The 64,021-nt window shown below is 44.8% G+C and overlaps 1 protein-coding gene and 2 pseudogenes across 8 annotated transcripts; 2 read left to right on the forward strand and 1 right to left on the reverse strand.

The window, feature by feature from the left end:
* Window positions 1–5,345: 5,345 nt before the first annotated feature.
* On the forward strand, window positions 5,346–21,245 carry LOC131817999 (carcinoembryonic antigen-related cell adhesion molecule 1-like). Of its 8 annotated transcripts, XM_059151987.1 has the most exons (10): window positions 5,346–5,538; window positions 6,370–6,729; window positions 10,149–10,427; window positions 10,821–11,075; window positions 12,318–12,593; window positions 16,644–16,770; window positions 17,492–17,544; window positions 18,270–18,298; window positions 19,358–19,450; window positions 20,898–21,245. In XM_059151987.1, exons 1-10 carry the CDS (start codon window positions 5,475–5,477, stop codon window positions 21,162–21,164), a joined length of 1,803 nt encoding a protein of 600 aa, XP_059007970.1. In that variant the 5' UTR covers window positions 5,346–5,474; the 3' UTR covers window positions 21,165–21,245. The 8 variants fall into 8 exon arrangements, 6 of the variants coding, with proteins under 6 accessions (XP_059007970.1, XP_059007972.1, XP_059007971.1 ...); XR_009348656.1 differs by lacking the exon at window positions 17,492–17,544 and having other exon boundaries at window positions 20,898–20,916; XM_059151989.1 differs by lacking the exon at window positions 10,149–10,427.
* Window positions 21,246–28,680: 7,435 nt separating this feature from the next.
* On the reverse strand, window positions 28,681–29,101 carry LOC131818620 (large ribosomal subunit protein eL42-like; annotated as a pseudogene).
* An 11,971-nt stretch (window positions 29,102–41,072) lies between these two features.
* Window positions 41,073–41,973, forward strand: LOC131817638 (vesicle transport protein SFT2A-like; annotated as a pseudogene).
* Window positions 41,974–64,021: the final 22,048 nt, after the last annotated feature.

Below are 64,021 nucleotides of genomic sequence, written 5' to 3' on the forward strand. Positions count from 1 at the left end.
ATGATCAAGCTTGGCCAGGATCTGAAGGCACATAGTATGTGAAGACATGGCCCAGATGCCCACACTCCCCACTCCTGCAGCACTGCCTTCTCTCTCCCAGCCACATCTGTGGCCTCATGGCGAGCCATCTATGATCAGTTGATGGAGGAAGAGAAACCTCAGGCCTGGTTTACAGATGGTTCTGCATGCCAGGCAGACACCACTCCAAAGTGGACAGCTCCAGCATGGCAGCCCCTTTCTGGAACATTCCTGATGGTCAGGGTGAAGGGAAATCCTCTCGGTGGGGAGAGCTTCAGGAAGTGCACCTGTTGTTCATTGTGCTTGGAAGGAGACATGGCCTGGGTATGGTTGTGTACCGACTCACGGCTGTGGCTGATGATCTGGTTGCATGGTCAGACACTTGGAAGGAACATGGTTGGAAAATCGGTGACAAGGAGGTCTGGGGAGAAGGTATGTGGATAGACCTTTCTGAATGCTCACCATGCACTTCAGCATGGGAAGATTTTAATACTTAAGTGGATTGGTGGTCTGTTCTGTGGCTATCAATCAGTCAGCCTCTTTCCCTAGCCAACCTGTTATTCCCTGGGTGGCTCATGAACAAAGTGGCCACAGTGGGGGTGGTTTATGCACTGGCTTAGCATTATGAACTTCAGCTCACCAAGGCCAACCTAGCTATGGCCACCACGGAGTGCTCCATCTGCCAGCTCAGAGACCAATGCTGGGTCCCTGGTATGGCCCCATTCCCCAGGGTGACCAGACAGCTGTCTGCTGGCAGGTTGATGACAGACCATTTCCAGGATGGAAGGAGCACTGTTTTGTTCTTACTGGATGGATACTCACTCTGGATACAGATTTGCCTTCCCTACACACAAAGCTCCTGACGAAAAGACCATCCATGGGTTCACAGAATGCTTTCTCAATTCCCACAGCATTCCACACAGCACTGCTTCTGATCAAGGGACTCACTTCAGAGCAAATAAAATACAGCAGTGTGTGCACGCATTCATCATAATCCTGAAGCAGCTGTCTTGAGGGAAAAGTGGGGCTGGCCTTTTGGACACTCAGTGACAGCACCAGCTAGTGTTGGAGGGAAGGACTCCAGGAGGCTCTACATGCTCTGAGTCTACATCGAGTCTGTGTGGTTTCTCCCACAGCCAGGATTCTCATGTCTAAGAATTGAGGGCTAGAAATAAGAGTGGTACCGCTCACTATACCTCTCGTGATCCACCGGCAAAATGTCGTTTCCCATCCCTGTGGCATTATGTGCTGCTGACCTTGAAGTTAGTTCCAAAGGGAGGAATATTTCTACCAGGAGATACAATGATTCTATTGACACATCACTCCAGGCCATCCAGAGAGTGCAGTGCCTAGCAGAATGGTGATCTCAGCTTCACCTCTCTCCGCCCACACATGATGGCTAGTGAGCCCAGAGACTGTGAGGCCCCAACGACCTCAGGAGCAGCTGCCTTGAGCAGGAGTAGATGGGGCCACTGGCTGAGGCCAGCCACAGAGGACCAGAGAGAAGGTGGTGCAGGACAGAAATCCCAGGGATGGGGATGGGGAAGGGGGAGAGAGGAACACAGGCCTTAAGGTGGGGGTACTCCTAGGTGCTGGGTGAGACTGTGAGTGTAAAGTCATTTCAGTATTGTGAGGCCCAGGAGGCTCACAATGATGAATAGGAGAGAAGGAGTCCCCACCTCACCGGGTGCGGGGACACAGAGAGGTGTGGTGCTGTGTGTTCCCAGGTCGAGGACCCTGTGCTGATTCCAGGTCCTGGGAGTGAGAAGGAAAGTTAACTTACCCATCTTCCTCCCTCTGCCCTCTTGACACAAACCTTCCCTTCCTGATGCACCCAGCTCCCTGCTCCTCCTCCTTCTCCCCACAGACCCACCACCCAGCATCCCAGCCACACAAATCACTGCCGCTCAGGGACACACACAGTATAACTTAACTGGAGACAACACACATTGATACACGTTCCTGGACATCAGAGTTTGGTGACAATTTACTGAGGGAAGAGGCAGGGACAATGTACTTACAACAGCAGACACTGGGACTCACAGAGCTGGAATATGATGGAGTATTAACACGATATGTGATCCATGTGAAATATCCACAGATGGATGTTGAATAAACATGAAGAATGGGGGCGCCTGGGTGGCTCAGTGGGTTAAAGCCTCTGCCTTCGGCTCGGGTCATGATCCCAGGGTCCTGGGATCAAGGCCCACATCGGGTTCTCTGCTCGGCGGGGAGCCTGCTTCCTCCTCTCTCTCTGCCTGCCTCTCTGCCTACTTGTGATCTCTGTCTGTCAAATAAATAAATTTTTTAAAAAACAACAAAAACATGAAGAATGGCTTGGCACCCTGACTTGGTCTTCTACGTTTCCCTCTTTGTCCACCAGATGGCGGTAGAGTTGCGCCGCCGCCAGGAGCCTTCCTCAGCCTGCCCACACCCAGCAGGGTCTGACCCTCCCCAGGCTCACTCACTCACAGTCCTCCTGGCTCCCCAGGCTCCCCAGGCTCCCCACACTGGACTCTGTCAGCACCTCTGGCCAACCAGGCATCTGCCCACTGTGGACAGCTCGTCCCTCCACACCCTCTGTCTTTCAAGGGGCGAAGGTCCACTCATGCTTCCAGTCTCAGCCAAAAGGTCACTTTCTCAGGAATGCTCCATGGGACCCCCCCATCAGCTAAGACCCCCTGACATGTTCCAGATGCGCCAGATACTTTCGCTTCCTGGCCCTTCTCTTTTTGATAATTGACCCCTCAGTGCCATGATTTTCTAGTGCTGCTGGCCCTGGTACAGGGTAAACCCCATGAGTCCAGGGCCCACATTTGTCCTGTTTTCTGTGGAGTTCCCCGGATCCAGCCCAGGCCTGACACATCACAGATGCTCAGTAAGTACTCGTTGAAGGCATGAGGGAAAGTACACAATGTCCCCCCATGTGAACCTGGGGTTAGAGCCTCTTCCCTGCAGACTGAGGCCACTGGCATCAGCATGGGAGGAGGCCAGCACGTGCCTGAAGCTGCCCCTGTAAGCTGCCGGGCCTTTACCCCTCCTAGATTCAGGAGGAAGGACAGGGGCCTCCTACAGTTAGAGGTCAGACCCCCATTCATTCCCACAACATGGACACCCCCTCCCATCTGGATCTTGTGAATGACTTCTCCCTTGGAAGGCCTGGCTGGGCAGCCTGTGTCCTTCCTCTTCTCTCAGAGATCTGACCTCGCACAAATTCTGGATCACAAACCCAGATGTGGTTACTACCAGGGGAGTTCTGAGTCCCACCCTGACCTCCAAAGACATCAGGAGTTGACTCCTCCTCACCCCTGGTCTGTGGGGACACCTGCTATGACTCCCTGAAGATTTCTCAGTAGCTCAAGTTGTCCTGGGGAACAAGGAGGAACTTCCCAGGCAGGTGAGACAGGAGAACCCAGCATTTGCCCGCTTTTCCCCCCGGGGCTGAGTCTCTGGGTAGGGGCACCCCAGCTCCTAGTTCCTGTGGAGAGACCTAGAGCAGAGGAGAGATAGGGACACAGATGGCTCCCCTCCCTGTTGTGATGGGGAGACAGGACATTGTGGGGTCCAGCCCCCAGGCTGGCACCTTTTCCCCAAAGGCTCAAGAGACCTCTACGAGGTCATTCCTTGAAATCTCGAGGACAGAGAGCTCCTGCTGAGGGAGAAAATCCCTCTGGGTGGACAATTCTCCTGACACAAGAGCAGGAATCTTCTAGACTGTGTCTGTATTCTCCCTGGACTCATGCTGCCCTGGGATGGAGTCAGACAGTCTAGGACCCACAGGGACCAGGACCCGGCCCGACAGTCACTCACCTCTGCCCAGAGCTCAGGGACCCTCATCCTTTGGAGCCTGGTCAGCAGCCCTCATGCTGCCCCCAGACTTGCGTCCAGGGAACAACATAGAGACATGCAGGCAACACACAGGACATTAAACCCTGAAGGTGGTTTTGGCTGAGGGGGAGGAGGAGCCTGGTTTCCATCTCTTTCTCCCACAGACCCTTCTGGGTCCCTCCCACATGCCCGTTCTGTACTGACCACTCCTTCTAGGGCCCTAGGAGCACCCTGATCTGTCAGGGGTCCCTATGCAGCTCCTATTCCCTGCTTGGCACCACCCATGGGGGAAGCAGGGTGACCACAGGAAGGTTCCCAGACAGAGGACACAGACTGCCCAGGACGCTCAAGAGTACACGGACTGTCTCTGGGCCACAGTTCAGCCAATGGACACAGAGAGGGAGGGTCTCCTCGAAACATTTCCAGGAGCCCCAGCTGCCTGACCTCCCACCATCTCTTCTCTTCCCAGGACACACAGGAAACCCCTTCGCACCTGGGAATGGAGCTCCTGAGACACCTGGTCCTGGGTGTCTGTCCCTGGAAGCAGAGACCAGACTGTAGACAACCAAGGATGGACCATGGGTCCCTCACCTGTCATCATCCAGCCTGTCCCTTTCTCCCCCAGAGTCATCTCTGAAACCTGGCTGCCAGGAGTCAGTCCAACCTCCCCAGAGTCTGTGAGAGCACTGGTGAGACCAGTGCCCAGCTGGCCTTCTCTGTTACGAAGGAAAATAATCCTCGGTATCTGGGGACCCTAGGACTCTGTGTGTGGTGCCCACAGACTCAAGGCCAGGACACAGCAGGGGAGTGGAGAAAAGGGCCATCCTCTAAGAGAACTGGGTCCCCCTCAGTCTTGCTATTCAGAGTGTGTTTCCCAGGCCAGGTTGGTCAGCATCACCTGGGAGCTTGGTAGAGGCAGACTCTGGGGTTCACTCCACACCCGCTGAGTCAGACTCTGCATTTTCACAGGATCTGCAGACCCTCCATGGGCAGGAAGGGGCAGAGGCGGCCGCACCCCCCACATCATGGGGTCTCAGCCTGGCTGGGCATCTGCTGAAGCAGCATTTCTAGGTGTCCCGTGGGCATTCACAGTCTTGATACAGTTCCACAGGTGATTCTAGTGCACAGTGTGGGTGACATCTCAGTGACAGGAGTTCCTGAGGCAGCCCCCAGGCTTCTGCTCCGAAGGGGAAAGCCGCAAGGGGAGGACAGAGGGCTGTGGGGGTGCTGTCCCTGTACCTTAACCCCAAGCTGTGTGGGTCACTGGACCCCAACGCGACAGGCTTGTGCTTGTCCAAACAAGGGCATGTGGGCGTTCTCCCATATGCTGGGAAATCACAGCTGAAGAGGGAGAGGCCTCAGCCGTTCCCAGAGAACTCCTAAAAGTAGACAGAAATGAAAGGGGAAGAAGGGGACAAGGGAGTGGGGAAGGAGGTGAGGGGAGGGGATCTAGCAGTTACCCCGCCCTGGCTCACGTGACCCGGCCCTGTGTCCCTGCCCCCCAGAGGAAGATCAGCTCAGAAGCAGGAAGGAAGGCAGAGCTGACACGTTGGGACAGCAGTGCTCCAAGCATTTCTGAAGCAGAGGCTCTTCTCACAGAGGGAGGGACAGAGTGGGCAGCAGGTACCATGAAGCCCACTTCAGCCCCTCCCCAAGGAGGACGGGTTCCCTGGCAGGACCTCCTGCTGGCAGGTGAGAGGGTCAATTCCCTGGGAGGGGGCAGCAGGCTAAGAGAGAGAGGCTGGCTGGGGTCTCCAGGGGGGACAGGACGCTGAGAGGGGACAGAGGAGCAGGGCAGGACTTGGGGAGCCGCTCAGCGATAGGACTGTCTCATGATCTGGAAGTGGTGAGCCAAGGGCTGTTTCCCAAGTACTGAGGACTGAAGTTTGAAAACGTATGATAACAATAACCCTACTGGGGTCCCTATTAGGGACCCTAAGAGCTGTCCCTTCCTACCAACCTGAGATCTTGACAAATGCCAGACTTGGAGGGCCCTGGGGACACATTCATTCAGCCCCAGGTATTTGCCACCTGCCCTACCACCAGGGTATAGCACAGATCAGACGAGTCTCTGCCCTCCCCGAGCTCACTTCTGTGGGGACGAAGACAGACACTCAGAGACGTCTAGAATGTGAGGTCAGGTACTGACAAGTGTCATGACGGGAACAGAACAGGGAAAGGTCAGGATGTAGAGACAGAGGGTCTTCAGAGGAGGCAGTCAGGGCAGGCCTCTCCTGAGGAACCCCTGAGCCGTGAGCAGGTATCTGAGGGCATTGAGGGAGTGAGCGACAGACATGGGAGGAAATTGTTCCAAACAGAGGAATTAAGTTCAGAGGTGAAGCAGTGCAGTCATGCCGCTGACCTTGACCAGCAGAGACACATACAGACACACAGATACCCGTGCACGCTCACTCACACACCCCCCGAGGCTGGGGGATGAGGACCTCCTCCGTCTGCAGGGCCCCAGCTTTCCCTCCGACACCTAGGTCCAGACCCTGATCCGTCTGCTCCCTTCCTTCCTAGTCTCGCTCTTAACCCTCTGGAACCCGCCCACCACTGCCCAAGTCACTGTGGAGTCCGTGCCGCCCAGTGCTACTGAAGGGAAGGACGTCCTTCTGCAAGTCCACAATCTGCCTAGGGACACTGGACGCTTCAACTGGTACAAAGGGGCCACAACTGAGGAGAACCTTCGTATTGTATCATATATATTAGATACACAAAAAACTGTTAAAGGACCTGCACACAGCGGCAGAGAGACAGTGTACCCCAATGGATCCCTGCTGTTCCAGAACATCACCCTGAATGACACAGGAGTCTACACCCTACAAATCATAAATAGAACTTATGAAACGGTACAAGTAACTGGACAGCTCCATGTATCTGGTGAGTAATTCCCTCTCACCTCTGGTGCTGAGTGGGGTGAATTCTACTTCACACATAGGATGACAGGCCGGGACTGGGCCTCCATCCCCCTCTGCATTATGTCCCATGTTGGGAGGAGGGTTCCAGCATTTAGTGCAGGACACACAGTGGAGACTAACTTCCTAAGACTGGAATTCCTTTCCTGGAATCCAGACTCTGGAATCATCCGAGAAAGAACCTGCAGGGTCCAGCCAGGGCCAACCTGAGGGGCCCCCTGGGATCGTCACTAGAGCTCGGCCCAGAATTCCCCTGCCCAGACTCCTGTCTCAGGGCTCCTGACTCCAGTGACTATGGGGGTTCCGTGACAGGCTTGGGTTTTGCCTTCCTGGCATGGCTGACTGGGAGCAATGATTTCCCAGCTGCCCGAGCCGGTCACCATCGAGGGCTCGGTACCAAGAGCCGCATCTGGGGAGCGGCAGAGCCTGGTCCTTCACCTGTGAGTTGGGGTGGAAAACAGATAGCGAAGGTCCCTGGGCTTATTGTATGATGGCCCTGGCGGGATAGGAGACCCCAGGGGAAGGTCAGTGCCCCCAGGGAGGAACAGAGGAGAGAAGGTGCTCCTGGCAGCAACTCTCATACCAGGGATCAGGCCCAGGGAGCTGTCTCTCATGCAGGCAAGTAACAGCTGTTTATGGGGCAGCTCCTCTCTACCAAGCCTTAGGTGAGGTAATTGTGAAAGGTTAATAACAGACGACATGGCAACCCTGAGACCACTTACTTGATTTTATTGAGGGGAAACTGAGGCATGGGGCAATGCAGACAACTGAATCAGAGTCACACAGGCAGATCACAATACTACAAGGTCTGTCTGTAGCCACAGCCCTTCTCCACCCAGGTGGCCTTAGTAAGCATCTATGGACCCTAAGACCAGCTATTGGATCAGACGTTTCTTCTTAGGGATCCACAGCTCAAGGTAGATTTTCTGGTCTGGGAAGTGAGAGCAAGCAGAGAATTAATGTTTTTAGTCAAGAACTAAATAACCTTCAACAATGATCAGAGTCAGTGCGGGGAACGCCCAGGCCTCCCCTTAGGTGGCCAATCCACAGCTCTCTGCATTGGACTTGGAATCACTTACTTTTTCCTGATGTGCTGATATTATCCCACTGGAGTATAAGGGAAAGGACTCTGCCTGCTCCTCCCAACTGTGTACCCCTAACCGGCACAGGGCCCAACAAATCAACTGCTCTTTAATGAAGGAGGAAAGGAATGGATGAATGATTCATAATCTCTTCAGAGTCTGGTCCCTGGATGCAGAATTCTAGGAGGTTCTAGACATACCTGCTCCCTGTCCCTCCCTCCCTCATGTTCTGTGAGACCCATGTTCTCTGACCACCAGCCCCTCAGGCCACTCCCAGAGAGTCTCATGATGACTCTGGTGTTGCTCAGCCATGGGAGGATCCCATCCCTGGGTCAGCTGTGGGCTCTCAATGCCTGGAGTCTATGGAGTCACTTGTAACCCTCACTGCTCACAGCCTGGAACATTTCTGGTGCTCTGCTCTATCCATGTTCCTAATCTTCCTCCTCCTCCTTCCCAGCTGGGACTACCCCTGCTCTGCACACTCTTCTTTACCCCCTTCCCTGGATTCTTCTACTAACACTTGTGGCTAGGCCTACCCTCCCAGGCAATAGTAAAGGTCACAGAAATCAGTCAGAGCAGCAGGCTCTGCTGGGCTCCATCTGGAGCCAGTTTCCCCAGTTCACCAGGAGAGTGAGCTTTCGCTGTGCCCTCATCCAGGGCTCTTTCCCTCCATGACGGCAACAAGTGGGACACACCACATAACAGGGACCTGTGACCCCTTGATCTACTCTCTACATGACTCCACCAGAGCATCAAAGGCAGAAGGGGCAGGTCTGCACTCCCCAAAACTCATGGGCTCATTTCATGTCTTTACTCCTGATTCATATCCTCATCCTGACAAGACTCTCGTTCTTCCCAGTGGCTCCCCAGACCCTCCCACAGTGGGACTGGCCAAACACTGCTCCATCTGACTAGTCCATTGCCTTTTACACACACACACACACACACACACACACACACACACACACACACACAGGTGCTCCTGAGAACACCTCTACCGCAGGGTGGGGTCCTCTCACATGGTTAGATCTACCAGTCACTGTCCTTTCACTTAGATGCTGCCCAATTTGGATAAATTTGACCAAACTTGTGTTTCCTGAGATCAAAAGAAAGCCACATACAAGCATTGGGTTTCTTCCCATTTTGACTGTAGAAATTAGTGACAAGGACTTTCTTTCCTAAATTTACTAACATAACACGTATCATTTCTACTAATTTGGTATCATTCCTCCCTTTATATAACAGAGGCACCTCAGATCCTTCCTGGATCAATTCTGTTCCTTAACAGGACTCATGTGTCTTTCTCTACCCAGGGAGTTACTGATTTCAAACCCACTATAACATCTTCCTTTGCTCAAAATGTGATCCTGGTAGGACCGCAGAACTTGGTCTACAACATACATCTGTCTCATAACTGTGTTTGTAAATGGTCCATGAAGGCCAGATATCCTTACCCCCACCCCCACCTCACCTCCCACCATTCACCCCTTCTGCATTTGAAAATAGCCGCTTGTATTTCAGGAAAGATGAGCATCGTCCTCACTGGCTTCTGCAGTGAGAAAAGAGACTTTAAAGACCAAGGGCAGAGCACACAGTTCTCTGCCAAAGCCAGTCAGGCCCCGCTTGTCCCCCTGACTCTTTTCTGGATCATTTCTAGTCTTGACTCTGCTCCACCAGTGTCTCAGGTCAGTCACTGTGGAACACCTGGGGAGACCTGCCCTACTTCGTGGCCCTGCAGCCTGGGTGCTGACCTGCCCTCTGAGCTTGCCCCTGGTGTCCCCAGGTATTACTTCTGCTGAAATACTCCCTTCCAGGCCATGCTGCCCAGTGTTCTCCGGGCTTATGAGCTCTGGGAAGGCCCATCATGACCCATCTCTAGGACAACCCTGGAAAACAAGGCCTCAGGGGAAAAACACGTGTAGGCTGACTGGTGGAGGTCTGTGCCGTAGAAAGGGCCTCAGCACCTGCACTTTCCAGGTGAGGCATCTGAGGCTGGTCAGTCAGGGAAGAGCCAGGAGAGGTCCAGGGTGCTCTCTGACTTCCTGTCCTGTGTCTTTCACAACCAAACTCTGATGCTTCTTTAACCTGAGAGAGCCTGTGCTTGCTCTTGGACAAACAGCAGGCGGCCTGTGTTCTCTGAGGCTCAGATCCTCATGCATTTGTCTTGAGAAACAAAGACCTGCCTTATTCTTTGAAGAACTCCGGTTGGCTAAGAGGTGAGAGATGCCAACTCTGATTCAAGATGCCTGTGGAGGAACCACAGGTACCACCCAGGGCAATGTTCTTTCTGTTGTCTGCGCAGCGGAGTTACCCAAACCCCACATCACAAGCAACAACTCCAACCCCGTGGAGAATGTGGATTCTGTGCTATTAACCTGTGAACCTCAGACTCAGAACACGAGCTACCTGTGGTCAGTAAGCAATAAGAGCCTCCCGGCCAGCACCAGGCTGGAGCTGTCCCTGGACAACAGGACTCTCACTATACATGGTGTCACAAGGGATGACACAGGACCCTATGTGTGTGCAACTTGGAACCCAGTGAGTGACGGTCGTAGTGACCCATTCACCCTGAATGTTCTCTGTGAGTAGCTTCCGTTCCTCCCAAACCCGGGCTGCCAACCCAAATCCACACAGCTAGGGGCCAGGCCACATCCATCCTTCTGGGGTCCAAGTCCATGACTCTCAGCTGGACCCCTAGGCTGGCCACGACTTCTTGTCCCAGGCAAACCTGGGCAGGCCCGGCCTAAGCCAAGACTAGGAGGGGACAGGCTGCTCCTCCCTGAGAGGGTCACCAGCCTGTGAGGGGAAACAGGTGAATGTCTCAGACCCAGGCTGAACACAGGGGGTTTCTGGTTGGGACTTTATAAAATGAGATTGGGACCCAGCTCAGAGGGACACTGTGGCCCTTGTACAGACCAGGAGCTTCCCCTTCCCTTGGATTGCATCAATTGTGGCTTTATTCTGTTTGCTCCAGATGGCCCGGACGCTCCCACCATTTCCCCCTCAGACTCCTATTACCATCCAGGGGCCAACCTCAATCTCTCCTGCCATGCAGCCTCTAACCCGCCTGCACAGTATTCTTGGCTTATCAATGGGAGGCCCCAGACAAACACACAGGAGCTCTTTATCCCCAACATCACTGCGAATGATAGTGGATCCTATACCTGCCTCGCCTCTAACTCTGACACTCGCCTCAATAAGACCACAGTCAAGATTATCACAGTCTCTGGTAAGTGGGTCCCTGGAGCATCTGCATGGATCGTTGTGGTGAAGGTCTGTCTGGCTTCCAGAAAAGAGCCTAGAAGTTATTTCCCATTTGCTTATGTCACAAGCAAATACCAAATCTGTCCCTGAACTCTACCATTACATGTCTGCAGACGCTTCCTCCCCTTGCTCTCTGATTTCTCAAGGCAGACCTTGGGTCCAGCCTGGAATGTGGGAATTGGGTTCTCTCGGCCCCAGAAAGCCCCATGTGGTGGAGAGGGCTTACAGAGGGAGAAGGAAGGTCCTTTTGCTCCTGGTTCACCCTGTGACTGACTCTGCTCTGATGTCATCTGTGGTGGGACAGGAGCATATGGAGAAGGTATAGGAGAAGCCTGTCTTCAATCTGGCCAAATTGTGCTACCAGTTGTGCCAGAGTCTCCCTCATGTGAGGCCGCCAAGAAATGGGCAAAGCAAGCCTTGAGGCAGACCCTCTGACTATATCAGGCTCCGAAGTCTACCAGTTCTAGAACCCTCCGTGAAACCAGCATGTCTGATACACCAAACGAGAGCAATGAGTAATGGTAGATTCCCCAACAGAGTCCCTTTGCGGGACAGAAGGAGCAGTGCCAAAATTATATATTTATACCTACAGCTAAGAATACCAGCCTTCTGTTAAAACTATGACCATTACTCTAAAGATTTCCTTTCTGTAATATTCAATCCACAGGCCAGGAAGTAAAAGTCAGATTCAGATTGAGAAACCCTTTAGATTGGAACTTCTCCAGGTCCTAAGCTCACAAAGACTGACTGGGCCATTCTCATTTTCTAATAAATTATTTAACAAAAGGGAAATGCCTTCCCTTTCTATGTAAAGCTACCATACTAGAGAGGGGGCCTGATCTTTTCAGAAAGCTCTAGAAAAGGGTCATGAGAAAGCCACTGTGTAAAAAATTCCACCTGATGATGAGGATGCTGGACACATGGGCTTAGAAGAGGTTCCTGGTGCTGATACCACAGTGATGTCTGGGCGGAGCAGACACATGACTAAGGGCGAGAGGGAACCTGAGGGTCAGAGGGCGAGGGACAGCCCTCTCCTTACAGATCATCACCTGAACAGAGACACTCATCCTTCTGCAGACAGCAAGGCCATCCTCTGGGGCACAGAGCTCACTGGGGCCCTCCAACTGGCTGGCATCTCAGAGGAAGGAGTGTGGCTCCACGCCCCAGGGGCCCATTCTCATCAGCCCCCTCCTGTGTTTCCCTGCAGAGCCCTTGGCCCAGCCCTCTCTCCATGCCAGCAACACCACACTCACAGAAGACGACTCTGTGTTCCTGACCTGCTCCACAAATAACACTGGGGTCTCTATCAGGTGGCTCTTCGATGGCCAGAGTCTAAAGCTCACAGAGAGGATGACGCTGTCCCAGGACAACAGCACCCTCACCATACACCCTGTCAGGAAGGAGGATGCCGGGAATTACCAATGTGAGGTCTCCAACCCAGGCGATTCCAGTAAAAGTGACCCTGTCAGGCTGGTTGTGAAAGGTAACTGACACCTTTCCCAGTGATACATCCTGGGACAATCACTCTACCAATGATGTGCAAAATGGATAGAAGTCACAGGGGGCAGAAGAGCAGAATAGAATCAAGAGACCATTTCAGTAAACAGGATGGCAGAGTGGTTAAGAGCTAAGTCTCTGAATCAGATATACTGTTTCTTATCCCAGGTCTGGCATTTACTGTGTGACCTTACACAAGATTCCTTTTTTCCTCTGTTACCATTTTTTTTTTTGTGCCGTATAATACACATAAGGTTTATCATTTTAACCATTTTCAGTTTACAGTTCAGTGGCAATAGTACACCTATATTGTTGTGTAGCTGTCACCACCATCCATTAAACAGTCACTTCCTACTCCCAACTTGAACCCCATAACCACCATCCTACTTGCTGTCTCTAGAATGTGACTATTCTAAGATTACGTGGAATCATAATGACATTTTTTTGTGTGTGTCTCTGGATTTTTTCACTTAGCATATCGTCTTCAGGGTTCATCCATGTTGTAGCGTGTCAGAATTTCATTCCTTTTTAAAGCTGAATAATATTCCCTCGTGTGTATCACATTTTGTTTATCATTTATCTGTCTATGAACTTTTAAGGTTTTTTTTCACCTCATGGGTATACAAATATCTACTAAAATCCCTGCTTTCAATTTATTGGGGCATAGACCCAGAAGTGGAATTACTGCATCAAATGGTAATTCTTTGTTCAATTTTTTGACAAACTCCCACACCATTTCCACAGTGACTGCACCACTTACATTCCCACCAGCAAATGCAGTGAAGTTTCAACTTTTCCACATCCTCGCCAACACTTGTTTTCTCTTTTTTTGTTTCATTTTGTTTTGCTTTGAATGACATCCATCCTCATGGATATGAGGTGATATCTAATTGTGATTTTTACCTGCATTTCCCTGATTGTGAATGATGTTGAGCCTCTTTCCATGTGCCTGTTTGCCATCTGCTTGTCTTCTTTGTAGAAATCTCTGTTTAAGTCCTCTGCCACCCCCCCCCCCTTTTTTTTAAGATTTTATTTATCTGACAGAGAGCCAGTGAGAGAGGGAACACAAGCAGGGGGAGTGGGAGAAGGAGAAGAAGAAGAAGGCTTCCTACTGAGATGGGAGCCTGATGCAGGGCTCCATCCCAGGACCCTGGGATCATGACCTGAGCTGAAGGCAGATGCTTAATGACTCAGCCATCCAGGCATCCCTCATTTTTTCTATTAGGTTTTTTTTGTTGCTGAGGTGTAGTTCTCTATTATGGATATTAACCCCTTATGGGATATGTGATTTGTAAATATTTTCTCCCACTCTGTGGGTTGTTTTTTCATTTTGTGGATAGTGTCCTTTGATGTACAAAAGCTTATAATTTTAATTGAAGCCCAATTTATCTAGTTTTTTTTATTGCCTATGCTTTTAGTTTCATATCCAAGAAATTGTTGCCAAACCCAAAGTCATAAAGTTTCACCCTGTGTTTTCTTCTAAGAGGTTTTATAGTTCTAACTCTTATATTTAGGTCTCTAATCCACTTTGAGTTAATTTTTCATATGTGGTGTTAAGTAAGCATTCAGTTTTTTTGCATGGATGTCTAGTTTTCCCAACACCCATTTGCTAAAAAAGCTATCTTTTCTCCATTGAATAGTCTTGGCACCCCTGTCAAAAATGGTGTGACTGTGTATGTATAGTTTTATTTCTGGGATCTCTATTCTATTTCATTGGTCTATTTGCTTGTCTTTATGCTAGTACCACACTGTTTCGATTACTATAGCTTTGTAGTAAATTTTGAAATCGGGAAAAGTGAGCCCTCTAACTTTGTTCTTTGTTTTGGATATTTGGGGTCCCTTGAAGTTACATATGAATTTTAGGATAGATGTCTCTATTTTTGAAAAAAAAAAAAAGTCATTGTTATTTGACCAAGATTTCACTGAATCTGCAGATCACTTTGGGTAGTACTGTCTTCTTAAGTCTTCCAAACGATGAACATGGAATGTCTTCACATTTATTTAGGTCTTTAATTTCTTTCAGCAGTGCTGTATAGTTTTCAGTGTATAAGTCTTTCACCTCCTTGGTTAAATAAGTTCCTAAGTATTCTATTCTTTTTGATGCTGTGGTAAATAGAATTTTCTTAATTTCCTTTTTGGATTATTCATTGTTAATATATAGAAATATAACTGATTTCTGTGTGTTGATTTAGTATCTTGCAACTTTGCTGTATTTATTAGTTATAACAGATTTTGTGGACTCTTTAGTGTTTTCTATGTGTAAGTTCATGTCCTCTGTGAACAAAGATCATTTTATACTTCTTTTTTCCAATTTGGATACCTTTGCCTAATTATTGCCCTAGCTAGAACTTCCAGTGCTATTTTGGATAAAAGTGACAAAAACAGGCATCCCTGTCTTGTTCCTGATCTTAGAGGAAAAACTTTGAGTCTTTCAACATTGAGTTAGATGTTGGCAGTGAGTTTTTCATCTGTGGCCATTATTATATTGAGGCAGTTTCCTTCTATCACTACTTTTAGGGTTTTTATCATGAAAGTATATTGAATTTTGTTGGATGCCCTTACTGATTCAATCTCCTTACTGGTTACAGGTTTTTTCATATTTTCTATTTCTTCATGATTCCATCTTGGTTGGTTTTGTGTTTCTAAGAATTTGTCCATTTCATTAGGGTTATCAATTTGTTTGCAATTATTCATAGTACTTCTAAAATATTTATTATTTCTATAAAATTAATAGTGATTTCCCCCACTTCCAATTCTGATTTTAGTAATTTTAATCTTTTTTTAAATTAAAGTTTTGTCAATTTTATTCATCTTTTTTAAGACTCAGTTTTTGGTTTCATAGATTTTCTCTGTTGTTTTTCTACTTATTATTTTATTTATCCCCACTCTAATCCTTATTATTCTCTTCCTTCTGCTAGCTTTGGGTTTAGTTTGTTCTTCTTTTTTCAGTTTCTTATAAAGTTAGGTTATTGTAAAGTGGAAATATTGTAAAGTGGAAAGGGTTATTATATGGATCAAATGAGATATATGTATTCACCAGAGCCTGGTACCTACTAAGTATGCCATAGTAGTAGCTAAACATTAATATTAATACATCAGGCTTGAGCTGGTGAAGAAAACAGAAATTAAAAAAAAAAAAAGAAATTAGGAAAACAGAATTTAAAAAAAAAACAGAAATTTATAAAAAGATGCAAATGTATTATTTATGGCTGTAGAAGGCATTAGGCAAAAAGCCAGTGGGACATAGTTCCTGACTGAACACAGGAGAGGATAAAAAGGAGTCAAATGCAAAGTTTCAAGCCTACTATGTTAGTTTTATCCCCTGAGATGTGATCAAACTGGGACTGCTTATTTATTTATATTTATTGGGAAAATATTTATTTATTTATTGGGGAAAATGCCCGTGAGGGAAAGACAGGAGTGGGAGGAGCCTGGGAGGTTGCTCAGACCATCGTGTAAATTGTGACAGAATGAAGTTCTGTAAAGGTGCCTGTCTGCAAGACTGATGTAAGGAGGGGCCCTCGAACTCAAGTCACCCTTCAGAGGAAAATGGTTTCTCACAGAATTGGGCTTATTTCATATCCTTTCCCCTTACTGTCAGAAGTATGGGCTCTGTGCAAAGGAGATGGGTGAATTCAGAATGCACTCCCCAGGCCTTCCATCACTTAAGTCCTCACCACAAGAAACCCGAGGGGCACATACTTGTGGCTGCCACAGCTGGCACATGAAAAGGTGGGAAGTTATAGAAAAATAGCAATCAGTCTTTCTCACATTTCCAAAGCCTTCAAAAATATCTGAGCACAGACAGGCCAGGATGGAACTGAGGTAAGTCTGATCACAAGCCCAAAAATACAGTGAGAGAAAAAAAATCGAAGGATGAAGTCAGCTAATCACCGCACAGCAACTTTCCACAGAAAATGTATTCCTTGAAGGAACAGAAAGTAGAGACTACTACACATTGAGAGTTGTCCCCCAGGGGACCCCACTGTGAAATAATGTCACTTTCATTCATTCTTCTCTCTTCTTTCCACGATAGGTGCTTTAACGCAGTTGAATCCTGGCCTCGCACCTGGGGTTATTGCTGGCATCGTGATTGGAGTCCTGGCTGGGGTTGCTGTGATAGTAACCCTGGTGTACTTTCTGTTTATCAGAAAGACTGGCGGGTATGATGACCTTTCCTCTTGTTCCTCTTTCTCCAAGTCTAACTGCCATGCTTGGGAGAGGGAAGAAGACTTTGCCCCTGTCTCTGCACCTGGATCTGTTCCTCCCTTCTTTCTAAACCCTTGCTTCCTGGCACTAATTCCTGTGGATCTCTTCTTCATGCTTCCCGGACCCCACTCTCTCTTGGACACAGTTATTCCCATCTACATCTGGCTTAGAGGGGGAAGATCCCCCTATGTTTTTATCTCCCAGTCAGGGAAGACAAGGTCCCAGGAGGAAACAAATGAGGAAATGAAAGGAGGAGCAGGAGAAAGTGAGTCGCGTGCTCTTTTGACAGTTGTAGGAGGGAGGGATAGGACAGGAAGAGAACCTAAGAAAAGGCAAAAACAACCAAAGGCCTCTTGGACAATAAGTAAAGTGAGAAAAAAGCTACCGTCTACCTAAAGAAGGGGAAAGGTGTCGGAGTACAAGTAGGCTCCGATGCAAGGGACCCACATGTGGGACCCACATGTGGACATCCAGCAAACAGGAAAGGAACAAATCCTAGAGGGGATCGTGGATAGACTGAAGGAGGAGGCCCTAAGAGGAAAGGCAGTACCAACCACTGTATAAATGAACACTGAGAAACTCCAAGGAATTACTTGCTGACCATGTCCTTCCTAATTCAAGAAGCAAAGGCCCTATGCTTGGGAATGGCAGTCACAGTGTCTGATATTTATTTAGGGCAAATGACCTGCGTGATGTCACAGAGCACAAACCCTCAGCCTCCAACCACAGTAAGTAAAGCCACTCACCTAGTGAGACCTGGTGTGTTCCACCATGTGCCCTGCCATAGCAGGGAATCCTGGATTCCCAAACTACTTCTGACCTGAACTTTTGGAAGGGGATGTCCATTTCCTAACCTTAGGTTGGCATAGGTCCTCACACCCTTCTAGCCACAAAAGATTCCCCTGAGACACAGCCCTGGGAGAAATATTCACTCTGCCTGGGCGAAGCAGGCCTGAGCAAGATGGACCCATTTCCAGGAGTCATTTCCTTGCCCGCACTCCTCCCCTCCTGCCTCTACGACGGATGTGGGCATTCTCCTTTGGTGAAGCTTTCCCTGTCTTATGGTGCTCTGGGTACTGTGGGCCTCAATGTCCCTCCTTGCCACTAAAGCCTGTTGCTGAGAAATACATCCGGGTGAAAATTAAGACCCTGTGAACTGGAAGAAATTGTCAGAAGTGGGCTGGGGCCTCCTGTGGCTCTACTCTTAGCCCTCCTCTGGTACCAGTGCCCTGGGTCTGGACCACAGACTCTGAGGAAAGTGAATTCCTCAGGTGTTCATAGGCCACTTCCTTACCCTGCCCTCCTGCCAGCTGCCACCTCCTTCAGTTAGAAATCACAACAGCTTAGGACCCACCTCCCCACTCTCTCGCTCTCACCCCCTAATCCCCCATTCTACGGCCGTAAATGATCTTTGCATTTTCATGGATTGGGAACTCATCTTCTGTTTCCCCAGGTCAGGACCACTCTGACAATTTGTCTAAGGTAAGCACAGCCAGTTTCAATGCCTCATGGAAGTATCTCTGTGTAGAATGGGTTATTCTTGAAGATTCAAATGTGAGATCAAATTTGGGTCAAAATTCCTCAATGCAGCAACAAACAAAGGATTACTGGTTAATGTCTCCCTGGAGTCTACCTCATTACAAGAATGTGGACTTTAGAATTAACCCCATCCTGTATTTAATCCTGGCTGTGACTCTCAGTAGCTCTGTGACCTTGGACAAGTAACTTAAGCTCTTTGAGCCATGGTTTTGCCATCTGTAAAATGGGCATGCTGTCTACTTCAAAGAGAAGTTGAAGGAATCAAACGAGATGACCACTGGAAAACACCCAGCATAGCGCCCAGCATAAGGCACGAGATGGTTCTCCCTCCTCTACCCTCACTGACCCTGCTTTCACCAACAAAGGATGATATCCATTCTAATGGTTCTGAGGTCTTGGTTTCTTTACTTTACAATAATTTAACCAAATTTTTCTCAACCTTTCAGTAGAATACATACATATACCAAAAAGTACTTAAACCCTAAATATATTTTAACAATGTATAAATTTTCATGAGTTGACCACAAAAGTCACCCAGGTCACGAAATAAAACATGTCATCCTCCCTTTCCCCTGCCAAAAAAACCCTCCAGTTATTTCCTTCCAAAGAGTAACCACTACCCTGGCTTTCAGTGCACTAGATTACTTTTGTCTGTTTATGCTCTTACAAAATGGGATATACAGTACATCCTTGTATGTGTCTAGCTTCTCTCATTCAAAATTGTTTTGTGAGATTCATGCATGTCCTTGTATGCATTTATAGACTGTCCATTCTCTGTTGCTATATCACTGCATTCCAGTATGAGTAAATACTGTAATCTATCTCTTAAAATGATCACTCAACCAGATGTTAGCAAGCAGAGTAATCTTGGCTAATTAAAGCCCTTCTCCAAAGCTAAGAAGTTTCAAAATGGTGATAGCACATGGTGCTGAATCACAGCACACAAGGTGAGGGTCTGACCTATGCTCTGATTTAACTGACCACACTGCTCTTGCCTTTCAGAGTGAAGAAGTTGCATATTCTTCCCTGAACTTCAGTGCCCATGAACCAAAGAAAACAACTTCAGCCTCCCCATCCCCAGCAGACACAGAAACGGTGTATACAGAAGTACAAAAGAAGTAACATGACCTGTCCTGCTCGCTGTGCTGACTCTTTCCAACCTTTCATTCCCATCATGAGGAGACCCTTTTACCCTCAGGGAAAAGGGGAAGAAGCCTCTTTCCCCACCTTATTCCCTAACAAGCTCCTCCAGGCTGCCTTGTCACAGTCCCTCCCTTCAGTGTCAATACATGAGAAGGTACATCCGGGATTCCTAGGAAACCCAACCTTCCTTGTCATTGAAATTTGGCAAAGGGGACCTTGGGAAGTTGCCACAACCTCTGCCCCTCCTCCTTTCTTTTTTAAAACTTCCCTATTCAGAGCACAGTCATTCCTTCCAGCCCCAGTCCTGTCCTATTGGAGTCTAACTTGAATTTGCCATAACCTTGAGAGTCCTCTCCTGATCCAATGAAATGCATGTGCCAGGAAAGAAGAGAGAGAAGAATTAAAAGCAAAAGTTTCTATCTCTCCAAAGCCCCCTGCAAACCCCACCCTGCACAGGAAAACAAATATGCTAACCTGGGAAATTCTATACCTTTGTCTATTGTCAAAGTTGTCTACCAGGGCCTAAACACCTTAATGCTTAACTAGAAAGCCACCTAAGCCCTTTGACAAGCCTGTCTTCAGAGAACCCACTAGAAACAATTAGGAAAATTAATCACCGAGGTCAACAGGTGATTCCTAATGGAAAATGCAAAAAAAAAAGTATGTTTCATAATTTTCTTCTTCAAGGAAATGTCTACAGAAGGAGGGCTTATAAAGCTTCAGGGAGCAGTCAAGTCTTAGTAGAGATAATCAACTGGGAGTTTGGGAAAGGAGTCAGAGAGCTACCCTTCGGAGATGATTTAAATAATTATTAAAGAATGCACTGTTTGGTATGTTGGGGTTTTTTTCCCTGAGATATTCTGCCATTGCAGTTTTTGCAAGTGCTTGTTCATGTGAAAGGTGCTATTTCTACTTAGCTATATAAGCTGAACTGACTGCCTTCAGCCAAAGAAGCCACCATAACCCCTCAAGTCCCCTTGGCCAGGAGTTCCTCAAGGTCCTCATGTTGGGGGCTCCAAAAAAGAAGAGCAGCAGCAGCAGTTTTCCTCTTTTGTGGCTAGAATGGGTCTAACTCAGTTTCCCGGCATCCTAGGCCAGTCTTCAACCACCACCACTTTCCATGTCTCTGCTGTGCGTGGTGTCTGCCCCACTCAATTTTCGGGAGACCTGGCTTCTGCTAAGGTGTGACTGGTCCTTGAGAAGTGGAGTGCCCTGAAGGGAACACACTCACACCCCTGTTGGCACTGCTAACCCCCGAGAAAGCTGCCCTGGTGTAGATGCTCCTGGGAAGCAGGGATGAGAAGGGTATTAGGACAGGGGAGGGGGATAACTGGTTCAGAGGCCCCATGAACAGCCTCTGAAATGTTTTTTTTTTTTTTTTTCCCCCATGGGCATCTAGAAGTCCCAGCATGCAGAACAGAAAGGAAGGACAGGGGAAGGAGAGGCAACGTATTTCCCAACCAGCCTCCTTCTAGACACAGTCTCTTTGTGGCTGTTGAGAAAAGGATTTCATTCGATATTACTTGATATCATGCTGTGTCTAAGAGGCCCCTCAAAGAGGGCAAGTTGGGAATTCTGTGCACTCAGGTACCTCTTTCAAGGGTTTTCTAACTCTGACACAGTCTGTATATACTTCCCCTCATCCATGCTATTCTGTGTTATTTAATTTTGTCTGGCTAGGGCCACATCTGAATTATTTGTAAAATCTGCTTTATATTTATAATAAAAATTATAAAGTCAACATGAAGATGCTGCTTCGTGATTAATACTACTTTAGACAATATCTTCTTTACAGGCAGAAGAAAGAGAACTTGCTGAACTGCGAGTCAGAGTAAGCCTAAGTTTGCAGGTATTTGATCCAGTGACCAGAAAATCAGCTAAAGTCATTTGCATGCTTGCTGATAAAGTGAGTCTATCTAGAAATGACAGGCTATAGCTTCAACCTGCTTGGGAGAAATTGCCTATTTTCTTCTGAGAGAGAGGATTTCAGGAGTAAAACATCTCCGGGCCTCATTAGTAGGGATAAGCAACACTTCCTGCAAGGGTGGCCCTGGTGAATGAGACGCAGCAGTACAGCTCGGGCTCGGAGCCTCCACAGGTCCAGTCACACAGACACCTCTCTAGGGTATTCTACCCTGAATAACCTTCATTTATTAATCCCACTAAGTATTAGCCTGTTCTCTCATCTCCTTCACTTCCAAGCTGTGGAAGCATGTGTGCTGCGTCCCCTGTCCTTGTCACCTGCTTTCTCCTGTCCCCTGTGCACCCCGAGACCACTAGATGCAGCAGAAAGTCAGTATCTGTCCTTAGCCCAGTTCAAAGGTATTTTCACCATTGTCTGCTTTTCCAATGTCTAAGACCATGGACAACTTTTCCTTCTTGGACAATCTCCTCCTTCCGTCCCCTGACCTTTGCATCACACCCCACGCCAGATTTAGCAGTGAGACCTGGACTGGATACTTCCACCACCACCCTCTTCCACAGCTTCGATGACCTCTTTGCAGGTGGCTCCTGCATCTGTATCTCCAGCCCCTATGACTCCCCAGAACTCCTGATACTCACATCCAAACACCTTCTGAAATTCCTCCTCATTTAAGTTGCAATCCCCACCCCTACAGCTCCACCCAGGGAGCTCACTCCTCTCCTTCCACATCTTTCCACACCACCACTATTTCCTGTGTTGCTCTTTGGTTTCCCAGATTTGATACATCACAAAGCCTAATGGTTCTTTAATACCTCTCAGTACACTGTTCTGTCGATTCCCGTGACCCTATACAACCCAGGCCCTCAACAACTCTGCTGGAAGTACAGCCTGACTCCTTGTTTCTGGTCTCTCTATTAAATAATCTTTCTTGTTCACTCTTGCCTCACCACCTTCCTAAAGACTGGTTCACTCTCGTGCTCAAGGGTCTATAGTGGCCTACACTGCACTATCGGGTAAGCTCAAATTTCTTCCTCTTTACTAGTATTTCTCACTTTCTTTACCACAACTCTAGTATAACTCCCCCATTGTAATTAGGTCTGTCTCCTTACCTGACCCTGCTTCTCTACCCCATAGACACATATAATTCTTATTCCCAGTGATATGCCTAAAAACAAATACCAAACAGGCGAAGGTTCTGTTATCTCACAGAGGAGTTAACACAACTCCGACCCGAGGGAGGACAAGGACTCTGAGACTCAGAATGCAACCTACCTGTGACTGCCATCTCTTCCTGATGACCAACTCATGTGTTCGTGAAATGCTTATTGAGCACCTACTGTGCTACAGGTGTAGGTGTCAGACCCCATGAAAGACATAGAAATGAGAAAGGCTAGGAACATAATGCCTAAGACATGAAAAAGTAAAGAGATAAGACATGAAAAAGTATTATAATATAAAAATAAAAAATATATATATGTATTATAATAAATAAGTATTATAATATAAAAATAAAAATATATAAATGCTACAAGAGAAGACAGAAAGAAATCCAATGGGAAATGTGATTGCATATTGGAATGACAGGGAAATTAAAAAAAAAAAACAACAATTGACACTCGGGCCCCACCCCCAGATTCCAACTCCATTGGCGTGGTCTGGAACTTTGGAACTAGTGAATGTTGAAAACTCCCCAGATCCTGTTGATGTGTAGGCAAGATGAAGAGCCTCTGTTATCACAGGTAGGACTTGAGCTTCGAAGCAGTGGTTTTTAGCTAGGAATATAAATCGGAATGACCTGGAGAACTTTTCCAACATACACATTGAGCTCATGAACAATCCCTGAGAAAGCTACTGGTACAGTGTGACTGCAGGGAGACCTGGGAGACTCTAGGTGATTCTCACTTATATTCCATGTCAAAAAACACGGACCTAAAACATAGGTAAAATTGAAAAACTGAGGACTCAGGAGTATAGTCCACATAAGGGGCATAAAATGAATAATCTCTTCTGCAAGGCACAGAGAAGTACTCAAAATAAAATTATCAGCAAGTAGCTAAACTTTAAGAGACTGCTGATACTTGTTGTGAGGATGGGAAACAGCTAGTATTCTTCATATTGCTGGTGGAAGTATAAAATGACACAACCACTCTGGAAAAGAGTCTGACATTTTCTTATAGACTTAAATACATAGTCCAGCAATCCCATGTCTGGGTTTCTACCCAAGAGAAACGAAAACAGATATCCACACAGAGTTATACATGAATGTTTCTAACAGCATTATTCACAATCACCAAAAACTGGAAACCACAAATATCCATCAGTATGTGAATGGATAAACAAAGTATGGTATATCCATACAAGGGAATGCTAGTCATCAATAAAAAGTGTACAAACTACCGCTAAAATGAGATGCATGAATCTCTAAAACATTACACTATGCAGAAGAAGCTAGACACGAAGGAGTACATACTATATGATGCCATTTAAATAAAACCCAAGAATAGGCAGTGATAATTAAGGATGTTAGGATTCACCATATGGGATAGAATTAGCTGCAAAGGTGCACAAGGGAACTTTCTGGGTCACGTTAGACATCTCAGTTCAGGTGGTGAATACATGGATGTATACATTTACCAAAAATCAAATGGTACACTTAAGATCTGTATGCATTTCGTTTTTTTTTTTTTTTTTAAAGATTTTATTTATCTATTTGAGAGAGAAAGAGAGAGAACACAAACACGAGCAGGGGCGGGGGTGGTGAGTGGCAGAGGAAGAAGCAGACTCCTTGCTGAGCAGGAAGCCCAACTTAGGGTTTGATCCCAGGACCCAGGGTCTTAACCTGAGCAGAAGGTAGCAGACACTTAACCAAATGAGCCACCCATGTGCCCCAGATCTGTATGCATTTCAATGTATTTCAATTTTATTCTGATTCTTAAAAATAAAGTAAGTGAAGGAGGAACCAATTCAATCCATCAGGTACAAAACCTACCACAGCAATGTGATCTCTGTTCATGCTCTCAAGGAGCACCTTCAGGGTCGTCCCTATTTTGAAGAAATAGCAAAAAAGCCAAATATGGTCAGTCCAAACTCAAAGTGAAATAGAGACTAGAGACAAAAAGCAGGGACAAGAAAACCTGGCCCATTTCCTTCTAGCATGCAAATGCCTGAGTCACAAACACGTTCACTGTCCTCAAACCTTTAGTAATGGCTGATAGTAGCCGGCATCTAAGTTAATTGTTAACTAAAGTACCACAAACCAAACGCCAGGCCAAGAAACCAACCAAATATGACAGTAAGGCAACACTCATTCAACTAGCACATTTTATTGATCTCTGATGAATCATTCATTTACTAAACATTTACTGAGGATTTCTGTATGTCAAGCACTAAAGCCAGGTGCTGATGAGAACATGAAGCATGAAGATTAAAAATAAAGACTTTACTTGGATACTTGGATTTTTATTCAAATAACTCTGCCTATTTTTTTTTTTAAAGTTAAAGGGGGGTAGGTAAAGAAGAAATAAAGAAATAAAAAAGGCTGGAAGGAAAGAGAGGGAAAGGGAGGGGATTATGAGATAATTGCAGAAATTAGAACAGTGAATATTTTATGACATTAAGGAAGTATTAATTTTTAGTGCAATAATGGTATTGTGGTTATGTTTTTTAAAGATACCTTATATTTTAGTAATACAACTGGAATCTTAATGAAATTATCTGATGTCTGAAGTTTGCTTCAAAATAATCTAGGTTTGAGGAGAGGAGGATAAATGAAACTATACCGGCCACAAAATAATTGCCAAAGCTGCATGATGAGTACATATAGATTCGTTTTATTATAGCTTTACTTTTGCAACTGTTTGAGATTTTCCAGAAAAAAAAAAAGAAGTCCCTGCTTTCCAGAAGCTTATAAAGAATTACACATTCCAACAAATACACTACTGCGTAGCTTAATAAAATTTGACCAAATGCAGTCAAGCTCCAAGGGCAGTGACTGCCCCTGGGGTAGGCAAAAAAGACCGAGAAGATGTTAAAGGAGCGTCCTCCCCTTGACCAGAGTCTTTAAGAAAACAAAAACTACAGTGCTCGCTTTGGCAGCACATACACTAAAATTAGAAAGAAAAAAAAAAAAAACTATAGGCAAAAGGGCAAACCAGTTGTACAAAGGCAATGCAGATGGGAAGCTGCAGAGCTCACGCATATGCAGTGGATGACTTGCTAGAGAACATGTTATCTAGGAGCACACCTTCTGGAGCCCGACTACCTGCACTGAAGGTTCTGCTCCTAAAGACATAGAGACTTCAGGTGAGCTACTTGTAATGTCTCTGTGCCTCAGATTCTTTACCTATAAACAGGGATTATAACAATACATACTTCACAGGGCTATTGTCAGAAGTCAATGAGTTAACACACATGTAAAAAAGATGAGTTAATACACATGTAAAATGCTTAGAAGACAGTGGGCAAACTATAAATTTTAGCTGCAGGATACAGACTTAATTAATATACAGAATCTGTTACATTTCTATAGAATAATAATGATGTATACCAGAAAGAGAAATTAGGAAAGTAATCCCATTTACAATCACATCAAAAGGAATAAAACACCTAGGAATAAATTTAACCGAGGAGGTGAAAGACCTGTACTCTGAAAACTATAGACATTGATGGAAGAAACTGAAGATAAATGGAATAGACGAAAAAAAAATGCCATGCTCATAAAGTGGAAGAATTAATATTGTTAAAATGCCCACAATACACAAAGCAATCTACAGAGTCAATGCAGTCCCTACCAAAATACCAACAGTATTTTCACAGAACTAGAATAAGTAATCCTAAAATTACTTATTTTATTTAAAATTACTTACTTAGGATTACACCGTCAAAACAATCTCGAAAAAGAAGAACAAAGCTGGAAGTATCACAATCCCAGATTTCAAACAATACTACAAAGCTACAATCATCAAAACAATATGGTACATGCACAAAAACAGACACATAGCTCAATGGGACATAATGGAGAACCCAGAAATAAGCCCAAACTTGTATGGTCAATTACATGCAAAGAAGGCAAAAGAATGCAATGGGGAAAAGACAGTCTGTCTCTTCAATAGGGTTCTGGGAAACTGGACGGCTACATGCAAAAGAATGAAACTGGACCACTTTCTTAAACCATACTCAAAAATAAACTAAAAATGGATTAAGAACCTAAATTTAAGACATGAAGCAATAAAACCCCTAAAAGAAAACATAGTAATCTGCTGCATATTACCTTCAGCAATATTCTTCTGGATCTGTCTCCTGAGGCACGGGGAAACAAAGCAAAAATAAACTATTGGGACTACATCACACTTTTTTTTTTAAGAATTTATTTATTTATTTGACAGAGATCACAAGTAGGCAGAGAGGCAGACAGAGAGAGAGAGGAGGAAGCAGGCTTCCCGCTAAGCAGAGAGCAGGATGTGGGGCTCGATCCCAGGACCTTGGGATCATGACCTGAGCTGAAAGCAGAGGCTTTAACCCACTGGGCCACCCAGGTGCCCCTACATCAAAGTTTTTGCACAGCAAAGGAAACCATAAGCAAAATGAAAAAGCAACATACTGAATGGGAGAAGATACTTACAAATGCTGTATCTGATAAGAAGGTAATATTCAAAATTAATATAAAGAACTCATATAACTCAACACCAAAAAAAAATTAATAATAATAACCCAATTAAAAAATGGGCAGAGGAAGGGCACCTGGCTGGCTCAATCAGTGGAGCATGTGACTATTGATCTCAGGGTCATGAGCTCAAAGCTATGTTGGGTATAGAGTTTACTTAATAAAAGAAAATAAAAAATAAACTTTGAAAAAAAAAAATGTGCAGAGGACCTGAATAGGCATTTTCCAAAGACAACATACAGATGGCCAACAGTCACAGGAAAAGATGTTCAGCATCACTAATCATCAGAAAAATGCAAATCAAAACCACAATGAGATATTACCTCATACCAATCAGAAAGGCTAGTATCAAAAAGACAAGAAATAACAAGTGGAAAAGGAAGTGGGAAAAAGCAAGCCGTTGTGAGCTGTTGGTGGGAATGTAAACTGGAGCAGCCATGATGGAAAATAGTATGGAGGTTGCTCAGAAATACTGGGTTGCCTGGGTGGCTCAGTCATTAAGTGTCTGCCTTCGGTCAGATCATGATCCCAGGGTCCTGGGATCAAGTCCTGCATTAGGCTCTCTGCTCAGTGGGAGTCTGCTTCTCCCTCTCCCATTCCCCCTGCTTCTGTTCCCTCTATTGCTTTGTCTCTCTCTGTCAAATAAATAAATAAAATCTTAAAAACAAACAAACAGAAATACCATATGACCCAGCAATTCTACTTTTAGGTATTTACCTGAGAAAAAACACTAATTCAAAAAGATACATGTATTCCTATGTTTACTTGCAGCATTATTTATAACAGACATGATATGGAAGCAATCAAAGTGTCCACTAATAACTGAATGGATAAAAAATATGATGTATATATATATATATATACATGTAATAGCATATTACTCAGCCATAAATAAGAATGTAATCTTGCCAGCATAGATGGACATAGAGGGTATTACGCTAAGTGAAATAAGTCAGACAGAAAAACACAAATACAACATGATTTCATTTATATGCAGGATCTAAATAAACAAAACAAATAGATTTATAAATACAGAGGACAAACTGGTGATTGCCAGAGGAGAGCGGTGCATGGGGGGATGGGTGAAAAAGGCGAAAGAGATTAAGAAGTACAGACTTCATTGGAGGCCTGGGTGGCTCAATTGGTTAAGCAGTCGACTCCTGGTTTCAGCTAACGTCACAATCTCTCGGTCATGATTTCCCACTCCTGACGAGCCAGCATCAGGCTCCACACTGATCATAAAGCCTGCTTAAGATTGTTTCTCAGGGGCGCCTGGGTGGCTCAGTCGTTAAGTGTCTGCCATCAGCTCAGGTCATGATCTCAGGGTCCTGGGATGGAGCCCTGCATCAGGCTCCCTGCTCAGCAGGAAGTCTGCTTCTCCCTCTCCCATTCCCCCTGCTGTGTTCCCTCTCTCACTGTCTCTCTCTCTGTCAAATAAATAAATAAAATCTTAAAAAAAAAAAAAAAAGACGCTTCTCCCTCTGCCCTTTCCCCACTTCCACTCCCCCACCTCCCCCCATGTGCACGCACTCTTTTTTTTTTTTTTAACATAACCTCAAGATTTTATTGTCTTCATAATACAACGAAATACAAAACCTAGAAATAGATCACCTGGCCTTTTCTCTTCTTACCTCCTCCCAGTTAAAAACTCTTGCCTCTCTTAATAGCCAGCATTCTCTTAGATCTGCAATTGGGCTCAATGCATTCAAACCTCAGCACAACCTTCTTGGTAGTTTTAGCCTTTTTCCAAAAAAAATTGGCTTAGTTTGCTCACCAAGGCACTCTGCTTCCTATTATAACGCTGCTTTCTCTGGGCATAAAGAGAATCTTTGCCTTTCTTGTACTGTGTTACTTTATAGTGTAGGTACTTGCCACACTTCTTGGCAGAAAGTCCGCCAGATTTAGGAACATTTACCACGTTTGTGAGAGTGCTATCAGCACAGAAAGAAAGGGCATGCTCCCTCTTAAAACAAACAAACAAAAAACTAAGTAAAAACTTCAAATTATAAAATAAATTAAGTCATAGGGATGAAAAACACAGCCTAGGGAACACAGTCGATAACGTGTAGTAACTTTGTATGGTGACATGACAACTGCTCTTACAGTGCACATTTCATAATATATGTAATTGTCAAATCACTACGTTATACACCTGAAACAAATAAAATATTGTATGTCAATGTAAAGATTTTATCTATTTATTTGAGAGAGAGAGAGAGTGTGTGAGCGCAAGTGGAGGTCAGGGGCTGCAGAGGGAGAGAAACAAGCAGTCCTGAAAGCAGACGCTTAAACAACTGAGCCATCCAGGCTTCCCTCAAATCTCATAATTTGTACTTGTTACTTATCTTCTTTTTGTTAGAATATACACTTATAAAGTAGGGACTATATCTTATTTATCTCTATATTCCCGGCACCTACCCTAAGGCCGTGTCCATAGTAGCTACTAATCAAGCAACTCTTTCAGGTACTAGGGAAGGGACCACCAAAAGCCTTTACCTAGCCCCATTTATTCCCTGATGGATTATACTCTCAATTCCTGCCAGAATTCCTGCCTGCTTGAGATTCTCTCTCTCCTTCTCCCTCTGCCCCTCCCCTTGCCCTCTCTCTCTCAAATAAATAAATAAATCTTTTTTTTTTTTTTTAAAGAGCTGCTTAAGCATGGTTTGTTTAAAGGTCAAAGTCTTGTGAAGCATGCCAGTCTCCCTTCACTGCCTCTGTATGTCAGTGCTTGCCCCAAATGAACCCAGAACTCCTCCTGTCTGGGGACTAGAGCTAGAAAGGTAAAGGGGAACTGGGAATAGGAAGACATAAATACAAGTAAAGTGGGAGGCCCCCTACAATACTAGATGTGATTATTAAGGAAGTGAAACTCGTCTTCTTATAGGGTTCAGATTGGTTTTGAGAGAAACTACACAAAACACCAAAATGTTTTGAGTAACAACTAAACTCTTGGAATAAATATATAGCCACCCAGAAAAATTACTTTTTTTTCCCAGGACAACTACTCTTAAGGTGCCTGTATTTATTTGAATATGAAATACTTGTCAAAGGAACCCTAGGGGTGCCTGGGTGGCTCAGTGGATTAAGCCTCTGCCTTCAGCTCAGGTCATGATTCCAAGGTCCTGGGATCAAGCCCCCCCCACCCCTGCATCGGGCTTCCTGCTCAGTGGGAAGCCTGCTTCTTCCTCTCCCTCTGCTGCTCCCCATGTTGTACTCTCTGTCAAATAAATAAATAAAATATTTTTTTAAAAAAAGGAATTCTAAAACTCACATTGAGTCTCATAACTTTATTGTCTTAACTTAAATAGGACCAAGGAACAATTTGTTACTACCAGGAGGCTGAGGAGAAAGGAAAGAGCAGGGAACCCAGGAGTGTATATGGCTGCAGAGATGTTGAAGAAAAAAGAAGAGACAAAGAGAGGTATAATACAATATATTCCTACTGTAATACAGAGGGAAGCAATGATTTAATTATGGCTAAAATCAATCACTAAGCCAGCTTCCCCAGTTGAAGCTTCCTGTGTGACTCCATCAGGAAACCCTGTGTGATCCAGGGGTATAGGGAATGGGATTGGAAATGGGCAGAACCAAACACTAATTTCTTCCACTTCCACTTAAACCCAAGAAGGGCTTTATTTTCCTGCACAGGAGAATAGGACTTTGCACATTCATTGGATATTTTACATTACATAGAGAAATTTAATTAATGTCAATTCTTTAAATCAATAAAGAGCAAGAGTTATTAGTGCTTCATGTGTTTGTGAGCTTATTCTGTAAAGCAAACTCTGTTTTTTATTTTTATTTTTTTAAAAAGATTTTATTTATTTATTTGACAGACAGAGATCACAAGTAGGCAGAGAGGCAGGCAGAGAGAGAAGAGGAAGCAGGTTCCTGCTGAGCAGAGAGCCCGACAGCTCAATCGATCACAGGACCCTGTGATCATGACTTAAGGTGTAGGCTGAGGCTTTAACCCACTGAGCCACCCAAGCACCCCTGTTTTTTTTTTTAATTTAAAGATTTATTTATTTAAGAGAGAGAGAGGAGAGGGCATGTGTGCGAGAAGCAGGGGTGGGTGGCATGGGGGTGGGAAGTGAAGGGCAGAGGGAAAGAGAATCCTCTAGGAGACTCCACCCTGAGGAAGAAGCCAATGCAGAGCTCAACCCCAGAATCCCAGGACTGCAGGACCCCAAGACCATGACCTGAACCGAAAACAAAAGCTAGGTGCCCAACCGACTAAGCCACCCAGGTGCCACTACAGCCTCTGTTCTTTAGAATCTTAAGTCCTGGACCACTTGGCTGGTCCAATCAGTAGACTGTGGGACTCTTGATCTCAGGGTCATGAATGAAAGCTCCAAAATGGGCGTGGGGCCTATTTAAAAAAAAAAGAAATCTGAAGTCCTCCATATGACCTGGCAATTCCACTCCCAGATAAAACCTAAGAGAAATAAAAAACTATGTCAACACAACACAAGAGCTTGTACACAAATGTTCATAAGCAGCATTATTTGTGCTAGCCTAAAAGCACAAACAACCCAAATATCCATCAACTGATGGACGGATATACAAAATGGGGTGTGTAGTGGAATATCATCCGGCAATAAAAAGAAATAAAAATAAAATACTGATACTTGATACAACATGGATGAATCTTAAGAACATCATGCTAAGTGGGTGCATAGATGGCTGAGTGGATTAAAGCCTCCCTTCAGCTCAGGTCATGATCCCAGGGTCCTGAGATGGAGCCCTGCATTGGGCTCTCTGCTCGGCGAGGAGCCTGCTTCCCCCTCTCTCTCTGCCTACTTGTGATCTCTATCAAATAAGTAAATAAAGTCTTTTTAAAAAAATCATGCTAAGTGAAAGAAGCAAGTCACAAATACACTATATATATATGATTTTATTTATATGAAACATTCTGAATAGGCAAATTCATAGAGACAAAAAGATTAGTGGCTTCCAGAGGATAGAGATAGGAGATGGAGATGAGGAGTGACTGCTAATGGGTATGGGGTTTCTTGTTGGTGTGATGAAAATGTTCTAAAATTGCAGTGTTGGTTGTTATGCCATTCTGTGAACCTGTTAAAAACCACTGAATTGGGACGCCTGGGTGGCTCAGTGGGTTGAGCCTCTGCCTTCAGCTCGGGTCGTGATCCTAGGGTCCTGGGATCGAGCCCCGCATTGGGCTCTCCGCTCAGCGGGGGGCCTGCTCCCCTCCTCTCTCTCTGCCTGCCTCTCTGCCTACTTGTGAATTCTGTCTGTCAAATTAAAAAAAAAACAAAACACTGAATTATATACTTTAAGTGGATGAATTGTATGGTATATGAATTCTATATCAAGCTGTTACTTAAAAAGAAGTCTACAGGTGTGGAAGAAGATGGTGTCAGCCAGCTGGAATGCAGGGTTCAGCTGTACTATTCCCATCAGCCCATTAAGACCCATAGCCAGCCTGTAACACTGCAAAAATATGAACTTTTACATTTTTTTTTAAAGATTTTATTTGTCAGAGAGAGAGAGAGAGAGCAGCCAGAGGGAGAAGCAGGCTCCCCACTGAGCAGGGAGCCCCATGTGAGACTTGATCCCAGGATCCAGGGATCACGACCTGAGTCGAAGGTAGATGCTTAACCAACTGAGCCACCCAGGCGTCCCTAAACTTTTGCTTTAATTAAAACAAAATAACAAAAACTGATATCAAGGCTTTGGACCTCTTTTGTGCTCTCTCCTTACCAGCAACCACTTTTTCAACTGACGTAAGAAGAAAGGTGTCCTAAGTAACTATGGAAATCATTCATTGATATAAGTATTTATTGAACACCTATTATATGAAAGGTACTTTTCTAGGCCCCAGGAATTTAATACATTATCCCTGCCTACAAGATACTGGCAGTACATTCATCAGATGGTCTCAAGAGAGCAAAGTAAGTGCTACAAAAGGGGTAAGTGCTGGGGACTTCAGGAACATGATCCAGGGTTGGTGTGGTAGTGTAGAAGATCACAGAAGTAAGGTACAAACCAAAGCCTGAAAGATAACTCGAACTGATAGAAAAATAAAGAGACATAACAGGAGTGTTCTAGATAGACAGAATAAGTACAAAGGCCCAGACTCATAGAAAGCAGGGACTATCAGGAATTAAAGAAGTTTGGTGTGGCTGGAACATAATGTTGCAAGAATTGGGGTGGGGGCCAGGACTGGGACAGAGGAAGCTGAAGAAAACTGAGATCTTTTAAAATTGTAACAGAACAAAAAACTTGGAAGCCATGCTGAAGAGGTCAAAGTGCAGCCTGAGGGGCAACAGAGAAGGACTGGAGGACTTTAATAACTGATAAGGATATGATCAGACACTTGTTTGATAGGGCCACTCTAGCTGCATTGTGGATAGGGGGCTGGGAGGGCACCCAGAATTAATTACACAGAGGCAAGGAAGGGAGTCAGAGAGATGTTGTTGCAGGGATCCAGAGGAGATGATGGGGGCCTGAGTTAGTAGTGTGAGTTAGGTTGGAAACAAGGGGACAAGTTAGAGATATGTAGGAGATGGCGCTGTCAAAACTGATGACTGAGCAGACGAGGGAATGACAAAGAGAAGAGGCAGGGTGGTGACGGTTTTCTGGCATAGATCACTGTGGGTTAGGGTATATATTATTAATGTAATGTAATGTTATATTATATTATATATTATATCATTATAATATATTATATGTTATTATATATCATTATTATATATTATATCATTATAATATATACAGTTATCATTATAATAATATATTAATATATATTAATTATAATAATATAATTATTATATTATTATATTATTATAATATATAATAATATATATCATTATGATATGTATTATATAATGATATATATTATTATAATGATAACTGTTATTATTTTTTAAAGAACTAGGTTTTGAGGTAAGACAGTTTGGGACATGCTGCATATTCAAAAGCAGATTCCCGACAGTAGAGACACATGCCTCAAGAGAAATGGATTATAACTGAAGTCACAGAGGGCCTGGTGAGTACACATAGGAAGAGAAGAGGGCACAGGACAAAACAGACTCTAGAGACCAATGGCATTTAGGGGATGGACAGATAAGAGAAGGTGCAATGGCCAGATAGATGGGGAGCCACCAGAGTGGGAGCCATGGCAGCAGTCTTGAGTGAAGCAGTGGCCAATAGGGGCAAGGGCCCTGTGACATCACGTAAAACAAAGGTGAAAGGGTTTATGCTATTTGGGGATAATTTCACCATTGGAGACCTTGGTTAGAGCAGTTTTTGTTGCACAATGTGTGAAGAAAATCAACTCTATGATGCTGAGAAAGGATGGGAAATAAGCAAATGGAGATATTGGTTTTAAAAAAAAACACTTTTAAGAAGTTCGTCTAGGGGGGCACCTGGGCGGCTGAGTGGGTTAAAGCCTCTGCCTTCGGCTCAGGTCATGACCTCAGGGCCCTGGGATCAAGCCCTGCATCGGGCTCTCTGCTCAGCGGGAAGCCTACTTCTTCCTCTCTCCCTGCCTGCCTCTCTGACTACTTGTAATCTCTGTCTGTCAAATAAATAAATAAAATCTTAAAAAAAAAAATAAAGATCTTATTTAAAAAAAAAAAAAAAGTTCATCAAGGGGCACTTGGGTGGCTCAGTGGGTTAAGCATCTGCCTTCAGCTCAGATCATAATCCCAGAGTCCTGGGATTGAGCCCCGCATGGGGCTCTCTGCTTGACAAGGAGCCTGCTTCCTCCTCTCTCTCTCTGCCTGCCTCTCTGCCTACTTGTGATCTCTCCCTCTCTCTCTGTCAAATAAATAAATAAAATCTTAAAAAAAAAAAAAAGAAGTTCATCTATACAAAGGAAGATAGTACTAGAGCAGAAGTCAGCAAGAGGAATAGGGTTCAAAAAAGAGTTTTGTTTTTTTTTTTAAAGACTTATTTATTTGAGAGAGAGTGACAGGGAGGGACAGAGAGAGAGGGAGAGAGAATCTCAAGCAAACTCCATGCTGAGCATGGAGCCTGATGCAGAGTTCAATCCCATGACCCCGAGATCATGACCTGAGCCGAAACCAAGAGTCAAATGTCCAGCTGACTATGCCACCCAGGCACCCCAAGAGATTTTTTTTTTAATATGAGGAAGACATAAATGTATTTAAATATGGAAACAGATGCAAGAGTTTGTAGTTTTAGATTATGACTGTGATCTTTCCCCTAAATTCCCCTCTTCCTTCTTAGAGGAAACCTAGAGAGAAGATCTGTCTTATAATAGGTGAGGTGCTAAGTATTTTAAGTATTTTATTTAAGTATTTTAAGTATAGTATTATAAGTATATTTATATATATATACTTATATAAGTATACACATATTATATATATATACTTATATAATATGTGTATATGTTATATAAATATACTTATATAAGTATATGTAAATATTTTAAGTATATTTAAGTATTTTAAGCAGCTTCAATGCTGATGTGACTAACCAACATGTTTGCCAATTCGGTGCCTCTCATACTTCCACTGACATCTGCTCTCCTGCCAGGTCTTTATTTATGGCCTCATGTAATATAAAACTACTGATTTTCTCATCATCTTTAAAGTAGTCTATATTCTGGGGTGCCTGAGTGGGTCAGTGGGCTAAGCTTCTGCCTTTGGCTCAGGTCATGATCTCAGGGCCCCGCATCAGGCTCTCAGCTCAGCAGGGAGACTGCTTCCCCCGCCCGGGGCCTGCTGCTCTGCCTACTTGTGATCTCTCTCTATGTCAAGTAAATAAATAAAATATTTTAAAATAAAATAAATAAATAGTCTATATTTTTCTAAAATGAGCATTTCAAAACACTAAGTTTTTGCTAACTTATAAAGATCTAGTGGAGACATGCAAATAGTTTCCCTTTCCTCTCCCTCCCTCCTTGTGCGGGCAGCAGAGTCTCCACCCCTGTTTCTGTGAGAGTGCTTACTTGCTATTGTTCTTAGAGAAGCTGTGGTTTCAGAAATGGAAAAGGGAAGAATCTGCCAAAGCAGCAAGTGCATAGGAGGTCCTCACCCTAGGGCTGACCTTCAGAAGCCTGTCCTGCCTGCCCAGTGGAAAGTTACTCAAAGATATCATTTCTACCCTGCCTAAAAATTTCACTTTATTAAATTTACATAAATTTAAAAAATTTATATAAAATCATATAAATTATATATTTATAATTTATAAAATAAATTATATAATTCAATAAAATTTATTAAATTCTGCTTTATTAAATTATTTGATATTTCACCCAATTCATTTAGAAAATGATTCTAAGAAGGTTAGAGAGCTCTCAGCTAAACATGAATCACTTGAATGGTCAGGCTGCTTTCCTCCACCACCTTCCTTGGACCTACTATATTGAGTGGGGGCTCTGATGGGGTACGGTTAGGAAGAGGACTCAAAAGGTAGGAAAATTTGGGCCTTACATGAGAAGCAGGGTGGGCCTCCGTCAGTACTATAATGGAGTGCTAATGGAAGTGTACAAATTTCATGTGGCTGAAATCTTGGAAAAGGGAGAAGAGTTCATATAAGAAGTGCTCAGGAAATGAAAAGATACTAAAGGTAAGTATCATTTAAAAAGTGGCCTCACATACCTCAATATTATCAAAGCCATCTATGAAAAACCCACTGCAAATACCATTCTCAATGGAGAAAAACTGAGCTTTTCCACTAAGGTCAGGAACACGGCAGGGATATCCATTATAACCACTGCTATTCAATATAATACTAGAAGTTGTAGCCTCAGCCAGCAATCAGACAACAAAAAGAAATTAAAGACATCCAAATCGGCAGAGAAGAAGTCAAACTATCACTCTTTGCAAATGATATGATACTGTATGTGGAAAACCCAAAAGACTCCACTCCAAATCTGCGAGAACTTGTACAGGAATTCAGTAAAGTGTCAGGATATAAAATCAATGCACAGAAATCAGTTGCATTTCTTTATACCAACAAGACAGAAGAAAGAGAAATTAAGGAGTCAATCCCATTTACAATTGCACCCAAAACCATAAGATACCTGGGAATAAACCTAACCAAAGCGGCAAAGAATCTATACTCAGAAAACTATAAAGTACTCATGAAAGAAATTGAGGAAGACACAAAGAAATGGAAAAATGTTCTATGCTCATAGATTGGAAAAACAAATATTGTGAAAGTGTCTACGCTACCTAAAGCAATCTACACATTCAATGCAATCTCTATCAAAATCCCATCCATTTTTTTCAAAGAAATGGAACAAATAATTCTAAAATTTATATGGAACCAGAAAAGACCTCAAATAACCAAAGGAATATTGAAAAAGAAAGCCAAAATTGGTGGCATCACAATTCTAGACTTCAAGCTCTATTACAAAGCTATCATCATCAAGACAGTATGATACTGGCACAAAAACAGGCACATAGATCAATGGAACAAGAATAGAGAGCCCAGAAATAGACCCTCAACTCTATGGTCAACTAATCTTTGACAAAGCAGAAAAGAATGTCCAATGGAAAAAAGACAGCCTCTTCAACAAATGGTGTTGGGAAAATTGGACAACCACATGCAGAAAAATGAAATTGGACCATTTTCTTACACCACACACGAAAATAGACTCAAAATGGATGAAGAGGGGCATCTGGGTGGCTCAGTGGGTTAAGCCTCTGCCTTCAGCTCAGGTCATGATCTCAGGGTCCTGGGATCGAATCCTGCATCAGGCTGTCTGCTCAGCGGGGAGCCTGCTTCCCTTCCTCTCTCTGCCTGCCTCTCTGCCTACTTGTGATCTCTCTCTCTCGGTCAAATAAATAAATAAAATCTTTTTAAAAAAATGGATGAAGGACCTCAATTTGAGAAAGGAATCCATCAAAATCCTTGAGGAGAACACAGGCAGCAACCTCTTCACTTCAGCCACAGCAATTTCTTCCTCGGAACATTGCCAAAGGCAAGGGAAGCAAGGGCAAAAATGAACTATTGGGACTTCATCAAGATCAAAAGCTTTTGCACAGCAAAGGAAACAGTTAACAAAACCAAAAGACAACTGAGAGAATGGGAGAAGATATTTGCAAACGACATATCAGACCTGGAGGGTAGAGAATGCTTGATTCCTTGAAGGACAGAGAAGAATAGGTAAACATGGAATGCATAAGGGGAGTTCACAACCCTCCTACACTGTTAGTGGGAACGCAAGCTGGTGTAGCCACTCTGGAAAACAGCATGGAGGTTCCTCAAAAAGTTGAAAATAGAGCTACCCTACGTCCCAGCAATTGCACTACTGGGTATTTACCCTAAAGATACAAACATAGTGATCCGAAGGGGCACATGCACCCAAATGTTTATAGCAGCAATGTCCACAATAGCCAAACTATGGAAAGAGCCTAGATGTCCATCAACAGATGAATGGATAAAGAAGAAGTGGTGTATATATATATATATACAATGGAATACTATGCAGCCATCAAAAGAAATGAAATCTTGCCATTTGCGACCGTGTGGATGGAACTAGAGGGTATTATGCTTAGTAAAATAAGTCAATTGGAGAAAGACAACTATCATATGATCTCCCTGATATGAGGAAGTGGAGATGCAACGTTGGGGGTTTGGGGGAACCCCAAAGAATAAATGAAACAAGGTGGGATCGGGAGGGAGACAAAACGTAAGAGACTCTTAATCTCACAAAACAAACTGAGGGTGGCCAGGGGAAGGGGGTAGGGAGAAGGTGATGGGGTTGTGGATATTGGGGAGGGTATGTGCTATGGTGAGTGCTGTGAAGTGTGTAAACCTGGCGATTCACAGTCCTGTACCCCTGGGGCTAATAATACATTATATATTTATAAAAAAATAAAATAAATAAAAAGTGGCCTCATGTTAATCCAATTCCAGGAAAGGTAGATCAAACTCTTTTCCTTTCTCCAGAATATTTCTAAAATCCAGGATCTAGGGGTACCTGGGTGGCTCAGTCAGTTGGGTATCTGCCTTTGGCTCGGGTCATGATCTCAGTGTCTTGGGATCAAGTCCCACATTGGGCTCTCTGCTGCTCATCAGGGAGTCTGCTTCTCCCTCTCACTCTCCTTCTGTGCTCTCTCAAATACATAATAAAATCTTTTAAAATAAATAAATAAAATAAAATTTAAAATAAAATAAAATCTAGGACCTAAATATACTAGTCAGAGTTCTCCAGAAAAGCAGGACCAATAGGATGGATATAGATCTAGATACAGAGATTAGATAGACAGACATGTAGATACAAAGAAAGAGATTTATAAGGAATTGGCTCACTTGACGAAAGAGGCTGACAATCCCATAATCTGCAGTGTAAGTCAGCAAACTAGAGACCTGGGGAGCCAATGGTGTTCCTGTCCAAAGGCCAGTAGTCTCCAGACCCAGGAAGAGCCAATGTTTCAGTTCAAGTCTGAAGGCAGAAATAAGCTGATGTCCTAAACAGCCAGGAGGAATTCTTTCTTACTCAGAGGAGGGTCAACCTTTTTGTTCTATTCAAGCCATCAGCCCATTGGATAGTCTACCCACATTAGGGTGGGCAATTTGTTTTACTCAGTCCACCAGTGTAAATGTTAATCTCATACAAAAACACCCAGAATAATGTTTGACCAAATATCTGGGCACCCCGTGGCCCAGTCAAGTTGACAGGTAAAATTAACCATCACACTAAGCCAGTAATATAGTTCTGTCAACATTTGGTTCACTCAACATTTACGAGGCCCTGTGGTATGAAATACACATAGCTAAATTAGATCCCTTGCTTCTAGTGAGAATAGGAATGATAATTCTATCCATATATAATTCTAGTAATAGCATTAAGTACATGAGGGAGTCTAAAAGCTGAGATGTTCAGGGTAGGGAGAGACTCTTTCTTCCATAGGGTTTCAGGGAAAGAGTCTAGCATTTCAGGAGGGAAATAAATAATAATGATAATGGCATAATGGAGCAGGGCATTCCTAATGAAGAAAAGAAACAGACAAGGGCACCTGTATGGCTCAGTGGGTTAAGCCTCTGCCTTTGGCTCAGGTCATGATCTCAGGGTTCTGGGATTGAGTCCCGCATTGGCCTCTTTGCTCAGTGGGGAGCCTGCTTCCTCCTCTCTCTCTGCCTGCCTCTCTGCCTACTTGTGATTTCTCTCTCTGTGTGTCAAAAAAAAGAAAAGAAAAGAAAAGGAAAGGAAAGGAAATCTTTAGAAAAAAAAAGAAAGAAAGAAACGGAAAGACAAAGAATCAGGAAAACATGCTGAGTCATCTAGTTTAATTATAGTTTAAAATACAGGAGGAGAGGGAAGCCTAGGTGGCTCAGTTGGTTAAGCATCTGCCTTTGGCTCGGGTCATGATCCTGGGGTTCTGGAATAGGGTCACATGTTAGGCCACCCTGATCACTAGGGAGTCTGCTTCTACCTTTCCCTGGTTTGTGCCCTCTCGTACAAACGCTCTCTCTGTCTCTGTCTCTCTCTCTCTCTCTCAAATAAATAAAATCTTTAAAAAATTAAAATAAAGTATATGAAGAGAAACAAAAGCAAACTGTGGAATGGTAAGTGGTAAAGGGAACCCAGAGCTTCCCAATCTCCTCAGTAGGACTTTCTAAGAACTTAACAACTTTTTTTTTTTTTTTTTTTTTTTTATTTGACAGACAGATATCACAAGTAGGCAGAGAGGCAGGCAGAGAGAGAGAGAGGGAGGCAGGCTTCCTGCTGAGCAGAGAGCCCGATGCGGGGCTCGATCCCAGGACCCTGAGATCACGACCCTAGCCCAAGGCAGAGGCTTAACCCACTGAGCCACCCAGGCGCGCCGAACTTAACAACTTTTGGCCTAGGACTGTTCTGAATTGTTTCAATTCAGCTTTTAAGTATTTCTGAGAAATAACTTACTTCCCATCCTGCTAACTTCACCCACCTCCTAGTTCCTTTCCTCCAATCCTCGATATGCCTAGTTAACCATTAGGCTACAGGTTTAAAAACTTTTGAGGGGCCAAGCAAGCAAGGGCTGCCAATGTGGTGGGGGAGCAGGGCCATGAACAAGCCGTGGCAGGTCCTAAGCGGCCAGGACGACGGAACTCACGGGTCCTGGATGCCTCATCCCTTAGAGTCAACACCATATTGAGTGGTTTTTCATATGCTTCGTGTGCGGCACTTTCTTCTCTATCCTTGAAACTGGATTGCTGTGGCTTCCTGGTGTTATAAAGCTCTTTGTAGCATTTTATACCCTTGGAAATACTGCTGCATTAGCCAGGATGTGCTTTTCAGTGGTATCCATGAAGCAACTGAAGAAAACGTCTGAAACAAGACTGCTTGCAACAATTATTATGCTCCTGTGTTTCATATTTACGCTGTGTGCTGCTCTTTGGTGGCACAAGAGGGGACAGGCCTTATTATTCTGTATACTGCAGTTTCTTGTCAATGACCTGGTGTAGTCTGTCATATAACCCACATGCAAGCGGAGGCTCTTTGAGTTCCATCTTGTTGCTTCTGGTCCTTAATGATTCTTACACAAATACATACATTCTAGTATATGCACATCAAAATATGATTTTAAAAAGGGGCAAAATAAATAAATAAGTAAAAGGCTTTTGGAGGAATCAGCACCTAATCAACATTTACAATGTATTTCATAAAACACATTTCAAGTCCAAAACAAGGAATTACAGACTCATGAAACAAATATCTACTATCACTGTGTATAATGCACTGTGGTAAGTCCTGGGAATATAAAAATGAATAAAAATACATTTCCTGCCTTAAAGGAACACACTGTTCACTTTGGAACAAAGATTCATCACGAGATGGAGAATGTCTTGAGAAAGGCCATGCAAAAGAGATCTTCAAGGTCAATCCTAACCTGGAAAGCAATTTCGCCTACTTTGTGACCACAGGAGAAAGGGTACCCGCCCTACCTTCAAATCAGTGCCCAGTAGCTGCTAGCACAAGTCATGCTGGAGCCAACCAATGCCCACTGAGAGCCTCTAAGGGTCAGCCACTGAGTGGGGCTCAGTTGGTACAAAGAAGAGTGAGATATCTAAGAAGCATTTCCGAATTGCCTCCTTGTTTAGCAGGTGCTATGGCAGAAACTAGACACCTGGTCCCTCAGGATGGAAAGGAGCATCCCAGAGAAGCAGGAAGCAGCAATCACCTACCTCACCTATCCTGTTCCTGGGCTTCCCTTGCTGAATGGCCCTCATTGTAGCTCATCTTCCTCCAACACATAGGTTCCATCTGTTTTCCACTTTGATAGTCAAAGTGATCTCCAAACACCAATCTGGTCATGTCAATGCTCCACCTAAAATCTAGGTGTAGCTGTCCATCACCCTGAGGATAAAATCCAAACTTCTTTACCCAGCACGTCAGGCTCTTCCTAATGTTCCCTGTTTATTTCTAACCACCGTCCCTCTGCAGCCCCTGTTATAACATATGCAACTGTTTGCAGTTCCTTGAATATAGGACCCCTCATACCATGAACTTTGCACATGCTATTCCTTCTGCCTAGAAGGCTTGTATCTCAATTTTTATTTTTCCTTTAGAATTTTGCTCTTGAAAAAGAAAAAGGAAAAAAAAAAAGCCTTGTCTGACCCATCTCAACACCTCCACCTTCATCTCAAATGAATTATAAGACCCTCCTCTGTGTTCCCATAATAACCCATCTGTCCCTCAGTCACACTTGCCATTCTGCTCTGTAAATGCCTGTTTATCTGACTCACCTACAAGACCAAAAGCTCCTTAAGGACCACTAAAACCCTTCATTTTTATTCCCATTATATCCCTAATATAATGCTTAGTATCTAGTAGGCATTCAGGAGACTACACACTTATTAAGAGATTGAATGAATGAATGAAAAATATGAAGCCCTTACTGGAATCTGTGAGGCATACAGAAAAGCCTCCAACTTAATAAATATTTATTGGGTACCTATGTCAGTAGTTTCTTCTTTTTATTTTAAAGATCATATTTATTTATTTGAAAGAGAGAGAGCGCAAGCAAGCATGAGCAGGGAGAGAGGGAGAGAGAAAAGAAGAAGCAGATTCTCCACTGAGCAGGGAGCCCAACGTGGGGCTCGACATGGGGTTCAATCCCAGGACCCTGGGATCATGACCTGAGCCAAAGGCAGACACTTAACCAACTGAGCCACCCAGGCCCCCCTGTCAGTAGTTTTTTGGCAGGTACTTTAAAGTCAGACATAGATACAGCTTCTAACATTAAGTTGCCTTCAGAGGAGGGGCGGAAGTTAAATATATACTCAGATAAAGAACAGAGCATAATGGCAATGCAATCATGCTATTAAAGTTATCAAAAGGGCAAAGGGAAGGCAAGGGCACCACCGCATTGTTTTCCAGAGCTGTTCTTACAACCATGTTAGTTATACTGGCTAGGTAAGAACAAACCTTTTCTACTTAGTTCAGCCAAGACTAATTTTTTCAATAGGAACAAACAACAGGAATAAGAAAAGAAAAAAAGACAAAAAATTTTTTTTTCAAAGACAGACACTTCCAGCAAGGATAGCCAGAGCCTAACTGGGAATTCTCACATGGGATACCGGGATACCACATGCCGAGGTCTGAACTTCCTTGGACAATAGATTCAGTTCCTCAGGCCCCTAACTGGCTCACCAAGGATTTGGACTGACTTAGTTTTCACTCCCTTTCAGGAAAACTTGGGTGGTACTGTGTGTAAACTGGCAGGTCCAGACCAGGGTGGGGTTGGGGGGGGGTGGGTTGGTTCAGAGGGCGGGGAAGAGACTTCCTTTCTCTTTCTGCCTTCTAGGCTCCTCTCTTGAACTTTAGCCTGGCCTGTGCTTACTGGCAGCCACCTCCTTTGCCCTACCAACCAATTACTTTAGGTTTGAGACCCTGGAGTTTCTCCTGAAATTCTGCCTGAAACTTACCTTTCTCTTTTTTTAAAAAACTTGTCTGGAGGGGGGCACTTGGTGGCTCAGTTGGTTGCATGTCTGACTCTTGGTTTCAGCTCAGGTCATGATCTCAGGATGGTGTGATCGAGCCCTACACTGGGCTCTGTGCTCAGCACAGAGTCTGCTTCTCTACCACCGCCCCTCCCCGCCCTCGCTCAAGTGCTCTCTCGTTCTCTCTCAAATAAATAAAAAATCTTTGGAAGAAAAAAAAAAAAGTCCTGTCTGGAATATCTGCCTTCGTCTGAACTTTGTCGAGGATGGTTCTATCCTTTAGGGGTATTCAACTGATTTCCTCTCCTTCCCATGAATTTATGCTGCTTGATCTCTCGGATATTTTCCTAGAATTCCCCTTTGCCGCCCTCCTAACCTCTGCACATTTGCACAGTTCACTTGCTCAGGAAGCGTTCTCTGAGCAGCCTAGTACAGGGCAGCTCTCCTATATCTGAACTCCAAAAGCTCTAATGTTTGTTATACTTGGGCCCCTGTGTTACATTATATGCTATTCCTATGAGGTTGTGATTTATATGTTTACCTGTCTCATTACCTCTAACCCCACCCAGACTGTAACCTCTTTAAATGCAAAGAATCAGGGAAGGGGAGCCTACTTCTCCCTCTGCCTGCCACTCCCCTGCTTGTGCCCTCTCTCTCTCTGACAAATAAATAAATAAAATATTTTTTTTAAAAGGCAAATAATCGTCTTTTATATTCCCCCCACCCCAGCTGCACCCACCCATGACTGAGAGCAGATACTGAGCACCTACAGTATGTGAGTTGCTGTTCTGGTGCTTCATGTACATTATTTCATTTGATCCTCACAATTTTCTCACAAATGAAAAAACTGAGGGTCAGGGAACATGAATAAAAGGCAAAGGCCACCCAACTAAAAAGTGGCAGAGCCGGGACGCCTGGGTGGCTCAGTTGGTTAAGCAACTGCCTTTGGCTCAGGTCATGATCCAGCGTCCTGGGATCGAGTCCCACATTGGGCTCCTTGCTCAGCAGGTAGCCTGCTTCTCCCTCTGCCTCTGCCTGCCATTCTGTCTGCCTGTGCTCGCTCTCCCCCTCTCTCTCTCTGATTTAAAAAAAAAAAAAAAAAAGTGGCAGAGCCACTAAGGGACTCCAAAGCCTTGTGGCCTCTAAGCCCAGCTGGCACCTCGAGTGGGGTAGGCATACCAGAACCACCGGTTGCTGACCAAGCCATTCCCAGCGCCAGGCAGACAGCCGAGGTGCAAAACCACCAGGCAGCAGAGCCAGCTTCATACCGCCTCCTCGGAAGCCCACATCTGGGTCTCCCTGGCTTCCTGACACTAACCCAACCCTTCACCCTCTGCCAATTTAGGCAGTAGCCCCTCTCTGTTCCACAGGTGGCTTATTTGGAAGCCCTAATTATATGCCTAAGACATCAGGAAGCGAGAGGTCAAGTTCCTCAAAAGCCAAGTCAGAGAAGTGGTTTTTGAGCCCTGGCTAGCTGGGAGGGAGCTCTTCCTATGGCCAGCGAGTTTCGGCTCTTATGTTTTCTTTTCAGGACCTGTCAGGCAACTTTGGGATTACAGGGACAAGCCTTTTGCCAATAAGCCTTGTTTGAAAGAGACAGATTAGTAGAAACCCTGCCACTGTGGAAGGCCCAGGTCAGCAGGAGGACTCCGGTCTCTCCTGCATCACCCAGACCCACAGTCACATCTGCCACCTGCCCACGTGATAGCAGGTTTCTCCCCTCCAGTGATAACAGATACCATTTACTGAGTGCCTGGCACAGGCCAAGCACTATACCCAGTGCTTCAAGTGTTTATCTCAATGAATTCTTGTAAACATGCTGTGAATACATCTAGTGCAGTAGTTAAGGACAGAGGCTCCAGGGTCAAACTGCCCAAGTTCAGAATCCCAGCTCTACCACTTACACATTGCATTAGTTTGGTCCTGATACTTAACTTCTCTGTGCCTCAATTTCTTCATCTGAAAAATGGCAACTACACTAGCACCTAATTCCTAGAAATGTATGAGGGTTAGCTGAATTAATAAGTGTAGGGTGCTCAAGGCATTTTACTATTATAATAACTATTATGTAGGCATCATCCCCATTTGACAAGAGTGTAGCAACTGAGTATTAAGAGACCTTAAGTCACTTGCCAAGGTAACCCAGTTAATGAGGAACAAAGCGTGAAGTTAAATCCAGGTCTGGTCTACCTGACTCCAAAGGCACATGGACATTTCGGAAATCCCAGTACTTGAAATCTCTCTTGTACAGACCAACCAGGCTGGCGAAAGAGCTACAAAAGGACCTAGGCTGGGGGCACCTGGGTGGCTCAGTGGGTTAAAGCCTCTGCCTTCGGCTCAGGTCATGATCCCAGCGTCCCAGGATCAAGCTCTGCACTGGGCTTTCTGATCCGCAGGGAGGCTGCTTCCTCTGATCTCTCTGCTGCCTCTCTGCCTACTTGTGATCTCTGTCCGCCAAATAAATAAATAAAGTCTTAAAAAAAGAAAAAAAAGGGCCCAGGCTGGAATAAGCTCTCAGGGTCAACCTGAAGAAGCAGAAATGTGCAGGGCCCAGAGCCAACCCCAAGAATGTAGAGTCTGGAAAAATTTCACTCACCCAACCCCTAGTAATATTGTGCAAGTGAACAAAGGCAGTATGGAAGAGGCAAAGAAGTCATAAAAAGACATCATGAGGCCTTAGCAAAATGGTTTTTCCACAGATAGGGGAAGTACTACCCAAGTTCACTTGGTGCTCTTCAAGGGTAGAAGGGATATGAGCTCAGTATGAGAGCCTCAGAAGGAGGCTTGGCACCAGTCGTCTGGGCATTTTTTGTGCCTCATTCTCTTTACCCCACCCTTACCTACTGCCAACCTCCTGGTCTGAATGGAGTGAAGTATCTGTAGTTCCCTAAAGATAATTCTGCAGGGCCTCAAACTGCCTTTCCTTCTCACTGATGATGATATATTTTTTTTTAGATTTATTTTATTTATTTATATTTGAGAGAGAGAAAGAGAGAAAGGCTGGGAGGGGCAGAGGGATAGGGGGAGAGAGTCTCAAGCAGTCTCTGTGCTGAACGTGGAGCTCAGCATGGAGTTCAATCTCACAACCGTGAGATCACGATCTGAGCCAAAACCAAGAGTGGAAAGCTTAACTGATTGGGCCACCCAGGTGTCCCTCACTGCTGATGTTCTTAGGAATAGCTAACCAATCTTTCTTCCAGGGTCCCAAGAAACAGACACTGATTGTCCATCTCTGGGAACATTTGAGGGCATTGTCTCAAGTCGAGAGGAGCTGAGAGACAAGGTAAAGGACAGTCCAAGTTGCCATCCCCACCATGTTACCTAACATAACGTCTCTGAAGGGGCCCAGTTTCCTACCTCCCACAGTCACTGTGCTCCCGAAAGAGAGTCAGACAGTGCAGGGAGCTGGGATCCTGCCCCCTCTCCTGCATCCACCATTCTAGCATCGACCTCTTCTGTCTGGTTCTGAGAGCGCTCAAGGCTTTCCTGGTGAGAGAGTCAGGAACTAAGGGAATTGAGCCCAAAATGCCTTGCCCAAAAAAGACCAACTATTAACTCAGGACAGGGAGTGAATTTCATTTATCCTTGAAAATTTAGCTCCTGACAGTTGGTAGTAGGTGACAGTATCAGTGAAATTAAATTATTCTTAAAGGTAGGAATGCTTAAAGATTGGTTAGAAATAAGCCACAAACTTGGGGTGTCTGGGTGGCTCAGTGGGTTAAAGCCTCTGCCTTCGGCTCAGGTCATGATCCCAGGGTCCTGGGATCTAGCCCCGCATCAGGCTCTCTGCTTGGCAGGGAGCCTGCTTCCTCCTTTCTCTCTCTGCCTGCTCTCTGCCTACTTGTGATCTCTGTCTGTCAAATAAATAAATAAAACCTAAAAAAAAAAAAAAAAAAAAGAAAAGAAATAAGCCACAAACTTGATTGGTTTCCTGCTTATCAACTTGTCTCTAATTGTTCCAGAACAATGTAATACCTCTGTCACTAAAGCTCTCCAATTCTTGGGATCCTGCTCACAGATCCAAAGGTGGTAATAGCTACATGATCAACATCCAATTTCTGAGAACCAACATCTATTGCTCAGGAAGGTCCAGTGTTTCATTCTCCATCTCTTCACACCCTCACAGTTTACAGACCCAAGAATAAAACAAGGTGAATTTCAGACCAGGTTAAGGAAATGTCTAACATCTTTTTAATCTGACAATACTTTACCAGTGTGTTGCGAAAAAAAAAAGCAGAAACAGAGAGAGCAAACCAGCTCCTGAATCACTTCCTCTTAGCATCAACCACCTTGACGCCACAGTGTGGTCCACAAGCACACACCCAGGCAATTGAAACATGGACGCACACATTCACAGTACCCACTCTAAACTAAGTGGTAGACACACACAAGCCATTAGGACACCACACAACTCATGTAAGTACGCCACGAGCCCCCAGACAAATACTGAGAACAGAAGCCCATCACGCTTCAGCACAGGTGAATGCTGGCAGCTAGAACATGCACATGTTTCTCCATGGCCTGTGTGTTCTGTCCAGTTCTGCGGGGAAAGAGGAAAACATGAAGTGGACACCTGATGGCTATGAAAAGAATTTCCTGCTGTTTGTTTCAGGGAACCAAAAGCAGGAAAGAGCCAGGAAAGTCATCCAAACAATCATAGCCCAGGCCGGAAACTGAATGTGATGCTCAGGGGAAAGTTATGGAGGAGGTGGAAGAACGGGAATGGAAGTCATATCAAACCAAAACAGGAGAATTCTGCACAATGGCAGGGAACCCCCAGCTAGATCCTCCTTCCCCAGGGGGCTGAGGGGGTGCTCCTGGCTCCAGACTCTCCTCACCACACCCACAGTGGACATCTTCAGGCCACTGAAATAAACACAGAGCTGTACAAGAAGAGACACAAATAGAATTTCTACCCTGCTCCTTTGGGGAAAGACAGGCATGTGAGATACAAGAAGCATTCAGGGCTCTGCCACAGCTGCCCCATCTTCCCGCTACTAATCACAGAATCAGAACTTGAGGGAAAGAAGGAACATAAAAGATTATCTCAGCCAAAAAAAAAAAAAAAAGAGAGAGAGAGAGAGAGAGAGAGATTATCTCAGCCAAATTCAACTTCAGATAAGAAAACCAAGTCCAGGGGCGCCTGGGTGGCTCAGTGGGTTAAAGCCTCTGCCTTTAGCTTGGGTCGTGATCCCAGGGTCGTGGGATTGAGCCCCACATCAGGCTCTCTGCTCAGCAGGGAGCCTGCTCCCCCACCCCACCCCCCACTCTCTGCCTGTCTCTCAGCCTACTTGTGATCTCTGTCAAATAAATAAATAAAATCTTAAAAAAAAAAAAAAAAGAAAGAAAGAAAAAGAAAAGAAAACCAAGTCCAGCATAGGTGAGTGACTTTCTCAAGTAACACTTAGCTCACAGACTACTAAGAACCAGCTCTCCTCACTCCCAGCCCAGGGCTCTCCCCATCCCTCTGGATCTCCTAGAGGCTGGTGTGGGAATATCCCCCAAAGTGAACCATATAAAACCCCCTTATCCTCACTCAAGGTAGGGGTGCAACTGGATCAGCCTTCCAAACTTACTAGGGGATGAGATGAGGATTGGCATTTCTTCCTGTTTTTCTGCACTGCCTGGCTTAGAGCCTTAGGGAGATTAACCCTCCATTTCAGAAGAGCCCACAGCCATGGATGATGGGGTCTCCACCTAGTATCCCAGGCTATGGCTCCACGGTCCCTAGTCTCACAGGTGGAGCTCCACCGGCAGTGGCGAAGTCTCCACAGAGCCCTGAGCCCCTCCCTGGTTCCCCAGCCCTCCCAGAGCCTCTGTCCCACCAAGGTGGCTTGAGCCTCTGTGCCATCCAGTTGGCAAGCCACCCCGGGGGACAGGCAGAGAAGTGAAACCCACTCTGAGGCGGGGGGAAGCAAATGAAGGGTGAAGAGAAAATGTGAGTAAAGGACACTGCCTCCAAATGCCTCCCTATCATAAATGTCAGTGTGATTTCATCCATTCTCGGGATGGAATGTACCCCTCCAACACAGCCCAGAGGAAGAAAGCAAGTGTAGACTGCATTGTTGATTCACAGAGGAATGAGAACCAAACAGCGGGTGACTAAAGAAGCCAAGATTCCACTGCCTTCCAGAACCCAGACCTCGGGCCCTCTGGCCCAGTAGTTTTAACTATCAGCATTTGAGAAATTCTGTTCTCGGTTGGTCTAGGGTGAGACCCGTCAGTCTCAATTTTTTACAAACATCCCAGATAATTCTCATACAGATTCAAGGACCATCTCTGAGAATCTCAGAGAAGTCCTACCTTCTCACTGCCCCACCTGCCACCGAGTGGCTAAGAGCACAGGTGGCGAGGTCCCCAGACCTGGCCTCAGACCCTGGCTCTTGAGTACTAGCAGCAGGACAGATGACTGCACTTGAGCCCCCACGTCTGTGAAATGGGGCTCATAAAAGTACCCACCACATGGGCTGTTACAGGGAGCACATGAAGTGATCTAGTTATTTACCATGCTTAGCACACTGCCTGGAAGGGAGTAAGCACATGGTATTTGCTGGGTACTAGCTGTCCTACTAGTTGTCAGTTGTACTATAAATTAGGAAGCACACCACATTGGTTGGCTAGTACTAGTTTATATTATAATTACTCCCGGTAACTTTTAAGCTATAGTGTTTCTTGAGCTAGCTGCTTTGCTATTAGCCTACTCCTAAATTACCTCTTCCCTGTGCCCTGCTAGTCTCACCACTCCCTTCTGCCCCTGGATGCTGAACACCAGGCTCTCAATGAAAGTTTAAAGTTACATTGTGCTTTTATGTTTTGTGATGAATGTCAAGTGTTTTGTAAAGTGTGTTCTGATTGCCTGTTCTTCTCTATTAACTTTCTCCAAAGCCATTCCTTGCCTTCCCTCCTTTCCACCTCTCCCCTAATCGACCCACAGCCCCCATTTTCCAGAAGACTTACGGGCAGTTAATATGTGACCCCTAGACAAAGAATATCCATCTTGCCAAAACCCTGAAAAACCATTCTGATCAACAGAAAAGGTTGATGAAGAATAGCACTCAGGCCTGCGTACCTGTGGCCTTGTGCTGAGGTGACCGTGCTGAGCTGAGGGACAAGTGCTGGGCACAACCCCTCCTCTCCATCACTGCCTCCACCAATTCCTAGCCCCAGCCCATCCTTCTCCTAGAGCTTCTCCCCACTGCCCATAGCAATTCTACCTGGACAGTCCACAAGCATCTCATCCAAACATACCCAAAACTGTGTTTAGCATCTCAGTCCCAGGCCAGCCTATCCCTCATTCTTATCTCAGGGCTAATGGCACCCCATCCACCCAAAAGCTCAAACCAGACTCAGCTCCAAGTCATCCTCAGCTTTCCCCACCCACCATCACCGCTTTGGTCACTCACCAAGCCCTGCCCGTTCTTCAAATGGCTCTCCTGCCCCTGCACTCCCAGCTCAGATCTCAGACTCCCTGGCATACTCCCCACAGCTGCAACAAACCAGCTGCCAGAGCATGTGTCCTGAAACACAATCTGACCAGGTCACTTCCCACTGAAAGCCTCTGGTAGTTCCCTACTCACAAGACTCCAAACTTTTTGGGCTGTTTGTCAAGACTTGCACAATTTGGGAGAGCCTTACCCCTCCTGCTGCCAAAAAGAGCCCCAAAATAAGGCCAGGCCAAAAATACCCACCACTCCACTGTAATCTAACAGGCCAGCCACCCAGGGAACATGTCGCCTCTCAACCAGACATCAGTCAAATTTAGTTTATCTGATGGTGGATCCTTGGGCCCTGAAGGGATGATATGGACTTCAAGGGAAGAAAAGAAAGGCATGGCCGGGCATTCAAGCCACGGGGCCTGTACTCTAGTGGCCAAAGCTCCTCATCATGCACGGCAAAACTAAGGACTAGAGAAACAAATCTACTGGTTGGAGGTCACAGCTTTAATCACCAGCACCATGGCCCAGGGCCCAGGCCCATAATTCAGCTTCTTCTGCTAAGAGCCCTAGAAGAGTCTCCCAAGCACAACCGTGTGGGATTCCCTTTTTTCTGGACATAACTCAGGACTTTATACCACACCCACAGGCATGTAGATTCCCAGATGACCTGGGAGGAACAGAACAGGAAGCTTGAGCCTTGGCACCAGTTCAGAGTGGAACTCCTAGGGCCAAACACTAGGGCCTTTGACTCTAGGGGGAGAAAAGGCCCATTGTCTGGGTGGGTGGAACCAAACCATAAGAGCAGCAAGGAAACTAGTTTTGTGCCCAGAGATGGGGACTTGGCCCTCAGATATCAGGGTGGAGAGGGGGAAGGGAGAAAGGAACACATACCTTAAGTAAACAGAGGCAACTGCAAGAGTTCTTACTCACTCTTGGGTTTTGTTTTCTGTTGTGTGTTTGTTTTCCCTCACATAGGGCTTTGCATGGCCTCTGAGGCCCCCAGAATCTAGGAGGACCAGGAAAAGGTGTGGCTCCCTGGAGGGTGGAGGAATCAAGATGAGATTTAGGTGACTCCATTATGAGACTGTTAGTGGAGAAAGGAGTCACTCTATCATTTCCTTAATTGCTAGTGAAACAAAACAAAACAAACAAACAAACAAAAAAGCCTCAGAGCTAGCTACACATCAACAAAAGGAACAAACCCATCCTGCAAGATACTGGGCACATATACGGGACAGGGGGACGATGCCCACCCCAGTACTGCAAGAAGCAGGAAGGAAAGAGCAGAAAAACCTGAACCTTAAACAAATACTTCTATTTACCTATTTATTTGAGCAGAGGGAGAGGGACAAGCAGACTCTGTGCTGAGCACTGAGCCTAACTCAGGGCTTGATCCCACAGCCCTGATATCACTATTTGAGTCAAAATCAAGCATCAGTTGCTCAACCAACAGAGCCACCAAGATGCCCCTAAACAACAAATGTTTCACGAGCACATTCTCTCCGGGCACTGAGTCCAAAGCTATTTGATACAATTCCAAGTTGCCCAAGTGTCTTGGCTTGCCCCATAACAGGTCTCTGACCTAACTCCTTGATGCCTAGAAATTTATTCATTTGGGTTTGATCCACTGAGGTGATGGACCATTTAGATTGAAGAACAAAGTCTTATGCTAATCCTTAGGACAGAGTCTAGTGTTTCTAGGCTGAGGGGGTAAGAAGGGGGGGACCTACTGTTTCTTCCTTCCTCCCCTTGCACAAGCTGTTCCTTCGCCTCTCACACCCTTTCTTCTCTTGCCCTTGCCCTCAGCAAACTCAAATGGCACACCCTCTCAGACACCTTGAAGGGCTCCTGCAGGCAGATGAAAGCTTCCCGCTCCATGCTCCCACAGCACATGGATTTTTTAGGGTTTCAGCCAGATGGATATTCTTGTCTAGGGGGTCACATATTAACTGCCTCTAAGTCTTCTGGAAAATGGGGGCTATGGGTCAATGTGGGGAGAGGTGGGAAGGAGAGAAGGCAAGGAATGGCTTTGGAGAAAGTTAACAGAGAAGAGCAGGCAATCAGAACGCACCCTATAAACCAAGCCGCCCTCACTAATCCATTCTGTGCCCATGTGCTATGTAGAGAGGTGAGTCAAGTCCCCTGAGCACTGACAGCTTTCCTCCCTTTTCTACACTTTCCACCTGCACAGCTCAGTGCTGCGTGCTCCGGTTTGGCCTCAAGCCCGGGAGGGGATATTTATAAGATCCTGGAGTAATGATATTTAATGTTTTTATTTTGAAAATCAAGGTGAAGTGCTAAAAAGAAAATAACTAGGGGCACCTGGGTGGTTCAGTGAGTTAAGCCTCTGCCTTCGGCTCAGGTCATGATCTCAGGGTCCTGGGATCGAGCCCTGCGTTGGGCTCTCTTGCTGGGCAGGGAGCCTGCTTCCCCCTCTCTATCTTCTGATCTGCCTACTTGTGATCCCAGGCCCCCAGAATCAATAATTGTGACAGAAGCCACAGACCCTCTGGGGATCCCATCATTGAATTATGACACTTTCCAGAATGTTGTTCATGAGTTACTGTGACCCAATCCTTCTACTCTTGGAAATTAACTTCCCCTTTCATTTTCATCTCCGGCCCTGCCAGGACCCTGGCTAAAAAGCGCATCCCTACCCAGGTGACAAGGATGGCGTCTTTGCCTATTGCCATAACTGTAAGAGCTCACACCCACTCAGCACTCACTCTGTGCCTGGCACCATCCTGTGGGCTGTTATGAAGCTACAGTCTTGACCAAAAAATCCCATGAATGTTATCATCCCTGTTTTAACAGATTAAAAAAACTGACAGAGAAGTAATTTACCCTACATCCCACAACTCATAATTTAACCTCATCTCCCACCCAAATAAATAATTTAATCTGGGGGGAGAATATCTTAAGATTTCAGAGGTCTCATGAGTGAAATCTACCTTCCAGAATGATTTTTGCTCCCTGAACCCATTTGCCGGATTCAATGGTCAGCATTTTGTTTCCTGTCTTCCCTTTCACGGTTGTACCTGTTCCCTCATACCACACTCACAATTGCACATCCCTTATAAAAGCTTGCTTTTATGAACCTCAATCTCTTTTGGGAAGAAACAGGGTCAGGTTCCCAGTCCCCATGAAAAGTCATTCTTACTGAACTGTCAACTATTTGCACAGCCATTCTCTAGCCACAAAAGACATGCACTAAGGAGAGACGATGTAATAAGAAGCAGGAGGTTGGGAGAGTTTTTGAAATGGTCATAAAGGGGAGGAGATTCTAAATGTAGAAACAGTCATAAAACACACCCAGGGTTTGTGGCCTTTGTACAGTGGCAGCTCCACCTGTCTATTTCCATGCCTGTTGGCATCTGACTTCCTTCTCAGTCTGCCCCTCAGGACTTGTCTTCTCAGACTAATACTAGAGACCTGGGACTACGGCCAACCAGAGCATGCAGCACTGAGCTGTGCGGGTAGAGAGAGCAGAAAAGGGGGGAAAGTGTTCACCACACAGGGGACCTGACTCACCTCTGTACATTGTACTTGGACACAGAATGGATTAGTAAGGGCTGTTTGGCAGGACTCATGGCTTAAGAAGTTTAGTAAGGAGTTGTACTTCCTCAATGCTGTCTGACCAAGAGCAAAAGGAAGGGTGTGGGAGGCATCACAGGCTTAGAAACCCATTGTCCCTCCCTTCTCCCTCTGTTGGGTTACATTCTTCTATCCATAGGTCACTTATTCACTGAGTTTGGTTCCAGGAAAACATAATCTCAGTTGAATTCCTTAAAGCCCCAAGCACTCAATTCAGCTCAGGAGTTTCTGTCATCTCAGTGATGACTAGAGGCAAATATGTTTTTAAAGACCAGCAGAAAATTTTGACAAGAGCTTTTGCAACCACAATCCCTTTGAAGACTGCTGAGCTACAAACCAAGTGAGGAGGAAACCACCTAGGTGCTGGAAAACTTTATGTTGAGACTTCATCTAATGCTCAGAATTGCCCTTTGACGTAAATGCTATTATCCCTATTTCACAAATGAGAAACCAAAACTTCAAGAAGTCCCTTGTCTCCTCTCCAAGAACTGGTTAAAAATGGAACCAGGACTCAGACTCACATATTTCTTAATCTAAAGCTCATGTTTTCACTCCACACCTTCTTACCTACTATAATTCAAAGAAGGGAAGGATGACTTCTTCCAACAGAGATATTCACAAAGGGCTTCAGTGAAGAGACAGAGTCTGAGATGGGCTTTAAGGTGAACAATAATTCAGGAGGCTGAGCAGGAAGGCAAGGGCATTATAGAAATAAGGGAAAGAATTAGAATAAACTCAGATACACAAAAGTAAACTGTTGAGGTGCCTGGGTAGTGCAGTTAGTTAAGTGTCCAGCTCTTGGTTTCAGCTCAGGTCATGATCTCAGGATCATGAGATCGAGCCCCATGGTGGGGTCTGAGCTCAGCATGGTGTCTGGGTTTCTCTTTCCCTCTGTCACTCCCCGCCATGCATGCATGCGCGCTCTCTCTCTAAAATGGATAAATAAATATTAAAAAGAAAAAGAAAAGAAAGAAAGTAAACTGCAGGCTGAGCAAGGCAGCAGATTGGGGAATGATACAGGGGCTCTGAATGGCAGCCTAAGGAATCTGAACTTATCCTACAGATAATAGGAATAACTGGGAAGCTTTAAGAAAGTCAGAAACAGGGGTGCCTGGGTGGCTCAGTGGGTTAAAGCCTCTGTACCGGCTCAGGTCATGATCTCAGGGTACTGGGATTGAGCTCCGCATTGGGCTCTCTGCTCAGCGGGGAGCCTGCTTCCTCTCCTCTCTCTGCCTGCCTCTCTGTCTACTTGTGATCTCTGTCTGCCAAATAAATAAATAAAATCGTTCAAAAAAAAAAAAAAAGGAAAAAAAATCAGAAACATGACAAAATAGCACTGTCAGGAAGCTAATTCTGACAGTATTAGGCAAGAAGACCTAAGGAAATTGTTTTCAACTCTGGAAATTCATTAATTCCCTAGAAAATGTTTTTCTTTGTTTTTTTCTTTAACTTGTCATTTTGACATACTTTCAGACCTTCAAAAATGTTCCCAAAATAGTCCAAGTTCCCATATATGCTTCATTCAACTTCCCCAAATATTAATGTTGTAGATAAGCAAGGACCAAAATCAATAAATTATCATTGATAATATGATGAACTAATCTACAGATCTTGTTCAAATTCCATCAGCCTTTCCATTAAGGTCCTTTTTCTGGACTAGGAACCAGTCTAGGATCAAACATTGTATTTGGCAGTTTTATCTCCTTAGTCTCCTTTAATTTAGGCCAGTTTCTGAGAAATTCTTTTACCTTCATTAACTTAACATTTTTTTAAGAGTATTGGCCAATTATTCTGTGAAATGACCCTCAGTTTGGGCTTATCTAATATACCCTCATGATTAAACTTAGGCTATGCACTTTCGGCAACAATAACACAGACATGATGCCGTGCCTCTTCAGTTTATCATATCAGGCTGGCTACCCTGATATCTCCCACTACTGGTGATGTTAACTTTGAACACGTGCCTAAGGTTTCTCCATAAAATTACTTGGAAGCTCTTAAAAACTACAAATGCCAGGGCCACACCATAGACCAATCAAGTCAGACTCTCTGGAGATAAGGCACTGGCTTTGGTAGGTTTTTAAATGCCCTGCAGGTGATTCTAACCAGACTCTAGGGCTGGAAACCACCAGCTTAGACAATGAACATTAGAATACTGGAAATCAATAAGGAAGCCATTCCTCAGACCTCTCTTTTTAAAATAACAGCCATTTCCAGGCACAAGATAAATATAATTGGACTTTGGCATGGACCCATGGTAGGGGAAAGGAAAGACCAAAAATCCCCTGATTGAGAAAGTGATGGGTGAGTAGATTGCTGTCCAATAAAAAAAGAGGGTAGGATGCTAAGTGAAGTGTCCAGCCCTGCTGGCCTATTTTCTCTCCAGACTTCAGGGAAACCTTTGCTGCACAGAAGGCACACACCATATAATTTTACAATCATGAGCCTAATGCAAGCTCCTCAGTACCACTGAGGGAGTGAGTTATAAATCATGTGATATAAATACACAAACACACGCAAATGAGCACTTCCAGCTACAGCTGAGCAGACTGTTCACAGAATCGAAGTCGGAACTGCACGGCCTCCCTTAAACAACCGGCCTTTCCCACTTGGTCTTTGTCCTTAATCTCTTCTGAAGTAAGTGAGTAAGGATACTGATGTAAATTTCACGAAATAGGAAAGTGTACACAATCTCCTGTCACCAGGTTGTTGAAGCAATGATACTATGCTCAACTTCCTTACCGCTATTATCTTGAGGTTTCCATGAAGAGATTTCATCATCCCCTCCCTTGGAGGGGCCATCAATAACATGCAAACAGGAACACCAGTTTAACCCAAATCCCAAGGCAGGAAGGACCCCGATGAGAACTATCCCTAAAGTATCCACAAACTACCAGGATCTGGTGCCACTGGCGCAGGGGGGCTACTGCTAGGCAGGACTTTGACAAAGGAGAAGCGAGCTGTGATACAGTCAGCCGGCCCTATGGAAAGATGCAACTCAATTGTCCCTCAACTATTACAAATCCAAATATCCATCAGGCCTCTCCCTGAGGGGCTGGTACATAACTCAATGCTAATGTTTAGGTGAAATAATTTATAGAAAGTTGGGGTCAACGAGGTCAGGAATGGCCAGGAAAGGTTTCGTGAGAGAGGTGAGGCCTTTGAATGGTTGAGTCTTAGGAAACAGTGATGATAAGAAACGAGCACAGGGAAGCAGGAGTCAGGCACCACTGGAGATGCTAATTTGGAGGGGGATTTCAGGAATGAGGGGGTGTTTGCATGTTATTTTACTTATTCCTCTCAACCACCACTTGAGGTTATTTCAGTGGTTGCCGATCCTCAGAAAGGTAGCATAACTTGTCAAGGTCGTTGGTGGATCTGGGATTAACAGCAGGTGTGTTGAACTCCAAAGCCCATGCCAATAGCACTGCCACTGAGAGAAGACTGGACGCGGTATGTTTAGGGAATAAGAAGGAGCAGAGAATACTATGACAGAAAAATAAGATTAAGAAACAGGGAAGTTAGGTAAGCTTGCCAAATTAGGACCATATGTTGTACAGCCACAAAAACTAGACAGAGACGTTTGAATTTGATCTTGTATTTACACAAGAGCCTTTGTGAAGATTTTGAGTAAGAGAGTAACCAAAGTGATCCCTTGAGCCAAGACCAAAGGGGACAGTGGCAAAAATCAGGGTTCTGGGTTCCTCTGCCAAAAAGATGCCACTGACAACAGTAAAGGGAGCCACATAATACAGTGGAGTGAGAACTGGACTAAGAGGCAGAAGCTTGAGTTTAAATGCAAGAAGTTATGCACTGACATCATGACTTTATTTGGCCATTTACATATTCTCTCTGGACTTCAGTTTCTCCTCATCCATAGGTCAGGTGAAGTGAGACCTAATCCCTAAATGACCTCTAAAAGTTTTGCTACGCAAAGTGTGGCCCACCAACCAGCAGCAACCGGCATCACCCAAAAGCTTACTTGAAATGCAGCATCTCAGGCCCCACCAGAGGAATCAGTCCTGTATTTAAACAATCTATAAAGCAATCTATAAATGATCTATAAACACATGAAAACTTGAGATACTTCTCTAAAGTATGTTCCAGGGGCACCTGGGTGGATCAGTCAGTTAAGCATCTGCCTTGGGCTCAAGTCAAGATCTCAGGGTCCTGGAATCAAGCCCTACCTGAAGACCTGTGCTCAGCAGCAACTCTGCTTCTCCCTCTCCCTATGCTCCTCTCCCCACTTATATGCGCCGATGTGCTCTCTAAAGAAGACGTGGTCCGTATACACAATGGAATATTACCCAGCCAGCAGAAAGGATGAATACCCAATTTTTGCATCAGTTTGGATGGGACTGGAGATTATGCTCAGTGAAATAAGTCAAACAGAGAAAGTCAATTATCATAAGGTTTCACTTACTTGTGGAACATAAGGAATAGCATGCAGGACATTAGGAGAAGGGAAAATGAAGGGGGAGAAATCAGAATGGGAAATGAACCATGAGAGTCTATGGACTCTGGGAAACAAAGGGAGAGTTTTAAAAGGGAGGGGAGTGGGAGGTTGGGTGAGCCCGGTGATGGGTATTAAGGAAGGCATGGATTGCATAGAGCACTGGGTGTTATACGCAAACAATGAATCATGGAACACTACATCAAAAACTAATGGTGACTAACATAACACAATTCAAAAAAAACCCCAAACAACAAAACAAAAAAAGTATGTCCCATTTCTAAAATGCAATAGTTTCCAACTCACCTCAACTCTGTCGCTTGAGAGGGAAAATAATTACCTATTCATTTCATTTGTGTTTAATTCATTTTTCATTCATTTTTCTCTCACCCTAACACCGCAGCCTCCTCCCCCATATACTTGCCCGAGCCCTAGTAGTGCTCAGGAAACACCAGTGGGGCGGCGCTGCCATCTTGTGGCCACAACCAGCAAATGCACTTAACCACACAGTACTTGCCAGTGAGAGGGATGGGGTTTGGCAGAAGGGGTGAAGTCCAAGTCACAGATTAGATAAGAGAATCACAACCACCCAGAGTGACCGGAAGCAGACAGACGTCAGCCTGCATCATATGGTAAAGTCACATTTCAAAGGGTAGGTTTTTTGTTTGTTTTTTAAGATTTTATTTATTTATTTGACAGAGATCACAAGTAGGCAGAGAGGCAGGCAGAGAGAGAGAGAGGAGGAAGCAGGCTCCCTGCTGAGCAGAGGGCACGATGTGGGGCTTGATCCCAGGACCTTGGGATCATGATCTGAGCCGAAAGTAGAGACTTTAACCCAATGAGCCACCCAGGCACCCTGGGTAGTTTTTATAATACATAATAAAATGTGATATTAACAGGGAAGCTGGGCTCCAAGCCAAGCCCTGCCCTAATAACCTTCAAAAACAACAACAAAAAATCACTGTGACACATTTGTAGACATCTAGCCCCTGCCTGAACTCTGTCAGTAAACTTGTAATTTTCCAAGAAAATTTCCTTTGCTGTGACAGTTCTTTCTCATCCTGAGCCGAGTGTGTCTGCTGCACTCACCAGTCCAAGTCCTACTCTCTGCCGGTCCTGAAATACATCTAATAACTTTTCACAAAAAAGACCTCTCCCAAATGACAATCTTTAAGTCCCTACACTCTTCTGTCCCTTTCCAATGGGCCAGCAAAGTGTGTCCAGCACAGTGAAAGCTCAGTATTCTAGGAGTGTTCTGACCAGAGCAGCAGAACCACAGGACCACCCACTTCGCCATTCTGGGCACTAGATCTATATTAGAAAACCATATCATCTGATGTGACAATACTGGTTTTTCCTACTTGTGCAGTGGCTTGGTCACCCCACACCTCTGTTGGCATATACATTTTATTCAATTTTTAAAAGATTTTATTTATTTATTTGACAGACAGAGATTATAAGTAGGCAGAGAAGCAGGCAGAAGTGGGTGGGGGGAAACAGGCTCCCCTGCTGAGCAGAGAGCCCAATGCGGGGCTCCATCCTAGGACCTTGGGATCATGACCTGAGCCTAAGGCAGAGGCTTTATTTTAACCCACTGAGCCACACAGGCACCCCTTTTTTATTTTTTATTTTTATTTTTTTAAAGATTTATTTATTTGACAGAGACAGCAAGGAAGAGAATAAAGGCAAGGGGAGTGGGAGAGGAAGAAGCAGGCTTCTTGCTGAGCAGGGAGCCCAATGCGGGGCTTAATCCCAGGACCCTAGGACCATGATCTGACCTGAAGGCAGACGCTTAATGACTGAGCCACCCAGGCGCCCTATTCAGTTTTTTTTTTTTAAAGATTTATTTTGAGAAAGAGAGAGGGAGTGTTGGTAGGGAGCAGAGGGAGCGACTCTCAAATAGACTCCCTGCTGAGCACAGAGCCCTGACGCAGGGCTAGATCTCACGACCCTGAGATCATGGCCTGAGCCAAAATCAAGAGTTAGATGCTTAGCTGGCTGAGCCACCCAGGAGCCCCATATTCAGTTTTACTTTTTAAGAAATATTTATTAGAAAAAATATATATATTTATTAGAACCTATTATGCACTATGCACTGGAGACGCAAAGATGAACCAGACCTGGTCTCTGCTCTCACTGAGCTCTGGGCTATGGAGGGAACCTAATTCAAAGCCAGACAATCACAGTTCAGCAGGAAATATCTTGACAGAGATAGACACAGACTTTTGAAGGCCATCCCAGCAACCCCCTGTGAAAATCTTCCACTCTTGTTCTCTGGGCTCAGTTCTCTTCATTTCAAGTTCAAAGTGAAAAAAAAAAAAAAAAAAAGTAGTAATGCAAATGTCCCAGACAGTCCTAGTTGGGTCAGACATTTCCTTCTGGCTAATCCAAGGCATTTATGGGCTCATTCCGAACATCCACTCTCTCCTGTTAGACTTCACCACAGCTGCCACACGAACAGAAATTTCAGCAGGTCAGGAAACTTGAGTGTGAGTCTTGTGGTTCTGAGGCTAATGGAACTATATGATGCCATAAATCATATAATTTCCCTGTGCTTTAATTTCCGTTCTGTGAAATGGGGCAGTTACACCTTCTTCTCAGTAGCCACCACCTAGCAAACACCAGGCACACATTAGGTGCTCAAATGTCTACTGAATATATGTATGAATAAATGATTATTAGGGCAGCTTGAATCATGGAATCAAACAACAGGCATTTTTTTTTCTTTTTTCTTTCTTCTCTTCTTTTATTTTTTTTCTTTCTTCTTTTATTTTATTTTATTTTATTTATTTCTTCTTTTATTTTTTAAAGCTTAAACTCAAGGCTTTTTTAAAGATTTTATTTATTTATTTGACAGGCAGAGATCACAAGAAGGAGAGAGGCAGGCAGAGAGAGAGGAGGAAGCAGGCTCCCTGCTGATCCCAGGATCCTGGGATCAAGACCTGAGCCTAAGGCAGAGGCTTTAACCCACTGAGCCACCCAGGCATCCCTCAATAGGCATTTCTGAATGTCTACTAAGTATATTGTGGAATCCGGAAACCAAATGGGGCAGAATGGTATCTTCTCCCTACTTTTCCCTTACCTCCTTCCTGAAGGCGAAGCTTTGTAAGGCAGAGAGGCTGTGTTAAAACAAATAATGTTCTCAAGATGGGCTCTAAGTAGTTGTCAATATTAAGAAGAAAAAGGTCTGTTTGTCTTGGGGGGTGTTTTATATAAATGCACTTGAGGGACCCAAAGCCACTTCCCATGGTATCCAGGACCCAACCCTCCACCCCAAGTCCTTGGAGGTGAAAAGCAGACAGAAGGAACTGACAGGGAGCCAGGACTGCGGGGAACAAGAGAGAGGGCTGAGGAACTCACTGACCCTGCAGCAGCCTAGGAGCGGACTGACAGATAACTCAGTGGGCAAAGGAAAGCACTCCCACCAGGTCCCTTGTGGCATGTGACCATTCATCAGTGAAATTTTCTTTCTGATAGTGGACTGAACTTTTTACATGCTTCCTAACAAACCAGGCCTAGTTAAAGTGTTACAAGAATATCGCTTAATTCAACAAACACTGATAGAGTGCTCCCAAAGTGCCAGGCCCTACATAAGTTCAGGAACACAAAAATGAACAGTAACAGCCCTTCCCCCCCACTGCCCTCAAATATCACCATCCAATTAGCTCCACGCTTCTTCCCTGTACTGCCCTACTCTCTGGCCTCCACAACCCAAGTCCTACCCTATCAGCAAAACCCCTCCAAAGCTCCACCTAATCCAGAGTACCCTGAGTGACTCTGAGCCCACAATGAACTCCCGCCTCTTCTGGAATTTGGTTCCATTTCCATTTCTAGGTTTTATGAATATATATCATCTCCCTGGTTAGATTTGAGCTTCCTGAGAACAGAGACCATTGTTAGAATTTTCCAGAGAAACCACATCCATGATTTTTATCAGATCAAGCTCAGACCAAGCCCAAGCCTTCAACTAGAGACCAATCCCTGTTGTGCCTGCTTCACAAAGGTGCTTTATAAACTTTGTAGTAGCAAAGTCTATAATCTCCCACATTGTCAATAAGCAGCAATAATTTGAAAATTGAGAGGTTAAGAATGATCATACAGAAATCAGAAAGGGCTTGACTTGTGCCTTGCCTCTCCCCTCCTCTTAGGTCAAACAATCACGCCACCTGTTCTCACTGCTGCCTGGAGACTGCCAGGAAGGACTTCCTTGTAAAACTTCCCCTCAGTCCCCAAAAATACCACTCAGCATTCAAGCCCTTCTCTCCTCTCTTTAAGCATATTTCCCAAAATCTCTGAAATTAGTCAAGTTTAGTAAGTACCCTGTTCTGTAACCCTTAATGATTACTCTAAATAGAATTACCTTCTTCCTTTGCCTTGGGCTGTTTCCAAACAAGCTCTGGAGCCAACAACCTCAAGAGCACAGGCAAACGCCCTTGCCCTTTAAGGGCTGTGGTTCCTGTTTCTCAGAGCTTCTTGGATGTAAAGCCCTGGGGGTCTTCCACCAACCCAGTTCCTTCTCCTTTAGTCTGGAGCAACAAAGCCATAGCCACCTTCCTGATGAACATGCAGGCCCAGTTTGACCCACTGC

This window comes from Mustela lutreola, chromosome 16 (genome assembly GCF_030435805.1).
Source record: "Mustela lutreola isolate mMusLut2 chromosome 16, mMusLut2.pri, whole genome shotgun sequence".
In the NCBI taxonomy this organism is placed as follows: Eukaryota; Metazoa; Chordata; class Mammalia; order Carnivora; family Mustelidae; genus Mustela; species Mustela lutreola.

Coding starts and splice junctions, on each gene's coding strand:
- LOC131817999 (XM_059151987.1), top strand. CDS start 5,475: ATGAAGCCCACTTCAGCCCCTCCCCAAGGAGGACGGGTTCCCTGGCAG. Junction 11,076..12,317: donor CAAGATTATCACAGTCTCTG/GTAAGTGGGTCC, acceptor GTTTCCCTGCAG/AGCCCTTGGCCCAGCCCTCT. Junction 19,451..20,897: donor CCCCAGCAGACACAGAAACG/GTGTATACAGAA, acceptor ATGGGCATCTAG/AAGTCCCAGCATGCAGAACA.